The following is a 72,089-nucleotide window of genomic DNA, read 5'->3' as shown; positions in this document are numbered from 1 at the left end:
TTCCGGGCTATTATGCTGTGATCGAAAGGATTTAACATTTAAGCCAAACTTCTCGTTCCCACCTGTGAGGGACGTTTTCAGTGCGGATCGTAGCTTTCTTGTCAGTCCGATTCACACCCTGACTCGCTACTGACAGCAACAAGATTCCGATTGCACGTGCTCCCACACAGCCACGCGACATCAAATGCTTTCTATACCCGGGTGCAAAGATTGTTCTGCAATAGCTGATCTGTCAATCTTTCCCCTCCATGCCCTTGTGCTCTTCTATTCGTTTTTGGGCTATTCTTTTTGTAGTACCCAAGTGTACCTCACAGCAAGTACACGGAATCCTATATATTCCTGCCTTTTCTAGCGGTTTGCGACCATCCTTCGCCAATTTTAGGTGATCCTATATCTTCTGCGTGGGTTTGTAGATTAATGCGAGTTACAATTTGGCAAAATTTTTCCTGTGCGCTCAGTAATGTCCTTAAGGAAAGGCAGGAAACCTTTCGATTTCACAGGTGCTTCTGCATCGCTATGATTTTTAGGCGGTGGTCTTAACGTTCTTTTTACCTCAGCGGACGAATAATCATCGTTGAGCAATGGATTGGTGAGGTGTTTTAATTTCGCGCAAAGTAGTTCTTTTTCGAAAATGTTCCTTGCTGTATCCACCAACGTTTTTATGATGCCACGCACAAGGGAAGCTGCAGAAGGGCTGAGACTGACAGATGGTTCAAATGGCTCTAAGCACTATGGGACTTAACATCTGAGGTCATCAGTCCCCTAGACTTACAACTACACTACTGGACATTAAAATTGCTACACCAAGAAGAAATGCAGATGATAAACGGGTATTCATTGGACAAATACATTATACTAGAACTGACATGAGATTCCATTTTCACGCAGTTTGGGTGCATAGATCCTGAGAAATCAGTACCCAGAACAACCACCTCGGCCGTAATAACGACCTTGATACGCCTGGGCATTGAGTCAAACAGAGCTTGGTGGCGTGTACAGGTACAGCTTCCATGCAACTTCAACACAATACCACAGTTCATCAAGAGTAGTGACTGGCGTATTGCGACGAGCCACCATTGACCAGACTTTTCAATTGGTGAGAGATCTGGAGGATGTGCTGGCCAGGGCAGCAGTCGAACATTTTCTTTATCCAGAAAGGCCCGTACGGGACCTGCAACATGCGATCGTGCATTATCCTGCTGAAATGTAGGGTTTCGCAGGGATCGAATGAAGGGTAGAGCAACTGGTCGTAACACATCTGAAATGTAACGTCCACTGTTCAAAGTGCTGTCAATGCGAACAAGAGGTGACCGAGACGTGTAATGAATGGTACACCATTCGATCAGACCGGGTGATACGCCAGTATGGCGATGACGAATACACGCTTCCAATGTGCGATCACCGCGATGTCGCCAAACACGGATGCGAGCATCATGATGCTGTAAAACAGAACCTGGATTCATCCGAAAGAATGATGTTTTGCCATTCGTGCACCCAGGTTCGTCGTTGAGTACACCATCGCAGGCGCTCCTGTCTGTGATACAGCGTCAAGGGTAACTGCAGCCATGGTCTCCGAGCTAATAGTCCATGCTGCTGCAAACGTCGTCGAACTGTTCGCGCAGATGGTTGTTATCTTGCAAACGTCCCCATTTGTTGACTCAGGGATCGAGACTTGGCTGCACGATCCGTTACAGCCATGCGGATAAGATGCCTTTTATCTCGACTGCTAGTGATACGAGGCCGTTGGGATCCAGCACAGCGTTCGGTATTACCCTCCTGAACCCACCGATTCCATATTCTGCTAACAGTCATTGGCTCTCGACCAACGCAAGCAGCAATGTCGCGATACGACAAACCGCAGTCGCGATAGGCCACAATCTGACCTTTATCATAGTCGGAAACGTGATGGTATGCATTTCTCCTCCTTAGACGAGGCATCACAACAACGTTTCACCAGGCAACACCGGTAAACTGTCGTTTATGTATGAGTAATCGGTTGGAAACTTTCCTCATGTCTGCACGTTGTAGGTGTCGCCACCGGTGCCACCCTTTTGCGAATGCTCTGAAAAGCTAATCATTTGCATATCACAGCATCTTCTTCCTGTCGGTTAAATTTCACGTCTGTAGCACGTAATCTTCGTGGTGTAGCACTTTTAATGGCCAGTAGTGTACTTAAACCAAACTAAGCTAAGGACATCACTCGCATCCACGCCTGAGGCAGGATTTGAACCTGTGACCGCAGCAGCAGCGCAGTTCCGGACTGAAGCGCCTAGAACCGGTCGGCCACAGCGGCCGGCAGACTGACAGATCAGCTGTTGCGGAAAATGCTTTGCAGGCAAGAGACTACCACATTCATTTTGATTGGACTCAAGTACTGGCAGCCCCAAGCCATGAAAGGCTGTACAGAGAGGCCACAGAGATTGTGAAACACCCCAGGAATTTCAGTAGGAAGGAGGACGGCGTTAAACCGAATGACATCCAGATTCCGGTGTTGAAGATGAGTATCTGTCTTTCGCTATGGGGCGGCAGCAACAGCGGGCTACAGCAGTCGACACCGGCCAACTACGCTCAGGTATTCAAAACATGTGACGTGACGCCACAGAGCGGGAGCATGAGAAAACGGCATTTTGCTGCAGTGAGTAACGAGCCATGGTATGAATCGGATGCACAAAGTCCTCCTCAGATGGCGACAAAACGTTGGGTTTAAGCGTTAACTCCATTCTACCACGCCACGCCGAGTGGCCGCGAGGTCTGAAACGCTATTTCACAGATGGCGCGGTCCCTCCAGTTGGAAGTTCGAATCCTCCCTCAGGCATGGATGTGGGTGTTGTTCTTAGCATAAGCTAGTTTAAATAGTGTGTAAGTGTAGGGACCAAAGACCTCAGCAGTTTGGTCCTTTAGGAATTAACACACACTTTTTTTCCATGCGACCACACCATAATAGCCCGGAACATTTTACTAACTGTGAGATTTCCGACAGTGAAAGTTTACATTTTACAACTACACTATTGACAACAAATGGCTGGTCACAGCGTCTACAGTAATATATACAGGAGTATTTGAGCGACTTAAAGGGTATACGGAATGAGTTTGTCGATGCGAAAATCGATTTTTGGGAAAATGCATTTTATAAATATTTAGAGTCTCCCGTTTAAAGTTGTGTAAAAAATATTGAGATGACGTGTGTAGAAGTATTTTAAATCATCTTTTCAAAATTGCAGCACACGAAGTTACGCAGTGTTTGAGACATGAAACATGCTTGACGTAGCCTGCGTTGCCAGAGATATAATTGAGCGTAATTTTTTCTTTTTGCTCCATTGCAGGACAGTTGGCAATCGAACTTGCGCCATTTGTGTTCTTCCCTTAGTGAATAAATGCAGGTGTTTGTTATTAAAGTCATACTTGATGTGCCGGCCGGAGTGGCTGAGCTGCTCTAGGCGCTACAGTCTGGAACAGCGCGACCGCTACGGTCGCAGGTTCGAATCCTGCCTAGGGCATGGATGTGTGTGCTGTCCTTAGGTTAGTTAGGTTTAAGTAGTTCTAAGTTCTAGGGGACTGATTACCTTAGAAGTTAAGTCCCATAGTGCTCAGAGCCCTTTGAACCACACTTGATGTAGTCATTGAGGTTTCTTATCTTCAGCATGCCAAGATCTAGTGCGAAGGTATTTAAAAAGCGTGTACATTGGCACAAGAAAGTAAAGGGTACTAAGAATTCCTTTCATTCATCGACGACACCAGTATTTGACGTCCCAGCAGCGCCTAACCTCTACTATGGTAGTTATACACTGAGTGATGCTACATGTCTGTGCACTGTGGGAAAATCGAGAGTACAGTTCCAATAACTCATGGAAAAAATGTTCCTAATTTTCGGCACAATTTAACAGTGTAAAAATACCCTGTGGAATGGCCACATACAACAAATAGTAGGAAACGCAGTTGCCGCACAGGACTAAGGTCAACATACTACTTATTCCCACATACATCTCGCGAAATGACCACAACGCGAAAATTCTAGAAATTAGGGCTAATACAGAGGCTTTGCGACCATTATTCTTCCACGCGCTATTCGAGAGTGGGGCAAGGAAGGGGGGATTAGTTAGTGATGCCAAAAGAACCCTTCACCACACATCGGTAAGTGGCCTGCGCAGTATGATGTAGATGTACAATGGCTGTATCCTTGTTTACCCTTATTGAGCAAGAATGTTTGCGCTTGCTGTCTCTCGCTTTTTTTCCTTTTTTCTAAGGAACATTACTAATCACATCCCTCCAGCTGAAAGCCGATAGAGTGAAGAAGTTATGACTTTTTGGCACGGGCTAAATTCTTCCGAATTGTTGTTGATCAAGACTTACAATGATGAAACCAACGTGAAACAAATATATTTAAAATTAATTTTTTATTAAATACAAACATTCAATAAATAGCTTCAGAGAGGTACTCAGTGGAAGACCTGTGCAAAGGATTCCAGGAACTAAGTTCGATGTTAAGTATTACTCATTAAATCTTAAAAATTCATGTTCCCTAGAAGGGGGTTAACTTTTTATACAAATAGCTGTCACTAACAATTTTCGATGTCTCCATTTTCGACGTCTGAAAACTGGATCAATATTTAAATTTACCTGTGAAAGAATGTATTTTAACAAATACGAAATTTTACACTCGCTATGTTAGGAATAAATGCAGAAACTAACACGTCATTTAAAAATAGGTACAGAAAACTGTATTGCCGAGAAAATACGTGCAACAATAAATATCTTTTCGCTTTTTTGCTGCAGCAAACTGTGTCATTCGATCGCAAACGAATGCTTTATGGGTGACAAATTCATGGCTTTCGAGAAATATTTTTGCGGCCCAGTAATGCGAATGCCAAGCTGTATGTTTTTGTATACACTTACATCTTAGAATATGGAGTAGAGGTGACCTTTCAGTAATCAATAGACCCGCATTTCCGTGTAAATGCATGTCTGCGTGTTTTGGCGTTTCGGGAGTAAATGCGTATTTCGAAGATTTAATCGATATAACTGCATAAATTTAAACGTTTATACTGCATATTACATCGTTTCTCTTACCTCAATGTATATATTGCAATAGCTTGTATAATCGAACATTTTACTGATGTTGTCTTAGTAAGAATTACGCCAAAAGTGCAGAACATTAGTAATATCGCGAATTGTGTTACAGTCTGTGAATCGTCGTGTAGGTGAAACAGTACTTCTAGCCGGCCGAAGTGGCCGTGCGGTTAAAGGCGCTGCAGTCTGGAACCGCAAGACCGCTACGGTCGCAGGTTCGAATCCTGCCTCGGGCATGGATGTTTGTGATGTCCTTAGGTTAGTTAGGTTTAACTAGTTCTAAGTTCTAGGGGACTAATGACCTCAGCAGTTGAGTCCCATAGTGCTCAGAGCCATTTGAACCATTGAACCAGTACTTCTAAAGCACGACAACGTGAATACTCTGATATCCCCCACAAACAAGGTAAATAGAGGCACAAAATGCCTGTGTTTGATAATTATTACAGCACAAGTCATAAGCTGATTTCTTCCTGCTGAAGGTATTCTTGAAAGCACCTGTCCATGTTGCAACATTGAGAGAGATATTGTCAGATTTAACTTCGCCACCACAGCCTACAAATTTTAACCAGATGGGTTAATGGATAAGTGCTGCCATCTTTTACTGTTACAATTTCGATGAAGTTAACTTAATAAGAGATCATGAATGCCCGCCAATTTATGGAATTTAACATTATTTGCTTCATTCTGTTGAAAAGCCTTAGTTACTGCCCCCAAATTTTTTATGTTTTAGTCTTAGACATATTCTGAGCCATTAATACAGCTTGCACTGAAGTCCCTGAAATGGCAATCAAGAAAACAGATCTGAAACAAGATCTGATTTACATGAAATCAAATTTTGATCGAAGTTGAAGCCTCAGGTAACTGGTATAGTAGTAGTAGTAGTAGTAGTAGTAGTAGCTTTATTCATCTGTAGATCTCTTTTTACAAGGACATATCAAAGTATTTACAAGTTTAGACCAATTTAAAATAAGATAATTCGTATATACATATATTTACAGACTTCTAGTTAGAGACAATCATTAGATTGTACTCCTGGTATACATTACTTTTTTTTACAAAAACTTATTAAATAATGTAATGCCACACTGTTCACTCATATCTCACTATCCAACATTGTTTTATAACACTTCACTCACCACACACACACACACACAATGTGCATGCCCATTGGTGATCTCTGGGCCATTTTCTGTACCACACCTTCCCATTTGCTATCCTGAAAAACTGAGTCAGCATCCCTAAATAATGAGTGAGATGCTGAGCTCAGAAAGAGGAGGAGGTGCTAGTATTGTGTATGCATAGCTTGAGAGAAGAGTGTTTCTAGAACAGAAAAAAGAAGGAAAAAAATAAAGTGAAGGTGTTATGTGGAATGTTGGAAGTTTTATAATCATTATTATTTATTTGTATAACATTTTTTATCAAACCTCTACTCTGTTTTAGCTAAGCAATCCTTCAACGTATAAAATACACTCCTGGAAATGGAAAAAAGAACACATTGACACCGGTGTGTCAGACCCACCATACTTGCTCCGGACACTGCGAGAGGGCTGTACAAGCAATGATCACACGCACGGCACAGCGGACACACCAGGAACCGCGGTGTTGGCCGTCGAATGGCGCTACCTGCGCAGCATTTGTGCACCGCCGCCATCAGTGTCAGCCAGTTTGCCGTGGCATACGGAGCTCCATCGCAGTCTTTAACACTGGTAGCATGCCGCGACAGCGTGGACGTGAACCGTATGTGCAGTTGACGGACTTTGAGCGAGGGCGTATAGTGGGCATGCGGGAGGCCGGGTGGACGTACCGCCGAATTGCTCAACACGTGGGGCGTGAGGTCTCCACAGTACATCGATGTTGTCGCCAGTGGTCGGCGGAAGGTGCACGTGCCCGTCGACCTGGGACCGGACCGCAGCGACGCACGGATGCACGCCAAGACCGTAGGATCCTACGCAGTGCTGTAGGGGACCGCACCGCCACTTCCCAGCAAATTAGGGACACTGTTGCTCCTGGGGTATCGGCGAGGACGATTCGCAACCGTCTCCATGAAGCTGGGCTACGGTCCCGCACACCGTTAGGCCGTCTTCCGCTCACGCCCCAACATCGTGCAGCCCGCCTCCAGTGGTGTCGCGACAGGCGTGAATGGAGGGACGAATGGAGACGTGTCGTCTTCAGCGATGAGAGTCGCTTCTGCCTTGGTGCCAATGATGGTCGTATGCGTGTTTGGCGCCGTGCAGGTGAGCGCCACAATCAGGACTGCATACGACCGAGGCACACAGGGCCAACACCCGGCATCATGGTGTGGGGAGCGATCTCCTACACTGGCCGTACACCACTGGTGATCGTCGAGGGGACACTGAATAGTGCACGGTACATCCAAACCGTCATCGAACCCATCGTTCTACCATTCCTAGACCGGCAAGGGAACTTGCTGTTCCAACAGGACAATGCACGTCCGCATGTATCCCGTGCCACCCAGCGTGCTCTAGAAGGTGTAAGTCAACTACCCTGGCCAGCAAGATCTCCGGATCTGTCCCCCATTGAGCATGTTTGGGACTGGATGAAGCGTCGTCTCACGCGGTCTGCACGTCCAGCACAAACGCTGGTCCAACTGAGGCGCCAGGTGGAAATGGCATGGCAAGCCGTTCGACAGGACTACATCCAGCATCTCTACGATCGCCTCCATGGGAGAATAGCAGCCTGCATTGCTGCGAAAGGTGGATATACACTGTACTAGTGCCGACATTGTGCATGCTCTGTTGCCTGTGTCTATGTGCCTGTGGTTCTGTCAGTGTGATCATGTGATGTATCTGACCCCAGGAATGTGTCAATAAAGTTTCCCCTTCCTGGGACAACGAATTCACGGTGTTCTTATTTCAATTTCCAGGAGTGTATATTGCATAACAGGTACTTTCTAGCTGCCTTTTTAAATATGTGTAGTTTTGCAATTTCTTTAATCTCTTTTCGTAATTTATTATACAGTTTTATTCCTTGGTAGTAAATGCTGTTTTGAGCTTTATGTTTATTTTTTCTTGGTAAATGTAAGTTGAGTCCATCTCTTGTTGCATGGTCATGGACAGAGATGTTTGTGCAATAATTATCAAAGTTATTTTTGATGTGTACAACTGACTAGTAAATGTATTTACATGGTAAATTTAAAATCCCCAGTGTTTTGAACAGATCTTTACAATGAGCTCGATTAGTATTTTTGGTTATTATTCTTATGGCTCTTTTCTGGAGTTATTCATTATATTCATATTTTGTGTGTTTGTTCCCCAAAAGAGAATGCCATAGCTAGGAATTGAGTGTACATATGAAAAATATGTAACTAAAAGACACTCCATGTTACACACTAATGATAGGATTCTAAGGGCATAACATGCTGATGACATTCTGTTTGCAAGTACCTTTCTGTGTTCACACCACTTCAACTGACAATCAATATTCATTCCTAGAAATTTTGCATTTGTTACACAGTGTATAGAGGTGCCATCTACATTTAATTTAACATTGTAATTTTCCCTCTTCAAACAGAAATTCATGGCATTAGTTTTCTTTATGTTCAATGTCACTTTATTGCTTATTGACCAATCATAAACTTCCTTGAGAGTTTCATTCGCTTTCTCGGCAAGGAGTTCTCTTGTTTTCTCAGTGACTATAATATTGCTGTCATCAGCGAAGAGAATTTTTTCGCCATGAGTAACACTACTGGGAAAGTCCTTGATGTATATCAGGAATAGTATTGGTCCTAATATGCTACCTTGCGGAACCCCTATATTAATGTATTTTGATTCTGGTAAGTGTTTTACAAAATGTTTAGATCTATTTGAAGTATGTGTTATCTCTACTCTTTGTACTCTATCTGCTAGGTATGATCTACTACTCTTTGTACTCTATCTGCTAGGTATGATCTAAACTGGTCATTAGCTACCCCTCTTATTCCTAATACTTCTAATTTATTTAATAGAATCTTGTGGTCGACTTTATCTAACGCCTTAGAAAGATCCAAAAATATGCCTGTGACACACTCATCTTTATCAAGAGCATCAAGTACAACTTTTGTGAATTCTACTATGGCTGATTCCGTGTTTTTGCCACTTCGGAAACCAAACTGTGATTCGCTTAAAAGATTGTATTTATTCAGGTAACCAAACTTCGGAAACCAAACTGTGATTCGCTTAAAAGATTGTATTTATTCAGGTAATTCATTAATCTGTCTTTCATAATTGCGTCTATTATTTTTGAGAATGCTGACAGCAGGGAAATGGGCCGGTAATTTTCTATGTCTTCTGCATTACCTTTCTTAAGCGAAGAAATAACTCTCGCCTGTTTTAGCTGCTCTGGAAATATCCCTGATGTGAAAGATTTATTTATTGTTAAGGGGCCTTGTATAATCCCAATGCATTGTTTCAGTACACACACCGTTACTTCAGATACGCCTACTGACTTTTTATTTTTTAGTTTTTGAACATTTTTATTGACTTCATTCTCTGTGGTTGGAAGTAACATCACTGTATTTAGTGCAACATTATTTACAGGTGCTATATTTATTTAGGAGAAGTTTTGCTGTAACTTCTCTGCAATACTTGAAAAATACTCGTTTACATAGTTTGCTAAGTGTTGTGGATAATTTATTACCTTAACCCCCTCCCTTAGCAGTATGTTATTCTGCGTTTGTTTGCCTCTTCCCGTTTCTTTTTTTTATAACATCCCAGGCTGCTTTGATTTTATTCTCTGCATTATATATTATTTTGTCATTAAATGACTTTTTTACACCAATCAGCACCTTCCAGTAGATCTTTTTGTATCTGTGATAGAATCTCTGATAATTATTAAAGAGATTGAAAATTTTTTACAGTCATTCCCTGGAGAAATGGTTGTTGCAGCAGACACAAAATGAACGTAAGTAACAGACAAAATCCTGATTCTGAGTTTATGAAGATGGCAAACAATATTTGATGGCGAAAATGTAAATGATTTCAACTTGATCTGTCTTTTTCCGAAATTTCTTCACTGAAGTATGCACCAGCCACTTCGTATGGCGTAGAAAAGTCATTTTCTATGTTCAAAAATTTTCTCTCTGACAGACTCACGAGCCTAAGCGAAGAAAATTTGGAGATATTTGTTCTTGTGTACTATTCTGGAAGAAATTAGAAATAAATATTGGGCTGAATATTAATACCGTATATTTTTATGGTTTTGCTGCCTCATTATGTTTGTTTAATGATATGATACTGAATGAATGTTTCGGCTTGATAGCGCATAAAAATTCAGGCTTTAGGAAACTGAACTAGCCAACAATGTCACCGTCAATATGAAACGTTCCTTCGTCTCGTTCCTAGAGCTTACGTGGCACCGCGCGGGGTTTCATTTGCGGCCACTGCATGTACTGCTCCGAGGAAACGCAGCAGAAGTAATCCGCTGAATTGTAGACCCATATCACCGACACCAATTTGCGGTCAAAGTTTGGAATGTGCATTACGAAATATCTTGAAGGTAACGACTTACCGACAGTCAACACTGATTCCAAAAATATTGTTCTTACGAAACACAACTGGCTCCTCATACCCAAGAACTAATGGGTGCTATCGATAGGGGATCTCAAGTTTATTCTACACTTGTAGATTCCCAGAAGGCTTTGACACTGGTCCTCACAAGGGGCTTCTAATCAAACTGCATGCTTATGGAATATCGTCTCACTTTTGTGACTGGATTCGTTATTTCCTGTCAGAAAGGACACAGTCCTTCGTAACTGACTGGAGGACATAAAGTGCAACGGAAGTGATATCTGGAGTTCCTTGAGGAAGTGTTATAGAACCTAGCTAATTTCTAATCTGTATAAAAAATTGGGAGACCATGTGAACAACTCTCTTCTACTTGCAAATGATGCTGTCATTTACTGTCTAGTTGAGTCTTCTTCAAGCAGTTCGCTCGCAGGCTTGTGGTCCTGCGTTGGTACATGTAAGTTTAAGTATACAGCGCGAGAGCACTCACTTCCCTCCCCTTGTTCCCACTCCAGTGATACACCGGAACAAAATTATTTACCTACAAATACCTTTATTCCGCAATGCTTTACTAAGTGCACAAGGTTCTTACGTGATGGGATCCTTGGCTGGTCGAACGAAACATGCGTCTGGTAGCTGTCGTAGATGTAGCCGATATCTGCGGAGTGAGCTTAGCCTAATGCGCATGTCCTCAACATCGACCGGACTAATCACGTGATTTTGGGACAACGCTGCTCGTCTATAATTTGCGGGAATAGCGAAACTTCAATACTACACTTATTCGCCTTGTTTGATATACGTTTCTGCAGGTTTGAATTTTAGTAACAGCTGTGGTGCAGTATTGTTACGGATGGAAAGACAAGTATGTGAAAGGGGGACCAGTTACTTTTGATAGGCACGTACAGCCAAAACTTATATATGACGGTCTGATTAATTTCCTCCAATTTATGCAGGTTCTCAGACCCTTGTGTTTATCTAAGTATTTCTGCATGACGCAGTGACATTTTAACGTAATTAGTAAGAACAGGTCCGACAATATGAATCAGTGGAATAGAAATTTTTTTAAAAAATATCGTTCGTCATCACTTCTTTTATTTCTCCAAAATTGGAACAGTGATCTTGTATTTTTTTATTTTTTGTGCGTAGTGTATGGTTTTATTTTTCTGATAACAAGACGAAGAAATATTATAGATATTTTACTTGTCTATACAAAACAGAACAGTAAATGAGAAAAATTAAAAAATTATGGACAAGCAGGTGGTGCAGATTGCTTACTGTGTTTACTGTAATAATTTCATAGTTCCAAATGCATTGGTTTTCATGACACTTTTACGGTGTCTGTGGTATCATTCCAACGTAATTAATTAGAACAGAGATTCGACAATATGAATAAGTGCAATAGGAAACATAAAACATATTATTGGCTATCACTTATTACCCCGTTATTATTATAAAGTGGGCCGGAGCCGAGCTGCTGCTACGGTCGCAGGTTCGAATCCTGCCTCGGGCATGGATGTCTGTGATGTCCTTAGGTTAGTTAGGTTTAAGTATAGGGGTTTAAGTATAGGGGACTGATGACCTCAGATGTTAAGTCCCACAGTGCTTAGAGCCATTTGAACCATATTATAAAGTGGAATCTGAGCGATGATATCGTGGCGAAAAAGCGAAATACCATTGCTCTTCACATCTTTAATCCAACCTCAGTTCCTGGTATCAAATTGTTAAGATGTCTGTAAGACTCGTAACCAAAATTGCACAGCACTTCTGAAGATGCTGCATTTGTAGCAGCGAAGTAATAAAACTAATGAGACGCTAAGCGCTCGCTATACTGGCTGAAATACGCCGTCCCAAAATCACGTGACTTTAGCTACAGGAGATGTTGCAGAAAGAATTCTCGTTCCGCGCAGCCCAATGCTCACTCCATAGACATTTACACTCTGTGCTAGCTGCAGACAGTGCCAGTGCTTCCGCGTGACGTCACGGTTGATTCGAGTTAGGAGCGTTATATGTATTCTCTCTTTCGTGTATAGCTGTATTCCGCTTAAAGTAACATTAATTTACGAAAACTGATGGGCGATATAATTAGTTATGGGGTCGATAGAAGCATACCTACACAGGGACTGAATGTTACTACTTATTACGGCTATGAAACATGTCTTGTAGTAAAGACGAAAGTAGAACTATAGACTGTGCCTCCCCCTGACGTATATTCTACTATTCAATATTTTCTGTTACATAACTTATAACTTGTCAACCTTCAGTCCGTTTTTAAATATTAGACTTTTTTTAGTACTGGAAACACACTAATCAGAAGAGTTTTCAGTTTAGTAAAATTTTTGTGCCTTCATAATCAGCAATAGTGCATAACATTTTTTTCATGCAGATATTAAATAGAATGGAATTTCCAGTTACTTCATACATTACTACGCGTGATTATACAGAAGCTAGAGATTATCTGCGTCACTTTCAGCAATTTTACGAATAACTTAAATACCTTAATTCGACCTGGAATGAATTGCAGAAGAGCTCCGGGTATGCGTTGCTCTCTGCCGCTGCCGTTCGGCTCTCAGCGCATTTGCTGATGTGTTGAACTGTCTTATCGGGATGACGGTTCCGGTCTGAGCACACACTGCGATGACCTCTTGAGATATAGTTGGAAACTTCCCGATTAAAAGCCTTGTCAGGTTTTTAATCACATTGACGTCTATGGAGGCATATCTGGAAGCAATATATCCAGCGATGTAGCAGAGACCTTCTATAGAACACTCTGAAGCCTGTATAAAAGGTGTGTATCTTATTTGTTGCTCATATTTTATCATTGACAACGCTTACTCAGTGCCAGGCACAAGTGCTGAAAACGACTTTGAGGTCACATAGTTTGTCGGCTTCCACTGCGTCTCGTGAATTGTGTAACTGACTGTCAGCAGTACTTTAGTAAATGAGATACGCAAGCGGGTTTTGAATTTCACTGGTAAGGGATGATCATAGCCTCTGCCAATTGCTCTTATCTGGGAAAATAAGTTTTCAAGGGAGTTTGGTTGAAACTTCAAGTCGATATATACTTGAAATCGCAGCCATTTTTCAAATCACGAGAACAACCCACCACTGACCGTATCGAAGTGATTAATCCCTTATCGGAAGGAAGGGAAGTTTTATGATCTCCTAATATTTTTTTTTTTTTTTTTTTTTTTTTTTTTTTTTTTTTTTTTTTTTTTTTTTTTTTTACAGAATGAGTAGAATCTGGGAAGATTTCTTCTTGTGTCTCCACACACAACCCAACAGCGCCAGACATTCGTCGTTTACCAACAGATACCCTCGAACTCTTAGTACCAAAAGTATGTTTTAGAAACTTTAAGAATTCGGCAGTATGTTTTTCTTCAAGTGCTACAAAAGAAATTGCCTCTGACACAGTGTTGGCAAAGAGCTGCAAGCAAAATAAACACGCTGTCGATCTCTTCCGGAAACTGTCAGATGAGGAGCACTAAGTTTAGGTCACAGTTATAGTTCGCAAATATGTTTCAATAATAGCTGTTCGATTACGCGTTTTGTTGTTGCTTTTCTGTCTCTCAATGAAATACCATCATCGAAACAGTGGCTTCTCGAAAGTTTCACAAGTCATCAAGTACATCAACAAATACCCAAACACGTTTCGTTATATCTTTTGGGTTAATGAAGTACGCGTTTGTGCAGTCGATATGGAATGCTTTCCACACACTCCCAGTTTTACCCCACAGATGAGACAATACCGGTTACGACAAATGTCATTTTCTGCGTCTCTTCGGTGATACTAACCAGCAAATAACGAGTCATGGTAGTATCGAAATTTTACTGTATAGGTTGCTACCAGTTTCCACATAAGCCACGTGCTACAATGACCTGCCCTTGGCTATGCGGCCCGTATATGGTCGGTTTCTTGCTCGTAGAATTTGCAGCTGTCCACATTTGTTTCATCAAAGCTTAGCACATACAACCTCTCTGCTTCACATAAGCTTGTTGCCTGCTTACTCCTTACGTACGTCAGTCAAAATGCCAGCAACGCAGCGAAACGAATTAGATATCCATCTTTTTAAAGTAGAAAAATCCTGGTAATGGTATACCCTTATGTTTCTCAAATAAACAAAAGTTTCTCTGGACAGAGAAGACACGAGCAAGGCTTTGTTTCCACGACTCCACTGGATTCTCTTCTTGGGTATGAAGAGAAATTTAATTTGTATGACCGAAAAGACTTTTTGTAAAACTTAGTGTACTTGAGTCGTCAATACAGCACTTTGTCGATAAAGAAGACTGACATTGCTTTCTCTGTCTACTTAAAGCTGTGTTTCCACAGGCATGAATCTCTTACACGCGTATCCGTCCATCACTACCGTTACGTGCACGTTAGTATTTCCACGGACCTCAGTTTGAAACACTACTGGCACATTTTCAATATGGCGACAAGTGAAATTAAGTTACGCAGATGTTAACTGAAGAGCTTATGTTGACGCTGACGAAGAAAAAACGAAGTTACTGGCTCTGAAAATGGGCATCTCGTAGCAATCTTGTTGGGAATATCAAATACAGTAATAAGGGAGTTATCTGAAGAGGACGAGGTTTATTTGAAAATCATTTTCGAATGAGTAAAATTAATTTGGAATTTTTTTAGCCATATTTCTGGCTCTGTAGAAAATTCTAATACAAGTATGCGAGAGCCATGCCAACTCCCATTAAATTACAAGCTTGCAACTGGAGTCACTTCAATATACGTATTTCATTCCGAGAAGCACCGTTTCTAAATTTTTATGTTATCTACATTACACAGAAGGTACACCGCAAAGCAAGGTTTTTGTCTCAGCAATTCAGCTCTGTTTTTATTTTCAGAGTTAGTCAGGTTTCTGATAGGACGCAGCTGCTGTAAATACACATTTGTTTTACAGGTGAGGTACTTAATTTTGTAACCAAATTTTGTACTACTGTAGAGAACAGTCGTTACTCAATTATAGCTTTGGTTCAAATGGCTCTGAGCACTATGGGACTTAACATCTGAGGTCATCAGTCCCCTAGAACTTAGAACTACTTAAACCTAACTAACCTAAGGACATCACACATAGCCATGCCCGAGGCAGGATTCGAACCTGCGACCGTAGCGGTCGCTCGGTTCCAGACTGTAGCGCCTAGAACCGCTCGGTCACTTTGGCCGGCTCAATGATAGCGCCAATGCGAATACTAATATTTACATTTGATTTTAGTGAGGGTCAAGAGTAGTTTTACATCTCTAAAGCCACAAATAAATTTCCATTGCACGGTGATATTTACACTCAGAGATTTAAAAAAAAATTATTAACATTGTACTGAAATAAAAAAAATACCTCCACAGTATTGACGGTTCTGTAGTAATACGAAACTCGGCAATTTTACACTAACAATTTCAATACTTTTCAATCCATTGCGTCACTTCAAATGATGTGTTGCTCTGTTACAAATCAATGATTTTAAGGAGGGGCTGAATGCTAGAACGATATTCCTATCGCACTGTTTAAGAACATTTTACCAGTTTAGAAAGCATTTATTTGCGTAGTTGAAGACTACGCCCACTGTTCTGTGATGGTGCTAACTTCCCGCGAACATAAACGGTTCCATATTTGTACTGTCGAACGAATCAGAGTAGAATGAGAACATACCCACCTATTGGCAGTTGCTGAAGGTCGTTGGCGGTGGGAGGGGTAGCGATACCATGCGAGAAAGCAGAGGGGCCTTCAACTTCCGTTAACTTCCGCGTCAGCTGATATGACAGTGCGTAAGCAGGCTGTATCCACACGTAAAATGACAAATGCGAGTGGTGGTGTTGGGAAGGATGCACGTGTAAGAAATCCATGCCTGTGGAAATCTGGCTTAATTCACAAGCCAGTAATTTGATTCCCAATCGCAGCTATTGTGGGGCCGCTACTCACGCACCGACCAACAGACCGACAAACTGGACGTGTCTAGGCGTTTGGACCGACTGAAGAATTTCCCTCGTCGGGATGTCGGGCAGGTAGGACCAGCCGACAGCCAAACCCCCCCCCCCCCCCGCCTCCGCCATCCCATGACCACTCTACTCTACTCTACTCTACTCTACTCCACTCCACAGATAGTAACGTGTGTGGGCTGTCGTGTCGTGCCAACTGCCTTTCGTCAACGGGCGCGGGATCATGTGCCGTTGTAGTATACATGACAGGTTGCGAGGCGAACGGAACTTATAGACAGATTTTCTGGAGAAACGCTGTGGTACATGTCGCGTGAGGAGTGTATCAACGTAAATGCAAGAAATGAAGCAATGGTTTCAGAGAATAAAAGTCCGGTGACCCGATACATACTGTAAATGAAATATAAAAACATAAATATCGACCTTCGGTGGACGTTCATTCATAAAATATACTTGTTTCATTGTTATAAGTGTTAAAATGTCCAGCCTATATCCAAGTCTTCTGAAATGAAGAGCAGACAGAGACTTTTTTTACAGTTATAACAATTGCTAAATGCTTCATTCCTTATGCAGCCTGACGCAGTGGCCGAGCATAATTTCTTATCAGACTTTAAACTTTAAAGTCTATGAATCCATGGGACTGATATTTCGCCAGTATCAACGTCGATAGGAAAAAAAGTATCGAGGTCCTCGATTTTCGAAATGGGTGGATGGACTGTCTTTACACATAAAGAAGTTGGTATCGAACCCTCAGGGCGCTAATCCTATTTACACACGGTCGACGCCATCAGACTTCAACAAGGATATAATAATTCCAATCCCAAAGAAAGCAGGTGTTGGCAGATGTGAAAATTAACGAACTATCACTTTAATAAGCCACGGCTGCAAAATACTAATATGAATTCTTTGTAGACGAATGGAAAAACTGGTAGAAGCCGACCTCAGGGAAGATCAGATTGGATTCCGTAGAAATGTTGGAACACGTGAGGCAATACTGACCCAACAACGTATCTTAGAAAATAGATTAAGGAAAGGCAAACATAAGTTTCTAGCATTTGTAGACTTAGAGAGAGCTTTTGACAATGTTGACTGGAATATTCTCTTTCAAATTCTGAAGGTGGCAGGGGTAAAATACAGGGAGCGAAAGGCTATTTACAATTTGTACAGAAACCAGGTGGTAGTTATAAGAGTCGAGGGGCATGAAAGGGAAGCAGTGGTTGGGAAGGGAGTGAGACAGGGTTGTAGCCCATCTCCAACGTTATTCAACCTGTATATTGAGCAAGCAGTAAAGGAAACAAAAGAAAAATTCGGAGTAGGAATTAAAATCCACGGAGAAGAAATAAAAACTTTGAGGTTCCCCGATGACATTGTAATTCTGTCAGAGACAGCAAAGGACCTGGAAGAGCTGCTGAACGGAATGGACAGTGACTTGAAAGGAGGATATAAGATGAACATCAACAGAAGCAAAAAAAAAAAAAGGATAATGGAATGTAGTCGAATTAAATCGGGTGATGCTGAGGGAATTAGATTAGGAAACGAGACACTCAAAATAGTAAAGGAGATTTGCTATTTGGGGAGAAAAATATCTGATGATGGTCGAAGTAGAGAGGATGTCAAATGTAGACTGGCAATGGCAAGGAAAGCGTTTCTGAAGAAGAGAAATTTCTTAACATCGAGTATTGATTTAAGTGACAGGAAGTCGTTTCTGAAAGTATTTGTATGGAGTGTAACCATGTATGGATGTGAAACGTGGACGATAAATAGTTTAGACAACAAGAGAATAGAAGCTTTCGAAATGCGGTGCTACAGAAGAATGCTGAAGATTAGATGGGTAGATCACATAACTAATGAGGAACTATTGATTAGAATTTGAGAGAAGAGAAATTAGTGGCACAACTTAACTAGGAGAAGGGATCGGTTGGTGGGGCATATTCTGAGGCATCAAGGGATCACCAATTTAGTATTGGAGGGCAGCGTGGAGGGTAAAAATCGTAGAGGGAGACCAAGAGATGAATACACTAAGCAGATTCAGAAGGATGTAGGCTGCAGTATGTACTGGGAGATGAAGAAGCTTGCACAGGATAGAGTAGAATGGAGAGCTGCATCAAACCAGTCTCGGGACTGAAGGCCGCCACAACAAAAACAACAACAACAACAACAACAATAGTATCACTTTTTCTACTGAACTGAAGCCATCGAACACCTGTTTTATGATCTTTGGGAAACTTATGATAGACAATGATACTACCGCTGTCTCCTAATTCTAGTTTTCACACACAGCCACAGCACGGTTCGGCATTATTAACGTCAAACAGAAAGAAGAAAGTCTAAATAGCTTAAACGTAAACAGAAATAACACCAAACGTACCTGCTTCTACAACGGAAGAGCGCGCGCGAACTGGCTTAATGCGCGAGCGGTGAAAAATCTCCGCTCTGCGCACGCACTATGGCCACCCCTTGAGTTGCTGTGTGTCTACGCTGTGCATCCGCTGCCTGCGGTCGCTACACAGTACCTGCGGGCACAAAGGACCCGGAAGGTCCCGTTGTGTACGCACAAAGTTACAACATTGCCCGACAGGGAGCAGATAATACTGGACGAACTGACCCGTCCAGTTTGCGGAATGCCACTAGATGGTAGTAGGAGTGCTCCCACCCTAAAATGCGTCTTCTCTCCTCTTACAAGGGAAACAAGTTTAACAAGCAACAGATAAAATGAATATCGTTAAGACATTATACAAGGGCATATAAAATGAAACACACTGACATTTAGGATACACAAACAAAACATTACTACCATAAATATTACAGTTGAGGAAATGTACAGCAGTCAGTCGCTAATAATTTATCTACACATACCAATCACTGTGTGGCCATCTTGAATGCTAAAAAATATAAAAATGCATTACAATAAGGCACATGCATGCATTAAACGTATTGTAGTTGTATAAACGTTGTACAAGAGTAGACGATAACGAAACACACCGGTAAGATGAAGGTCAAATCATCATTTTCGCTTGCGTATACAAGTAGCCTCTACTACAGTACCCATGTCAGTATTTCAGTTCACATTGACGCCGCAGTTTACCATTATTACACAGCTGACTTCGGGGTACGTCTTAATAGTGTGCAGAACCCTCTGCACATATATACTGACGAATGCAGACTTTACTGGCACTGTTCGTACTACGTTGGCTAATGTTTGTAAAACATCAAACATAATACATAAAATCATTGATGAAAGCCCGCATCTCGTGGTCGTGCGGTAGCGTTCTCGCTTCCCACGCCCGGGTTCGATTCCCGGCGGGGTTAGGGATTTTCTCTGCCTCGTGATGGCTGGGTGTTGTGTGCTGTTCTTAGGTTAGTTAGGTTTAAGTAGTTCTAAGTTCTAGGGGACTGATGACCATAGATGTTAAGTCCCATAGTGCTCAGAGCCATTTGAACCATTTTTGAACCATTGCTGAAATAGCTTAGATTTGTATAATTCAAAAGGCAGTCGCACACACATTTGCGGGTCGAGCTGCATGGTGGTTGCTGTGTGAACCAAAAGTAGTTTGTACACATTGCTATTTAAAAACGCAAATATATAAGAAAAAATAAACAGTTACTCTTGCTTACATGAATAAAACTGGACTGGAAACCTGGCTTCATTTTAATGCGTTCCAAAGAAAAATAAACACCAGAAGTTTTAGGAACTAACGTACTAGCGACGGTATGTGACAAGAAACAAGAAACATTACACTTTACAATGTATTTATACCCAGATTTCCCACAGGAACGTGTAACTATTGTTTCAGTTTGATGCTAATTTCACTGAGCTTCAGAGTAAGCTGGCTATCGATGTAGAAAAACCTTTATGTCATATAATACCGAATATGTTCTCATATGTGAGCCCCACAACTATTACAGGCCAATGCTAGCGGGCCTATGTGCCTGCCGGCAATTGCTGTCACTGGTCAAGCTCAAAATGGTTTTTGAAACGTTCCCATAAACCAGTGCTCTTCATTGCCACGTTGAGTAGCGCACCCTCAGCGCTGTGGCCACATCTTCGACAGACGTCGGATCAACTTCAGAACGAGATGCTTATAATACTTTCCACAACGAAACTTTGTCTCGAAACCTGGGAGAAAATCCAAAGACATTCTGGTTGGGTGTAAAACATCGAGACGACTGCTGGCAGAAAATTTCCAGCTCCTCCCTTTTTCACATGAATGGAACATCCTCATGTGCGACGACTAACTGTAATTCCATGTTCGCTTTCGACGAGGTGGGCGGCAATAGTTAAACTTAGCCAGGTTGCTCTAAAGCTCAATGAATCTGGCACCAGACTGAAGCAATAACTGTGTGGTCCTGAGGGAAGTGTGGATTTGAATGCATTGTAAAATGTAATGTTTCTCGTTTCTTATAAAGTACGTTCGCTGGGCCTGCCGCTGTGGCCGAACGGTTCTAGGCACTTCAGTCCGGAACCACGCGACTGCTACGGTCGCGGGTTCGAATCCTGCCTCGGGCATGGGTGTGTGTGATGTCCTTAGCTTAGTTAGGTTTAAATACTTCTAATTTCTAGGGGCTTGATGACCTCAGAAGTTAAGTCCCATAGTGATCAGAACCATTTGAACCATTTTTTTATAACAATAATTCTATATCCATAATGTGCAAATCATTGTGAACTACATGGCAGAAGGCACTTCCCATTGTACCTGTAACTAACGTTTCTTAACGTTCGATTCACGTACTGAGTGAGGAAAGAATGATTGCTCAAATGACTCTGTGGGCACTGTAATTAGTACAAACCTATCCTCGCAATTCCTACGTGAGCGACATGTAGGGTGTTGTAGTACAGGCCTACATTCATCATGAAGAGCTGATTCTTGAAACTTACTACCTAGACTTTCTCGGGACAGTTTGTCTTCGTCTTCAAGCGGCTGCCAGTTCGATTCCATCGGCATCTCCGCGACACTTTCCCACTGGTCAAACAGACCTGTGACCATTAGTGCTGCCTTTCTCTTTCTCAATAGGTTTGTTTATAAATAAATAAATCTTCTGCTACCAGCCACGATTTTTCTATATTTTACTATTCGCACGACGCGTTTCGAGAAATAATTCCCATTTTCAAGTGCGTTTTTTGTGTGTATTAAGCCATTTCTTTTGATGTTGTCAGTGTGTGTGAGTCTGCTTCATTTTGTTGACGTTTACTGTAATACATAAAAACACGCAATTTTTTAGTTGGGTATCAATTCTTTTTGTGAGGTTAGTGGCTAAAATGTAGAAGAATTTGTACTTACAGTTTTCTAATGGTCCGTTTGTGTAGAGTCTCACACACACTTAACATCACACACAAGCAGAAGATTTATTTATTTACAAACAAAACCTATTGTTTCTACAGTCGCAGGCTTTCAAAAACCATTTATAATGGATCAAATCAGATTTCTCTTTCTCGTTGAATAGCCCTTGTTACTCCTCTGTGGTACGGGACCCACACACGTGACCAATATTCCAGGATGAGTCGCACGACTATTTTGTAAACAATCTCGTTTGTAGACTGATTGCATCTCCCTAGTATCCTACGAATGAATCGTAGTCTGCCCCCTGCTTTACTTACGACTGAACCTGTGTGATCGCTCCATTTCACACCCCTACAAACTGATACGCTCAGGTGTTTCTACGGGATGACAGACTCCAACTGTGACTCGTTGATAATGTAGTCATAGGACACCGCGTTGTTTTCGTTTTATGATGTGCATAGTCTTACATTTTTTAACATTTAAAGCAAGTTGTCAATCTTTCCACCACTTTCAAATCTTATAAAGATCTAACTGATCATTTTTACAGTTTGTTCAGACAGTTCTCATTACAGATACCTGCACCATCTGTGAAAAGTCTGAGATCACCAAAATATTTTCTGCAAGGTAATCACTATACAACATTACCCACCGGGGTCCTAACACACTTCCCTGGGGCATAGTCGATGTTACTTCTACGTCTGTTGATGGCTCTCCATCCAGGATAACTTACTGCCTTCTCCCTAACGAAAAATCCGTATTCCAGTCATAAATTTCGCTTAATACCCCATACGATATTAAGCGTAGATGTGGTACTCAGGCATACGCTTTTTGGAAATCCGTCCATCCGTGGCTTTCAGGATGTCAAGTGAAAAACTGCGAGGTGGGTTTCACGTGGTCGATGTTTACGGAATCTGTGCTGTTTGGCATGGAAGAGATACCTCATTACGTTTGAGCTCAGAATGAGTTATAATATTCCATAACAAATAGATCTCAAGTATATTGGGCGTTAGTTCTGTGGTTCACTTTTGATACGCTTTTTCTAGATGCGCGTGGCCTGCGCTTCCTTCCAACCACTGGGCACAGTTTTTTGTTTGAGGGATCTATGACAGGATATGATTAAAAGGGGTGAACTCAGACGGAAATCAGACGGAATATCTAATAGATATTCCATTGGGTGCTGAAGCTTCACTTAATTTTAGCGACTTCAACTGTTTCTCAACACCACTGACACCAATATCTACGTCACTTCTTTCTGCAGTGATACGAGAAATTAGTAGGAGCAATACTCCTTGATAATACTACATAACACTGTCGCTACTGCAAATCGGAAGATACTGTAGCACTATGAAACTGTATATGAAGTAAGACACACTTTAAAAGAACAGAGTACTCATCACAACGTATGTAACGTCGTGACTTGCATAACAAAAGAACAAAAATATTTTGAAGGTGACAAACACAATGATTTTTCATATTAGGACAGAGTATGCGTGTTATCGACGACTGTGTCGTTAAAGGGGAGTTATTAAATACGGATTTCCGACAGTCCTTCACCAAAGAACACGAAGTACAAAGCCCAGAATTAGAATCAAGAACTGCTACTAACATCAGTAACTTAGAAGTAGATACCCTCGCTGTAGCTACACAGCTCAAATCTCTTAATAAAGGGCAGTCTTCTGGTCCAAACTGTGTACCAATTAGGCTCCTTTCAGAGTATGCTGATGTAATAGCTCCATTTTTAGCAATCATATATAACTGCTTGCTCGACGTAAAGGTCCGTACCTATAGACGAGAAAGTTGCACAGGAAACATAAATACGGAAGAAAGGAAATATGAGTACTCGATTTACACACCTATACCACTAACGTCGATTTGCAGTAGGATTTTGGAACATATACTGTTTTCGAACATCATGAATTACCTCCATGGAAGCGATCCATTGACATATAGCACGGATTCAGTGTAAGCGTTCTTGTGAAACACAACTACCTCTTAATTCTCATATAGTAATGAGAGATATCGACAGGGGATCTAAAATTGAGCCCATATTTCAAGATTTCCAGAAGGCTTTTGATGCCGTTAATCACGATACAATAGAGAACTGAACACCCACAGAGAGTGATAATGATTGCAGGAATTCTACGTCAATTACATTAATAGTGAACCACGAGAGTTGAGAGGTAAAAGTAGGAGCACAGACAGCAAGATGTGTCTGATTACGTTACTGACTTCGTAGCCGCGAAACTGGACGCGAGCATGGAAACTCGCGTAAGAGCGCGTGAGAAACCATCTTAGTCGCTGCAGTACCAGGGTTGGTATTCATAGTACGCGACAGCAAACGAGTTACGCGAGACTGCTTCCAAGAACCGAAAAGAGTCTGAGATGAGATGGCGGCCACTTCTGCGTTACTTACGAAGCGGCGCGTCTTGCATCTCCGAACAACTGCGTGTAACTGGGGGAGGCAGTTGGTCCCTCCGGAGTTTTGCTGCCTCAAGCATCTCCCCACAGTTCACTTCCGTGATACCAACTTGGCCGTGGGGCGGGGGGCAGGGGGGCGGAGAGGGGTCAACGTTTCTGTGTCCCAGATTGGAGGCGTGGCCCGGCCGTCTGAAGATTATCGGAGAATGGGGAATATTATTTAGTCCTCTCCGCCCGATGTACACTTTGAAGCCATGACATGGCTTTGATTTAATGGTATTAGAAACTTTACTTTCGTGCTGAAATCGCACGTATTAATTAATGAACTTTTAAATAAATCAACTAACAGGCCGCCGCTCGGGACCAGTCGATTCGTTATCTCGGTAGCGTTGGAAATAAGCAATCAGATTATTCCAATCAGTTTTCTCTCACTCTCCTTATTTGTTTTCTATCAGGGAGAAAGCAGTCTTTGTTGATATGCCACGTGCTGGATATGCCCGCAAAAGGCCTGTGGGTTACAAGTTCGCCTGTAGAAATATCTGCAGGTTCAGAGGACGTTAGCCGGCTTCAATCAAGTAAGTTATCTGAACGTTCGATCCGAGGGAAGAAGTTTAAAGTTTCACAGCGCTTTTCGAAACTTTCTCTTTATTTGTCAAGAAGTTAACAATATTACACAGTTTTCTGTGCATAGTATTAGTACTATCTCACGTCCTCCTAGGAAGAATATCCCAGACATACGATGAGTTCTGTCGTTCGAGAAGAAACCACAATGGCTCTTGTCTCTGCTCTATGTTTTGTTTCGCTGTCGAACATGTACATTCAGGATCACATGATAATCTACAGTCCAACGAATCCTAACGATTCAAATTAAATACTGAAAGAAGTACTCCTCGTGAAATACTTCATAATCTCTCAAGTATTGTTATACTGCATCAGATGTTCAAGAGAACAAGGCTCACTGCACACTTACATATTTTCCGACATGACTAAACTTTATGTCAGCTTCACAAGAAAGTGAATTCTCTTGTATTTCTGTATTGACGATTTTCCTTTGAAAAAAATGGTTCAAATGGCTCTGAGCACTATGGGACTTAACATCGGAGGTCATCAGTCCCCTAGAACTTAGAACTACTTAAACCTAACTAACCTAAGGACATCACACACATCCATGCCCGAGGCAGGATTCGAACGTGCGACCGTAGCGGTCGCGCGGTTCCAGATTGAAGCGCCTAGAACCGCTCGGCCACACTGGCCGGCGTTTCCATTTGAATTAATACTCGTTGTGTAAAATAGTCTCCGTGTTCAAACTTTGCCGCAATTAACTAGAGACTCGAACTTCCGAAAATTTGCACTGTCTTCATCTTCTGTCGAGGAATATGCTGTAAATCTCTCAATATTGCAGTTTTTACTCAAATATGACGCCGCTTCAACACATCTGGCATACGCTGACAGAAAATAAATTTACATTAAATGTATTCGCAATTGCGAATATGGACAGCCGTCAGCTGTCGAATGGAATGACGACAGGAGCCGGACGCGAACCGGGATTTCCCGCTATTCGCGAGTGGTCGCCTTACCATTTGACTGTCCGTAGGTGATGTGGTCCCGCTGATTTGTGTGATGATACACGATGAAAGCACATCGACAAATTGCTTATTACCACAACAAAATCGTAGCTCACAATCTGAGCTTGATCAGCTGTAAATGTTTCCTTGAGGACTGAATGATTGTTGTCGGTATTGATTTCTTAACCGTCGTATTGCCTGCAGTAATATTTATCAGGATCGATTCCATGTTGATTGAGTGTACTCGCCGACTGTGGTTATTTGTCCAGCAGCCAGCCCCCAAATAAAGAATACACCGAGGCGCCAAAGAAACTGCTGTAGGTATGCGTATTCAAATACAGAGATATTTAAAAATGCAGAATACGGCTCTGCGGTCGGCAACGCCTATGTAAGACAACAAGTGTCTGGCGCAGTTGTTAGATCGGTTACTGCTGCTCCAATGGCAGGTCATCAAGATTTAATCCATTACTGGCCAAAACTCTATCGGATCATTTTTTGCAAACTTTTATACATAACTACGTTACATTGAGTGATTAATTGAATAAAAAGTTGTTTTGAAAATTTTCAGTTTATTAGAACAAAAACTATAGACCGTCCCATTTTTGGGACATTGGCCAAATGCGCTATCCAAATTCACAACCTTATTCTCCATGCATAATATTGTAAGAAACAACACAAACAATAAATAAAAAATGTTTTAATATTATTGAATGTCTCTATTCAGTATAAAATGAAGCAAAACACTTGTCGTGTACACCAACATTGCGCCTATAACAAATTTGTTTTTTTTTCCTTGCAGTAAGCACATCTCTTCTGTGTTTTACTTGGCACAATGAAATGATTTCCTAGGTCTGGTCATACATCTGTGCTCACCCGTCCTACCATCAATTTGCTTCCTTGTGGTCCTCTGCGTTTTGGTACTGATCCTGTTTTCTTTGATAGGTAAAACATCACTATTCTCCGTCGGACATCCAAAAGTGAGAGCTTCTCATTAGAGTTAGCAATTTGGTATGCACGCCATGTGTTTACTACGCAGATATCTATCATCTGTGTGAATACTGGCCACCACCATTTCTTTGACCTTATCCTCGTTCTATAAAGTGATATCTGCTTGTCCAGTAGCTCTACGCCACCCATATGGGCACATCAACAATAAATGATAGTGTAACATGCCATTGTCCCATTATTGAGACGCATAAAATATATCGATACTGCACTTACTTGAAAAAATCTTAAGTATACGTAATCTTACACGGACATCTATATGTTCATAACAAACACGCCCAGACAACTAAATCACAGCTCATTGTCGTCCAGAAACTACCAGCAACCATACAGTGCTGCCAAGTGCGAGAACAAAAAATCGGCAAGTTTATAATTTTCCTGACATGAAGTACTTAGAAAAAAGTTATTTATTTTACATTTATAGGCATTATACCAGTTAGTTGAAACTACAGGTGCAACAATAAAGGATAAAAGCTCCATTGCTTACGTAGAAATAAGTAAAATATACGCGTCCCAAAAAAGGGACAATGGCCAGTAATGGGTTAAGTGCGTTTGAACGTAGTGTTATACTCGGCGCACTAGTGATGGGACACAGCATCACCGAGGTAGCGACCATTTTACTAGTGTACCGTGAATATCAGGAATCTGGTAAAACATCAAATATCCGACATCGCTGTGGCCGGAAAAAGATCCTGCAAGAACGGGACCGACGGCGACTGACGAGAATCGTTCAACGTGACAGACGTGCAACACTTCCCGCAAATTGCTGCAGATTTCAATGCTGGGCCATCAACAAATGTCAGCGTGCGAACCAGTCAATGAAACATTATTGATATGGGCTCTCGGAGCCGAAGGACCACTCTTATACCCTTGATGACTGCATGACACTAAGCTTTACGCCTCGCCTCGGCCCGTCAACACTTACATTGGGCTGTTGATGACTGGAAACATATCGGACGAGTCTCGTTTCCAATTGTATCGAGCGGATGGACGTGTACGGTGTGGAGGCAACCTCATGAATCCATGGACCCTGCATGTCAGCAGGGGACTGTACAAGCTGGTGGAGGCTCTGTAATGGTGTGGGCGTGTGCAGTTGGAGTGATTAGATTCTGACAGGTGACACGCACGTAAGCATCCTGTCCGATCACCTGCAGCAATTCACGTCCATTGTGCTTCCGCCGGACTTGGGCAATTCCAGCAGGACAATGTGACACCCCGTACGTCCAGGAACACTCTTCTGAGTTGAAACACTTCCGCTGGGCACCAAACTCCCCAGACATGAACATTATTGAGCGTACTCGTGTCTGGGATGCCATGCTTCGTGCTGTTCAGAAGAGATCTCCACCCCCACCTACTCTTACGGATTTATGGACAGCCCTGAAGGATTCATTATGTCAATTCCCTCCAGCACTACTTCAGACATTAGTCGAGTCCATGCGACGTCGTGTTGCGACACCTCTGCGTGCTCGCGGGGTCCCTACACAATATTAGAAAGGTGTTCCAGTCCCTTTGGCTCTTAAGTGTATGAGAATTCGTTACAATAAGACACGTACGTGAAACAAACATAATATAGTTGTATAAGCTTCGTACAAGAGTGCATGTCACGAGGTCCCAATTATTACACAACTGTCCCCGGTGTACGTCATAATGGTGTGCAGCGGCCTACATACATAGGTAGTTTAGTTTACACAATTTACTGGTCTTGTTCTTACAGTGCTGACTCCCCGGAAAACATCAAACACAATAGATAAAAATATTGTTAAAATGCATTAGATTTGTATTATTCAAAAGTCAGTGGGAAACCCATTTGCGTATCATTACTGTGTGAACTATATAAAAGTAGTTTGTACAAACTACTGTTTGAAAACGGAAACACGTCATAAAAAAATCTACAATAACTCCTGCTTACAGGAATAAAACTTTCTAGAAATGTTTTATTAAAAACAACTGGCTTCATTGTAACTCCAGCTCCAAATAAAAATACACAACAGTAGCTTTAGGAACTTAACGTACCAGTGAAGCGGTCGCGCGGTTCCAGACTGCAGCGCCTAGAACCGCTCGGAAACACCGGCCGGCTTATTGTTATAGAGAAAATTGTAGCCTAACACTAGGAGTGAGAGAGAATCTACGTACAACTCATGTCAACTGTACGGGATGAACCAGAACGCCGCCGAAAATATTTCAGAGTTTGTTCAGGGAACTTTTCTGAGTATTTTGGCATAAAGACGAGTGATCACCAGTGGTTCCTTAGAGAGTAATTACATTTTGTTTGATTTCTTACCCCTGTATCCATTGCATTTAGTGAACCCATAGACGAGATGCATATCAGCTAAGTTTTCGTCATTAAATCCTTTCCATACTGTTCTACAGCACCGTTAAAGTGCAACTAACACCACCGGAAGAACCAACCCTAGATTGGACTGAGCAGTACTGAATGAAAGCTTGAGTACCTAGAGGAAAGTGGACCTAACTATTGTCTACATCAAGTACCGTCAGCGAATGCAACAAATTTGTCTTCAAACAAGACACACGCCGCTTACCGTCGACATATTAACTGTTGCGCAGATACTTTCAATGCGATACCGATACAAGGGGTAAAAAACGAAATGTAATTACTCTCGTGACGAGCCTCTCGAGATCACAGGTCTCTTATACCAACCTGTATGGAGAAATACTGGCGAGAGAAGCGCTGAAAGGATGGGGAAACTTCAAAGTAGGACGACGTCTCATCAACACCATCAAGTATGCAGACGACCTGGTAGTGCTCGCCAAAAATCAGAGACAGCTGCAACACATGATGAACAATTTGGTGGAAACGGGAAGAAAATACGGTATGGAGATCAACATCGAAAAATCAAAAGTGATGCGCGTATCAAAACGTGAGAAACACTTGAAGATAACTGTTGACAGTTGGGAAATGGAAAATGTGAATCAGTTCAAGTACCTGGGAAGTTTTATCACAAAGGATGCCCGCTGCACCAACGAAATCCCAGCAAGAATCGCCATGGCCAAAGCTGCTTTTAACCAGAAGAGGACTCTGCTGACCAGCAAGTTGAGTTTGGCATTGAGGAAAAAACTGATGAAGTGCTACATTTGGAGCTTTGCACTGTATGGAGCAGACACATGGACCATGAGAAAAAAAGGAGAAAAAATACTTAGAGAGCTTTGAAATGTGGTGCTGGAGGAGAATGGAAAAGATCAAGTGGACAGATCGCATAAAAATGATGATGTACTGCGAAGAGTAGGAGAGAAGAGAAGTATTCTGCGTCTTCAGAGAAAGGCCAACTGGATTGGACACGTACTTAGACACGAGGGACTCATACACGATGTCATCGAAGGGAAACTCAGAGGAAACGCAGGACGAGGAAGAAGAAGAATTCAACATCTGGACGACATGAAAGATGGAGGGAGTTACACCAGACTGAAGGAAGAAGCTGAAGACAGGGCACAGTGAAATCAGAAATTCTCCGTACGAAGACATGGACCTGCAGACATGCCACTAGGCAGAATACTACATAATAACAATAATTAAGAAAATATTTCTGGACGACCTCTGAAACTTTGTCGGTGCTCTAGTTCATCCTGTGTACATGCAGAAAGGCCTTTTCATTAGAATGACAGCGCATCTTACGTACATATGCCAACCCATGGGCATAGACCATATTTTATATTAAAGTATGCTTTGTCAAGTAGAAGACATATGGTGTTTAGAACCCCTGTTTGTAATTCGGTTTTAATGTTTCCCATTGTATTTTATGGTGGCAGGTAAAAAAAAATTATAATCACTTCCGATTGCAAAAATTTTGGCATTACAATTCTTGTACTGTTACATCTAACAGTCGGCAGATGATGATTGAAGGTATCGCTACTAACATCAGTGTTGCTGGCCCCTATCTTATCACAACCAAGGTGGAATCTTCCTAAGCGTCGATCAGGGGCCTGAAGATGGCGTAGTAAATCACCGAAACTGGTAGCCAAATAATATAAGTTCGGAAACTAGATGGCTCAAAGGTGCTTAATTTGGCATCCCCAATAAGAAGAGGCCGCCCCTGTTTGTTGTAACAAACGGCAGGCAATCCAAGGCAGAAGCAGAATTTCAGAGGGGTTCAAAATGGAGGTTCTTTTGCAGGCATGGATCCAATGCCCAAAAGCTAAAGGTGCCAGAAATAAGTACATGCAGCGAAGTTCTGCCGCAACACGACGAGGTGCGTGAAGTGCTCAGGTGAACACAATTGCTCCAGCTATGACAGAAGCAAGAAATGGACACCGAAGTGCGCTTGCTGTGGAGGGGCTCTCACCAAAAAATGGTTCAAATGGCTCTGAGCACTATGGGACTTAACATCTTAGGTCATCAGTCCCCTAGAACTTAAAACTATTTAAACCTAACTAACCTAAGGACATCACACACATCCATGCCCGAGGCAGGATTCGAACCTGCGACCGTAGCAGTCGCGCGGTTCCGGACTGAGCGCCTAGAACCGCGAGACCACCGCGGCCGGCGGGCTCTCACCATCCGACGTGGATAGCAGGCAATTTCTGGCCACAGCCAAGCCACAGACACACCGATAAAGGACAAAACTCGTCGACAGCTGGAGGACTCTAGGATGGCGCAACACGGAGACGATCTTTCAGCATGTTTCGCTGCCCTCGAGTGAGTGCGAAATTCCAACAGTGGCAGAGGTGAGGGGGTTGGGGGATGGGGGCCGACAGCGAGAGGAAAAGTGTCAAGCACTGCCCGCGCCTGGAAAGACGCACTGGAGGAGGATCGGCGACGGTGTGCACCCCACTTTGCGCGCTGCCACCGAAGAGGCCACTGTAGCCTCAAAAGACACCATGGCGGCAGAGCGTGCAGCATTCAGAGCAGCCCTAGCGGCAGACAGATGAGTCCTCCGTCAGGTGCGGCGACTGCGCGCTGCACTCGAGCACGATCTCCGTACGGAAAAAGAAGAGGATCCTGCCACCACAACCATCCTACCCAAATAACAAAGCGTGGGAGGGCACCAGCGACTAGATAACCACCCCCTTAGCCACTGCAGAGATGCACTTTGTCACCGACGTGATCTCAGAGAAGAGTAGCCCGCTGACGTGTCGCCTCACCTGAGACGACAGCAGCACCACCGCTGGCCCCCAAGAAAGCTTCGCCGCCCAAGCCAGAGAGCCACCCGAGTCATCGGGGCCGCTCCAAGACTGCCCCCCCCCCCTTCCCCCGCCCCCTTCCCTTTCTCCTCTGCGGACGGTACAAACAGACGCCAGGCACGAAAGTCTGCTGCTGCACACAGTCATCTCACTCGGAGCGGCGAGCTGACAGATCGATGCAGAGTGTTCCCTGTTGCTATTTGACCCTAGCGTCTCAGAAGCTCTGTTATTCCATACAGGACACCACTTCTGTTCATCTGTCGAACGGCTCGGGTAACGGTGGTAGAAAACTCTTCCAGAGACAGATAACGACGTCCACTCATAGTTTCTTTTTTTTTATTCGGGAACATTTCGAAGTCTGGTGGACACATGTCCGGGCTGCAGCAAGGACGCTGCAATACTTCCCATCCGTATTCGCCCAGTTTCTGGGCTACAACACTGCCCATATACGAGCACTGTCGTGGAGAATGAGTGGCCCAGCCTAGAGCAACTGAGGTCGGGTTTTGTGCATTTTTCTGCTAAAGCTTTGCATGAAGTTACGATAATACACTGCTGTGATACTCGTTCCACATGGGATTCTGCCATGAAGACTCCATGGCGGCCATAAGGAAAACTCATCGTTTTCTTGAGCTTTGATTGAACGCGTCGAAATATTTTTGGACGTGGAGAATCTGAAGCTCTCCGCTCATTGGACTTTGATTTCGTCTCTGGTTCAAAGTCTCTACCACGTTTCATCAACGACGAAAATTCGAAACATGCACCCTTGACCTTCACGATCGAATCGTTGTTTGAGCAAGGTTGCAATGTCCAGGCGTTTCTGCTTCTCATCAGCAGTCAAACACTGTAGGACCCACCTCGTAGAAATTTTTGTCTTCCTCAGATCATTTGACAGAATACGGAATGTTCGAGAAATTCAAGTAACTTCGGAGTGTTCCTCACAAGTCTCACAGCGATCATCTTCAAGAGCAACTGCCATAAGTTTTACACTTCGTTCATCTGTTGACGTTTTCGGCCTTCCGGATCTCGAATTATCGTCTATGCCCGTACGACCACCACGAAAACCGTTAACCCAACGTGAAACTGTACTACGGTCCACTGCAAACTCACGACATACTTCAGTTAACGCACTGTGATTTCTGTAGAGTTTGCTGCGTAAAGTTTCGATTTTGATGTTTGACCTCTGGTCTTAAGCCGTAGTACTCGATACTCCTACAGGATCCATTTCTACCTCTCGACAATTTTATGTTAAGGTACACAGAAAAAAAAGTGCATGTTCATTAAATGAAACAACAAGTTTACTGTTACCAGTCACCGTTTTATTTATTTCCAAGACGCGTTTCGAAGGTTTAAACCTCCATCATCGGGTGGATTTACATTAGTTAGTATAACATTTGTGTGTGTGTGTGTTGTGTTACGATTTCTGGAGGAACTTGTGGCACTGCCTAGTGGAGAAACAAGACACTATTTTAGAATATGGTTTAGGATTACTTTTGACAAAAAATTAAACTGGTATCTAATGGTAAACATTAAAAAAGTAAACTAGAGTACCTCCAGTGGTCACAGGTTCCTTTTGCTGTCGTAACACATCACATGTATACTGCCACATCTGTAAACAAATATGGCGTCTGGAATCAGCTGGGTGCAAGGTTCGTATAGCAGAAGAGAAGACATAATCGCAAAGTGCAAAGACTATACATCGTAACAACATCATTACAGAATAATTGTTTAAAGCATTTGGAGGTGTTTGTTTTGAGGTGTCAAATATATGTGTGCGTACTTCAGGTGGTATATAAATCCAATTTTGACAAGTTAAAACAGCTAAACATCCGTACTCGTTTATACAATCAGGTGTAATGTTAAAATGGCTTAAACTTCATACTTGTTAATAACAATTAGGTGAAATGTTACAGACTTGAATTACAATGATCATATTGGCTACAGCAGTAAAATCATACGTAGATGACACTCTTTGATTGGGATTAATAAACAGATGTGAGGGGATGGAGGCAGAAGGAGAGGAAGAGAGAGAGAAAGTGTGTGTGTGTGTGAGAGAGGGAGAGAGAGAGAGAGAGAGAGAGAGAGAGAGAGAGAGAGAGAGAGAGAGAGAGAGAGCAGGCCGGGGTGGCCGAGCGGTTCTAGGCGCTACAGTCTGGAACCGCGTGCCCGCTACGTTCGCAGGTTCGAATCCTGTCTCTGGCACGGATGTGTGTGATGTCCGTAGGTTAGTTAGGTTTAAGTAGTTCTAAGTTCTAGGGGACTGATGAGCTTAGAAGTTAAGTCCCATAGTGCTCAGAGCCATTTGAACCATTTGAGCCAAGAGAGAGAGAGGAAAGAGTGATTATATGAGAGCAAACATTTACATGGCAAGGAGTCTTAAGATTACATGTTACATATATTAGCTGCCTAAAGGTTGAGGTAATACATTGGTTAATGCTATAAAATATGCAGATAGATATATTCGACACCTCAAAACAAACACCTCCAAATGCTTTAAACAATTATTCTGTAATGATGTTGTTACGATGTACAGTCTTTGCACTTTGCGATTATGTCTTCTCTTCTGCTATACGAACCTTGCACCCAGCTGATTCCAGACGCCATATTTGTTTACAAATGTGGCAGTATACATGTGATGTGTTATGACAGCAAAAGGAACCTGTGACCACTGGAGGTACTCTAGTTTACTTTTTTAATGTTTACCATTAGATACCAGTTTAATTTTTTGTCAAAAGTAATCCTAAACCATATTCTGAAATAATGTCTTGTTTCTCACTAGGCAGTGCCACAAGTTCCTCCAGAAATCGTAACACAACACACACACACACACACAAATGTCATACTAACTAATGTAAATCCACCCGATGATGGAGGTTTAAACCTTCGAAACGCATCGTGGAAATAAATAAAACGGTGACTATTAACAGTAAACTTGTTGTTTCATTTAATGTCAGCAATAGTCACGGTAAAGCCTAACCTAAAAATGTTCGCATTCAAAGTTAATGTGCATATTCCTCAGGCTTCAACCACATCTGACGTAATTTTCATTGTTGTTGCATCAAACAATCCACAGTAACACCAACCTGTGCATTATTTACGAAATGTCCATCGTATAAAACCATCATCACATTGTCATGACTGTCATGATTTCACAAACATGTTTGGAAATCATCATGTGAACATATGTATACTGCGGTGATGTTTGTGTTCCTGAATATGGTCTTAAAGACCTAAACTGGCCTAAAATAAAAAAAAATCACGTAATGATTGCTGGGGAGTTTATACTTTATGACATTCAAGCAATAGTTATGGCCTATGGAGAGTAACTTAGCAAAAGTATTTAATCAAAAGGATTGGTCTGCGCAAACTACTGACATAATGTACGTTTTTAGTGTTTTTGGTGACGTCAGCAAGTGCATCCAGAAAACTGGACTCGCGGGAAGTATGCGAATGTCGCTGTGCTGTTGTGGGCCACGTTAGCACGGAGCCATAGTGCGTCCAGTGTACTTCGGCTTATAACTTTTCAGGTCAGTTCAGCCGTACAAGGTAGGGCTGATTGGGGGGAGGGGAAGAGGGGTCACTGACCTGTTGTTTCATTGTCTGGCCTCGCAGGTGTCACTGTATTGTGAGGTACTTCACAATAATCTTATCACATACGTAAATATATTGACAACGACGAGAAAGCGATTAACGAGAAGATAAGGCAATGTGGCAGCGTGTGTTCATTTCGAAGGAAGCATGCTGAAATTTTAGTTAGACAAATGAAAATTCTAATTGAGAGAGAGGTTCAGGACATATCAGAAATAAGTTATGGTGTAGCAGATAAAACTGCTTGTATTCAAAAGTTCTCAAACTGCATTGTATTAGATTGTTCCATGGATATCAGTATTTGATTCGATAACTGTGAATAAATTATCAGTGAGTTTTCACATGACTTTGTTAAATAAGTATGAGACTTAGCTCTTCTGGAACTTTTTACTAAAGTTGTAGGAGAGGCCTGCAAACGAGGTAGTGTACTACTTTCTCTTAATACTTCAATCTTGCCTGAGATTACGCTAAACCTTGGCAGATAGCAGGTTTATGATGAGCGAAACATCTACGGGGAGAAAGGAAGGAAGATTAGGGCTGAGCATTGGGTACACGATGAGATCATTAGAGACGGAGCATAAACTCATTTAAGACAAAGAATTATGCTGTTGTTCGCCTTAAGGGAATTTTCCGAGCTCGGATCCTTATTTTATCGTCACGTTCAACATTTTCGTTCTGCATAAAATTATTTTAGCATACAAATATTTACGAACAAACAAAGGTACATATCTTAAACACTACGAACATAATTTTTGGCAGACAAATTGATAAGCCATACAGCATAAAATGGCGGCCAAAGTTAGCTCTGCGCGAATTGCATAACTAAACGGTTCACTGCAGATCATCTTCAGTTCTGCCACCACAAGGTTCAGTTTGTCAACAGTGGTAAGGTGACACAAAAGTAACATCTACTGTATTTTTACGTTTATTTTATGTTATTCTTACCGCTGTTGACAAACTGAACCTTGTGGTGGCAGATCCGAAGATGATCTGTTGGACAGATCGAAACCGCTAATCATTAATAAAAGAAGTAATGCTCCAGACAGTGTTTGCAAGTATAAAAGCAACATAACTTATTGTGAAACGAAGAGACGTATATACAGGTAAGACGATGAGGGTGATTTACGCCTTAGCGTCGTATATATGCCTCCTCGGAAACTGCGGAAAGATTCCGTTTTTAAATGTATTTTTCTTCCTTAAATTGCTCTCCTACCTACAATGAATTGAAATTTAAGTGGTAGGAGCTCTGAAGATATTTGACTGGAGTGTAGCCTTGTACGGAAGTGAGAAGTGGACGGCAAACAGTTCAGACAAGACCAAAATAGAAGTTTAGAAAAGTTTTGCTAGAGAAGAAGGCTAAAAAACCGGATGGACATCTGATAACCAATGAAGAGCTGCTGAATCGAACTGGAGAAAAAATAAATTTGTGGTGCAAATTTGCTAAAAGATGGAATCACTTCATAGGACGCACCATGAGACAATAAGGGCAGGTTCTGGTCGAGAACGATAAAAAAAGATTTTTTTACATAATTTGCATCACTGAAGTATATAAATTATGCCTGCAAAGGGTTTCTGATTGTGAAAGTATTTTTGAAGTTACAGAGTGTTGAATGGAATTGTACGTCGATCGAAATATAGGCACCTGCAGGTGATCGATGAATTAGTTCAAGAAAGGATTCGACCAGTATAAGAACTTCTTTCCAATGAAGATTTGCTTGAAATATGCGCTTCAAAGTGTGCATTTGGTAAGAGGTACCGAAACACCTTCATTGTAGGGCAAAAACGAAACAGCAGGATGCATAGCTGCAGGTATATTCAGTGAAGGTTATTCATCTGTTGTGAAGGCCATGGACGTGTTAGGAATCGTCATAGGGACGAACAGCTAAAACTTTGCGGGGTTATCTGCCAAAAACGCGTGGTCGCCGCGGTGCAAGGAATGCGTTAGTTTGCTAAAAGAGCCCGGACTGAACAAATACAGCACCAAATTGAGAACCACAGCACGTTTGAGGAAGAGAAACGATGTCTATATGGTCCTGGGATCGTAGATTAACCGTAAGTTTTGAAACAACTTTTTCTTTGTTACTCCAAACTTTAAACGCGTTTTCCTCGAAACAACGTTTTTCTTCGCGCGAAGTGCTCTGGATCGTAGACAGATTAACCGACTCATTTGATTTTTTTTTTAGTGAAAGACAATTAAATTTGGCAAACATTTGCGAGAACTTATTGTGTTCAAATATTAAATATTTTTTAAGCATTTGAACTTAGAAAAACATACCAAGAAATTGATTAATGTGTTACAAATAGCCGTCATTTTTTCGAAGTATGTATTTATCAGAACCCCATCGCGATGGCCCCCCGATTTCATTGTAATTTAAGAATTTTCTATTTTTATGGATCCGTCCAAACCAGCATGCACCACGAGGTGCCTATTTTGGGATGGGCTGCAGCCACCGTTTTTAATTTTTTGTGAGATACATTTTTTCATACACGAATGTACATATAATAAAGTCGTAAAACCCCTGTTTCCACAGAAACAATCCTTGTACGAAAAAGAATTCTAGTCATTTTCATAATGGAGGGAAGTGTAGTGGTTAAAAATTGTAGAGGGAATCAAAAACTCGACTGCAGTAAAAAAATTCAAAAGGGTGTAGGTTGCAGTGGTTACGCAGAGCTGAAGAGGCTTGCAAAGCGTATACTAGCGTATACTAGCGTGGATCGGCCTTAAGCACTTTTTTGAACTATTGTACCACATAGAAATTTTGTTTCAAGCCCATGTAAAAACTACACTCCTGGAAATTGAAATAAGAACACCGTGAATTCATTGTCCCAGGAAGGGGAAACTTTATTGACACATTCCTGGGGTCAGATACATCACATGATCACACTGACAGAACCACAGGCACATAGACACAGGCAACAGAGCATGCACAATGTCGGCACTAGTACAGTGTATATCCACCTTTCGCAGCAATGCAGGCTGCTATTCTCCCATGGAGACGATCGTAGAGATGCTGGATGTAGTCCTGTGGAACGGCTTGCCATGCCATTTCCACCTGGCGCCTCAGTTGGACCAGCGTTCGTGCTGGACGTGCAGACCGCGTGAGACGACGCTTCATCCAGTCCCAAACATGCTCAATGGGGGACAGATCCGGAGATCTTGCTGGCCAGGGTAGTTGACTTACACCTTCCAGAGCACGTTGGGTGGCACGGGATACATGCGGACGTGCATTGTCCTGTTGGAACAGCAAGTTCCCTTGCCGGTCTAGGAATGGTACAACGATGGGTTCGATGACGGTTTGGATGTACCGTGCACTATTCAGTGTCCCCTCGACAATCACCAGTGGTGTACGGCCAGTGTAGGAGATCGCTCTCCACACCATGATGCCGGGTGTTGGCCCTGTGTGCCTCGGTTGTATGCAGTCCTGATTGTGGCGCTCACCTGCACGGCGCCAAACACGCGTACGACCATCATTGGCACCAAGGCAGAAGCGACTCTCATCGCTGAAGACGACACGTCTCCATTCGTCCCTCCATTCACGCCTGTCGCGACACCACTGGAGGCGGGCTGCACGATGTTGGGGCGTGAGCGGAAGACGGCCTAACGGTGTGCGGGACCGTAGCCCAGCTTCATGGAGGCGGTTGCGAATGGTCCTCGCCGATACCCCAGGAGCAACAGTGTCCCTAATTTGCTGGGAAGTGGCGGTGCGGTCCCCTACGGCACTGCGTAGGATCCTACGGTCTTGGCGTGCATCCGTGCGTCGCTGCGGTCCGGTCCCAGGTCGACGGGCACGTGCACCTTCCGCCGACCACTGGCGACAACATCGATGTACTGTGGAGACCTCACGCCCCACGTGTTGAGCAATTCGGCGGTACGTCCACCCGGCCTCCCGCATGCCCAGTATACGCCCTCGCTCAAAGTCCGTCAACTGCACATACGGTTCACGTCCACGCTGTCGCGGCATGCTACCAGTGTTAAAGACTGCGATGGAGCTCCGTATGCCACGGTAAACTGGCTGACACTGACGGCGGCGGTGCACAAATGCTGCGCAGCTAGCGCCATTCGACGGCCAACACCGCGGTTCCTGGTGTGTCCGCTGTGCCGTGCGTGTGATCATTGCTTGTACAGCCCTCTCGCAGTGTCCGGAGCAAGTATGGTGGGTCTGACACACCGGTGTCAATGTGTTCTTTTTTCCATTTCCAGGAGTGTATGTTTAGGGCTCTGAAACTGAAAAGTCAACAAGCAGCTGATTCAAGATGCTACTTCCCACGTTCGGACTGAAGCTCACAACGACCTACAACACAGTTACAGCAATCAATTTCTCTGAACATGAACGTTTATTGTGGACGAAAATGCAGCCTACAAGGACACCGCGTCTACTGCTCATCGCCAATTTGGTCCAGATTTATTATATAAGCGGAGTTTGAACAGAAATGAAAGTGACAGAAGTCGTAGCGCCAGATGGTCGAGAGTTTAGAAAATAAAAAAAAGTGGCGTTTTTGGCGCGGAGCGGGCGATGCATGAGACATTATTTTATGTTAGCATGGTTTTCAGGCAGCGATTGGGTCAGCGGATAGAGAACTGAACGGTAATCCGTGGGTTATGGGAGCGGGTCCCTATGCGGAAGCACTTTTTATTTTCAGTTTTTACGTTACGTACGCTGCATATAAAACGAAATAATGGTCACTGTTTTTCATTTACTGATATTTTAATGAAAGGGATGAAAAGGAAAGATTAAGAAAAATATGCAATTGCAAATAAATTTCCAGGAAGGTTTTGAGCTTATAGCGTCCAGAGAATTCTGCAGATAACTTTCCAAGAAGGGGTTGTAATTCCAGCATATAGGATTTACTTACGCGTGGTTTGCTGACAAACTGTTCGATGAGAGAGAACGTTCTATGGATGCAAAACGACGTTTTTTCCTATAGAAACTTTAATACAACGATGTAATTGTAGGAATGCGGCGTTTATAAAGTGTTCATGTTGCAGAGAAAATTATTGCTTTCCTGTTTTTACAATGAAAATGACTCCAGCACGCGTAAATCTTCGGATAACGCATTAAAAGTGTTTAATTTTATATACACACATCAAAAAAATGTTTGCATCACCCCGGTTCCCAGAACTCCTGAAGACACGTCGGATGTGGGTATTGTATCACAGACACAGTCCCTTCGGCTGTTCAGAGATGTCACTAAACCTGGCCAAAGTTGTGAACAACCATGCATGAGCAGCGCCTATTAGACGGAGGGTGTCCGACAGCCGATCAGTTCCAGTCATTCCACCAGGAAGAAGGTACAAGGCTCGTGTTGTCCGTAGTTCAACCATGCCTAGACGGTGAATACCGCGGTTCGATCGCGTCCGCATTGTTTCTATGTGCCAGGAAGGGCTCTCAGCAAGGGAAGTGTCCAGGCGTCTCGGAGTGAACCAAAGCGATGTTGTTCGGACATGGAGGAGATACAGAGAGACAGTAACTGTCGAAGACATGCCTCGCTCAGGCCGCCCAAGGGCTACTACTGCAGTGGAGGACCGCTACCTACGGATTATGGCTCGGAGTAACCCTGACAGCAACGCCACTATGTTGAATAATGCTTTTCGTGCAGCCACAGGACGTCGCGTTACGACTCAAACTGTGCGCAGTAGGCTGCATGATGCGCAACTTCACTCCCGACGTCCATGACGACTTCCATCTTTGCAACTACGACACCGTGCAGCGCGGTACAGATGGGCCCAACAACATGGCGAATAGACCGCTCAGGATTGGCATCACGTTCTCTTCACCGATGAGTGTCGCATATGCCTTCAACCAGATAATCGTCGGATACGTGTTTGGAGGCAACCCGGTCAGGCTGGACGCCTTAGACACACTGTCCAGCGAGTGGAGCAAGGTGGAGGTTCCCTGCTGTTTTGGGGTGGCACTATGTGGGGCTGACGTACGCCGCTAGCGGTCATGGAAGGCGCCGTAATGGCTGTACGATACGTGAATACCATCCTCTGACCGATAGTGCAACCATGTCAGCAGCATGTTGGCGAGGCATTCATCTTCATGGACGACAAGTCGCGCCCCCATCGTGCACATCTTGTGAATGACTTCCTGCAAGATAAAGACATCGCTCAACTAGAGTGGCCAGCATGTTCTCCTGACATGAACCCTATCGAACATGCCCGGTATAGATTGAAAAGGACTGTTTATGGACGGCGTGACCCACCAACCACTCCGCGGGATCTACGGCGAATCGCTGTTGAGGAGTGGGACAGTCTGGACCAACAGTGCCTTGATTATCTTGTGTATAGTATGCTACGACGAACACAGGCATGCATCAATGCGAGATGACGTGCTACTGGGTATTAGAGGTACCGGTGTGTACAGCAATCTGGACCACCACCTCTGAAGGTCTCACTGTATGGTGGTACCACATGCAATGTGTGGTTTTCATGAGCAATAAAAAGAGCGTAAGTGATGTTGATTCCAATTTTCTGTATAGGTTCTGGAACTCTCGGAACCGAGGTGATGCAAACTTTTTTTGATGTGTGTATGATGCCCGCATGTACACCTACGCCTTATAATTGCTTCCTGGATATTTGTTTGCAATTCCACATTTTCCTTTATCTCTCCTTTACATGCGTTCTTACGAAAATATTAAGAAATACAATACATGGAACATCATTTCAGCTTAATTGCAGTGCAGGTACAGTAAGAATTGATAATATAAAAATAAGATAGTTTCTGCACAGAGACGCGACCCCATGACTTTAGCATTGTTGTTCCGTACTCTTTCTGCTCGGTCACTCGCCAGGCTAACATAAAATAATGGCTCATACCTCGCCCGCCCTGCGCCAGAACTGCTATTTTTTCTAAGCGCTAGGCCACCTGGAGCTTTCTCATCTGTCACTTTCATTTCTGGCCAAGACCTGCATATAACATAAACTTCGACGAAATCGGGGATGGCGAGTAGGCGCGGTCCCCTTGTTCGCTGCAGCTGGAAAAAAAATCGAAGTCTTAATTTATGTGGACCAACTAGGTTATGCAAATACGTCGATCAGTATTTTTTTAAGCAGTTGTGACTATTAGCCTACGCGATAACATGTTACCAACATATCTAACGTAGCAAAAGGTATTCCTGTTGAGATGGTGGAACACTCCTCTCTGTACACCAGTGACTGAGGCTGCAGTGTCGGCAGTCAGAACAAACAGCGCAGCGCCAGGCAAGCAGAGCTTTCAGTTTGTTGACGCGCTGACCTCGATAAACAGACATCAGCATTTCAGATGAGACCGACGAACTGTAGTTCACCAGTACTGCTCCGAGCACCGCTATACAGCGTTATGAACTCTTGCTGGCGGGCTGCTCGACGCCTGTACCATCACAGTGTACAGAGAAAGCAGCTGACAAGTACTTCAAATATGGAGCGCATACCGGAGAGTTACACTGTGTTGATGATATCTGCACCAGCGTCCCAGGTTCAGACACATTCAGAAAGTGAACCCTAATTTCTTTAAAAGGATTCTTTTTGGGGCTGCAGGTTGCAGACTGCTTCCCAACGACTTCGTACCTTTTTCCTTTTGCTCAGGTTACACCTTGATCTTACCTGACTTCGAGCGCAAGCTTTTACTACCCGCTCCAGAAATTATGTTGGTCTATACTGAATGAGCAGCGTACCTTCAGGGCAAAGAAATGTTCGCAGCCTTAATCAAGATTTGCAGCACACATGTCGTGTGGTAATTTTGTCACCGCAAATGAATGGAATGGTAATCTCGCCGTAAATGGATGTACAGGGTGACACAGAATAACGGCAATGTTTGAAATGAGAAGTGGCAGCCACGGGTAGGTGACAGCACTGCAGTCTCGACACAATAAGCGAGTAAACAGGCCGGCATTCCAGTAATCATGGATCAGTGGAACGGACAACAGTGTGCGTTAGCCATAAAAATGTTTTATAAAAACAGTGATAGTTTGGTAGCGGCGCAGAGGGAGTTTCGACGTTTTTATAATTTAGGACGTCATGATGCCATTGCATCGAAACACGTGATACCATGTTGGATTAATAACTTTGAAGAGACTGGATCTGCCCTCAAGAAGAAACCGACAGGACGACCAAGAAGTGTGCATTCTCCAGCGAACATTGATGTTGTATGGGGGGGGGGGGGGGGCGTCTTACAGAGCCCACGGCGCTCAACTCGTAATCAAGCAGCGGTGGTTGGAGTGTCCCGGGAGAGTGTTCGCAGAATACTTCATCTCGAAACATCCTGGCATATTAAAACTGAGACTCGATCTGGGCAAAGGTCCCGAGTTCGAATCTCAGTCCGGCACACAGCTTTAATCTTCCAGGAAGTTTCATATCAGCGCACACTACGCTGCAGAGCGAAAGTATCATTCTGGATACTTCATCTTGATTTACAATTTCATCCGTACAAACTACAGTTGGTGCAACAATTGAAGGACATCGATTACCGGTTGCGCTTAGGATTCTGTCAACAAATGATTACAAAAATAAACAATGACTATGAATTTCTAAGGAAGTTTTGGATGTCAGATGAGACAAATTTTCATCTCACAGTTTATGTGAATAAACCGAACTACCGCTACTGGGCAAACAAAAATCCTAATGATTTTCATGAGCGCCCTTTACACGCTAGTAAAGCGATGGTATGGTGTGGTATTTCATCACGTGGTATTATCGGACCGTATTTTTTCGCAAATGAACAGGGAAACACTATAACTGTCAATGCCGATCGTTACGTGGAGATGTTACGAAATTTCGTTACACCGGCACTGAATAACTTCCCAAAGCCCGGTTTCAAAAGGACTGAGCAACATTACACACTGCACGGCAATCAGTGGAATATGTGCGAGAATTGTTTGGCAACCGTGTGATCTCACGATTCGATAACATTCCCTGGCCCCCCAGATCGCCAGATATATCCATTTGTGACTTCTTCTTGTGGGGCTACCTCAAGAGCAAAGTCTACACGACTCGACCAAGAACCCTGGATGAGTTAAAACAGAGAATTCGGGATGCAATTCACAGTATCCCTGATGAGATGTTGCAGCGGTCAATGAGGAATCTCAACACCAGATTCCACGAATGTATTCGTACAGGAGGACGCCATCTAAAGCACGTATTTAAAAAAATTATAAATGCCATCAATGTTTCGTAAATGGCAAGATTTCAATTACTATGACTGTAATTTCTGTCCTTCATCACTTCTAGCTTTATTGGATTGTGGAAATGTTCCAGTGTTTCTGTGTCGCCCTGCATTCCCTTCGGAAACTGAGACCCAGTACTACGGGGATTTCTCAATTATTAAACAGAACTGTAAAATGCAGAGGTAGGAATTTCTGTTTCAGTGAAAACGTGGGTATTCTACCATATTGTTGAGGGACAAATAATCTGTGACCATCCTCATAACACCAGAAACCCTAAGGCCACCACAAATCTCTACAAACAATACGGATGTAACCATTCGCGCCCGGAAAAGGAAGAGGGGAGAAGACACTGGAATACAAAGTATTCTCTGTCAAACACCAAATGTGTCTTTTGGAGTGTGGATGTAGATGAAAAGATGATGAGGTATCCACCTGCTGTAACCAGATAAAATGAAACTGTGGAAGATGCTGGTAGCTTCGATCGTCTACGAGAACGCTGTGCAGTCAGTAAAGCGTTCTCTCAATGGTGCAATCATATATTTTGCGTTCTATTGTCTTGACCATCGTTGAGGCTTGAATGTTTTGTGGAAGATGAGTAGAGGACATTAGGGTTAGGTAGACCAACTGATTCTTATGCTGCAACTTGAAATACAATTGATTAAAGGCTTCTCATTTCGGAAACAGAAACTGCTAAGCTTTCTGAACAAGACGAGCAAAGTCCTAGAGAATGCACGGTTTGTCAAAGCATGGGCTCAAATGCCTGTACTGGAACAAACATACAGATGCCACCATTTGGGTTCACTGGCAATGAGAAACGCAGGAACGAGATGTCTTTACGGTTGCTGCAAGCATCATTTAGCGTTGAATGACGACTACACAAGTGTGATGGAAAGTAGTTTTTCCATTGCATCAATTTCATCTTGAAAAAAATGGAAATAAAAATTCTGAATGAATGAACACATTACCCCATTTTGACTTCATGCAAAAACAGAGGTTCAATGTTCCAAGAATAGAGAACAGACCCCTGTTTCAAGTGTTTTATTAATAGCGACGTGTTTCGCGCTGTCAGTGCGTCCTCAGATTATCTTGGGACAGCGGAAACAGCTTTAGTTTTAAAACCGATGAGGCAAACTTCTGAACACATTACTCCATTCCATTTTGGCTTGTTGCTGCAACAGTGGTTCAATGTGTCAAAAATAGAAAACAGACTCTGTTGCAAGTGTTTTATTAATAATGACACGTTTCACACTTTTAGAGCATCTTTAGATTATTAATAAAATACTCGCAAAAGAGACTGTTTTCTTTTTTTGGAACTTTGAAGAAATAAATTATCATTTAATCCCATATTTTAAAAATATTTTTACGTAGCAAGAATAAATTAGTCCGTAAAAGGGCAATCGAATGAAGTTATAAATTCAACACATTTATTAGACAGCGGTGTCTCAAACATGCAGTTATAACTGCTTTGAAACCCAGAAACGTTAATAAGGGATATGATTCCCATAGCTTCCGCATACGCTTGCACAGTGATGTGATATGTTTTGTACGATGTAGTTCAAGAGCTGTATTGACAGCCGGTCCCTTGATACATGCCAGACTTGAGCTATACTATGATTCAGATGCGGATAAATAGCTGGAGACTCCATGTGATTGATATCCAACAGGGCAGCTGGATATTAGCGACAATATTATTCATGAACAGGAAGTCTGGACCAATGGAGCGTCTCAAGAGACCAACATCAGATTGCAGTTCCTGAGTCCTATATCACTGGGAGCTGAAAGGACATCCCTGGCCACCAGCTCGATATGCCTACTCAACATACCCGAGGGATACGCTGCGATTTTGATCGGTTTTGAATATGTTGTAGCGTAGAACAAGTCAAGAGACGTGTATTTTTTGTACGTGACTAAACGGCTCTTGAGGGGGTGAAACATCCCCTTGACAGGAATTGAGCTTAGTGTTTATGAATGAATACCGCTGAAACGGATACCGCTGAAACGGTAGCAGATATAAAAAGCAATCTTCAAATAAAAGTTCTATAGTTTTTAATTGGCACACTCAAATTTTTCGAAAAACGTTATTTTTTCGAAATCCCCTCCGATTCAGCATTTTTTTGACCTGACAATTTTGCAGTTCCTCATTATTGTACAGATCTATAATAACTTTAAACAGTAATAACTTCAGAGATATCGCCATTAAATCTGAAACGGTTACTACTAGAAAACAAAAAATATACGAATTTTAAAAAGAATATTCAAATGCAACACAAAATATTTTATATTTTATAAAATTAAAAGAAAAAGTATATATAGAACAATGCAGAATATACATTTATAAAATAGTTATTTCGAAAAGACTGGTTAAACAACTCAACATGACAGGTGGCATTGAAGCGGAGACATATTGGGCACGCATACAGTGGCACAGAGATATTTGTAGCTTATTTCTGACAAATGCGTCTTTGGGATAACACTTCATCATATATGGCTGAATCTGATATTAGCGATGCTATACGTTTTGCTGTTAGTAAATGTCCGAATGGAAAACAAAATAGTGTGGGTGAAAGGATTTTTAAAAAAAATGACATTTTTGACAAATATTCTTGCACCGTTGTAGCTTACATTAAAAACCGTAGAACTTTTATTTGACGTTTCTTTGTATCTGTGACCGTTTCAATGGTATTCATTCAGAAATATTAAACTCAGTTTTTTAAAGGCGCTGTTAACCCTCTTAACGGCCGTATGGGCACGTATAAAAATATGTGTGTCTTAGTTTGTTCTACAATCTACATTACAACATATCCAAAGCCGATCAAAATCGATGTTTATCCATTAGGTAGGTTTACTTGTCAGAGCTCACCACCACTAAACTGCTTTCTGCCTTCCTATGACTGTCCAGCTATAACGTTCTCTACTAGCGACGACTAATTCTCCTATGAAAAGCACATTTCCACATTCACCGATTAGTGAAAATCTAATCTCTGCGTTACCGAATCCATGCTGCCATTACTCAGACCTACTGCTCTGGTAAATAGTTTATCGTGAAACTACTACTGCGATAGGAATTGCAAGCTTGGAACTCTACTGCCGTGAGAGATTCGCTGAATTTCGCAGAGCAGTTAAGAGTGAATATCATTCCTGCTGTGGAGTGGTTTTACTATGGGTTGGTCGAGTTTGTGCTGGTGTACCACGATCATTATCTGTGCCCTGGAATCGTTGTCAAAACATTGAAAATACCGTTTGTGGCATGTTCATAGCAGCGGCCTGTGATCTCCCAAGGCGTCCAAGGATTCTGACCTTCAAAATTAGGTACCAGTGGCGTCTGATGTGTCCGCCGTCTGATACGGCACACAGCTACATACACAAAGGGCGCCACACTGCAGGGCAGATCTCCATCGTGGCGCCACACACATTGCCAGACGAAAGAAGTTAAGCGCCCAGAAGACATGGGCTGTAGGAGGTATTTAGAATTGCAGTTCACTGTGACAGGTAGAACGGCCACCAGAATGCGTTAGTGTCGTTCGTGTTTAGTGTTGTTAGTAGGCCTGCTAGCGTGTTATCATCATCATTCACTTCAACGCGGGGTCGGCCTGATTTGGCGATGTTAGTGTCAGAGGGTGGCCGAATGACCTTCCTGTCGCCACCCCATACATCCCAGGGCGCAATTAGTGTACCACAGCTGTCTGCGTCTAGTGGAAACCATGAAATAGTGCGAACGTTTTTTTTTTTTTTTTCAAATGCCTGCGAGTAGTGTAATTGAGGCGGGACGTGGGGACCAGCCCAGTATTCACCTAGTGGGATGTGGAAAACCGCCTAAAAATCAAACCCAAGGCCTGGTAGCGTGTATAGGGGGTGTGAACTGTGTCGTATGTTGCGTAATTACTGCGAAGGACGCGGAGTGCCGTGTACGTGTGTGAGACAGTGTTATCACAACCTGTTAGAATTTGAAAGACGCCTCAGTTGGGTCTCCATTCGGCTGGGCGGTCGAATTGTGCAAATATATATATATATATATATATATATATATATATATATATATATATATATATATGTGTGTGTGGGGGGGGGGGGGGGGGGGCATTTGGATGTGGCAGTCGCCCGACGGAGGACTGTATGGGAAGGTGAAGTGAGACATACTCGTTCTCAAAGTTCCAGTCACCCATGTCTGACAATCACAAGGAAGGATCACTGTATTGTGCATCAAGCACATCGGAACCCCTTCACATGTTTATCTGCCATCTGAGAATAAGAAATAGACTAGCTGCTACATCCTATGTCATACTGCACCAGTTATCAGAGACTAGCTGCAGCCGAACTAGGGATTGACCGTCTGATGTGCAGGTTCCCGTTAACACCGCAGCACAAAAGGCAGCGTTTGGGTGGAACCACGACGGGGAATCATGGACAGAAGACGAATAGAGTCGCATAGTGTGTGCACTATACCGGATGACCATCGACAGCGGTCTGGCGAGAGATGCCATTCTTCCAATGTTTTGGAGAGACGCACAGGTGTTACTACTGCTGTCTTGGTGCGGGTGTTCATCGGGTATAACTTGGTTGCGGCTTGTGAGATAGAGGGAATTCAGTCAGCACACAGATACGTCACGATCATCCTACTTCCTCATGTGTTACCTCTCAAGTGGCGGTATCATGCTACTATTTTTCAACAGGACAATGTTCGTTGAGCCGGTCGATGTGGCCGAGCGGTTCTAGGCTCTTCAATCCGGAACCGCGCGACCGTTACAGTCGCAGGTTCGAATCCTGCCTCGGGCTTGGATGTGTGTGATGTCCTTAGGTTAGTTAGGTTTAAGTAATTCTAAGTCTAGGGGACTGATGACCTTAGATGTTAAGTCCCATAGTGCTTAGAGCTGTTTGAACCATTTAATAATGTTCGTCGACGCATCGCGAGTGTCTTTATCAACTTTCAGAGTGATACTGAGGTACTTGCATGGCCAGTAGGATCCGAGATCTGTCTGTGGTAGGATATGTGTCGAACCAGCTTGGACTTCAGCTCCATCCCAACGCTAGGTCCAGGATATTGAGAAGCAGTTACAGCAGATGTTGGCCAGTGTGCCTCAGGAGAGGACTGAACGGCTTTATGACACGTTTCGCGTTTGCAACCAGGCTAGAGGCTGTGTCCAACGTTATATTGATAAATAGGCTCGTATTGCCAATTTATTTGTCATTTTGACTCTATTTTTTAATCACTTGTGAATTTTTATTTCGTTTCCTCCTCTCCTTGTGAGTGGTTCACTTTTTTTGTCAGGCAGTGTAGTTATGGTTAGGTGTCACATGGATGACGTACATAACAGTGACGACATTATGCTTCTGCCATAAGTCGCCTCTATCTGCCATAGTTATGTTCTGACACTGCAAAGGGAGCTCTGCAGGGGCTACATCCTTTTTCCATCTGACGTCAGTCAAAGAGATCGCAAATGGACATTAATCAGCCCACCGTGGATTTAAGCGGACGCACAGCTTCACGCCAGTATTTGTCGTCGGACAGCATTGTCGTACAGGCGCCGCACAGTGTCTCAGTAATCATCGAGTGTCGCCGTGTGCTGTATTAACAGAGACAGGACTTAACAGTCAACGACAAGAGAACCCGACAGGATCTGCTAATAGTCACTGTTCTCTCAACTACGTTTATACTAGTGTTCAGATGTTTAACGCCTGTGTCAAGCCCTCTCATCAGCGTCACACAAAAACTGAGTATTTGTGTATGTAGATGCTTTTAAAATGCTTGTTAATTGTTACTCATTGTGTTGCCATTGTTGTTGTAGTTCGCTGTGATCAGACAGTGCAAGCACGCCACCTCCTGCAGCAACTCCTTTCTGTGGTGGTGGGATAGCTTCCTGCTACGTTTATGTTGGGCACCGTATTTATGTGGTGAATAATAACAAAATCGATGTGACATTTTACGGTAAATCTCACCTGCACGTCGGAACGCCGAAGAAAACTGCCGCACCCAAATAGTCGGAGAAAGATTCCAGTTGTTTTGCAGAAATTTAGTTTCATTTTATGAAAAAGTTTGTATGGCAGGCAGTCTAGGAATAATCACGCACTGCAGACTTCCAAGGCTGGGGATTGTGATATTGCTGACATTTGATTTATGGGCATATGGCCGTGGTCCAGGGCTCTTCCCCACGTTCCGTCTCCCACTGCTGCAGACTTCATCAGAGGCTTTAACGATTCAGAAAGCTCAAATGGCTCAAATGGCTCTGAGCACTATGGGACTTAACTTCTGAGGTCATCAGTCCCCTAGAACTTAGAACTACTTAAACCTAACTACTCTAAGGACATCACACATCCATGGCCGTGGCAGGATTCGAACCTGTGACCGTAGCGGTCACGCGGTTCCAGACTGTAGCGCCTAGAACCGCTCGGCCACAACGGCCGACTTCAGAAAGCTATTACAGACTCGAACAAGCTCTACAAGCCGAACTGTCTATACGTATATACGCAACGGTCGGTTCGTGACGTTATGAGACCGCTACCTAACGCCACGGATGCTTTGGAGCTCGTAGAGCGGAAGATTTTCGCTGTTTGTTTTAATTAGCACGGCGAAGCACCATTTTTCTAATTTCTATCCTCCTCATTTTCTGTTGAAATTGTGTTTGTACTTTTGAATTTCTATGGCCTCTCTGTACCTCCTAGCGTAGTAATTATTAGATCTTGTAAAAACTACAGAGGGCGGGCCGGAGTGACCGTGCGGTTCTAGGCGCTACAGTCTGGAACCGAGCGACCGCTACGGTCGCAGGTTTGAATCCTGCCTCGGGCATGGATGTGTGTGATGTCCTTAGGTTAGTTAGATTTAATTAGCTCTAAGTTCTAGGCGACTGATGACCTCAGAAGTTAAGTCGCATAGTGCTCAGAGCCATCTGAGCCAAAAACTACAGAGAAACGAATTTGATTTTTTCCGACACTAGGGCATGATCTGCACTGCTAATTTATCCGTCTTGGCCAGGCAACAATTTTTCTTGTGTTCTCTGAAGCGGGTGCTGATGCTTATTTTTGTAGTTCCTAACTGCTGCTCCTCACCACAGAACTGCCCAGCATACGACGGCTGGACTCAGCAATCTTTGACTGCAGTCTGATGACGTCACGAGCCGACCTTTGCGTGGATATATGTAAACAGTTCGACTCGCTGAGCTTGTTTGAGTCTGTAACACCTTCCTGAGCCGTTAAAGCCTTTGAAGAAGTCTCCAGCAGTGGAAGACGAAACGTTAGGTGGAACATCAGCAATCTAGGTAACCCCTACGGTTCTCTAAGAAATGACTATGGTATTAATTACGGGTCGTTGAGTAGCCCACAAAAAAACATTCCTCCACACTATAAGTGCAAATATATCACGAAGAAAACTTTACATATGATAGAATGGAAAATAGCGTCCAGCACGCATTGTCAAAGTGTAGAATGACAAAGTTATGTTATGTTCTAAACGAATTTTCAGAGCAGCGGCTGCAGTACTTACACGGCACAGGTAAGAGGACCTCCAGTTTAGATGAGTTGTTGTGCTTTCACCGTCACTTATAAAGCACTATCGTGAGTGCAAATAAGTACGCGTTATCTTCACGATGCGACGTCCACGTGAGTTCAGCTTGCAACTAGCGCATGCGCAATCGGTATTCTCCTCCTCTCGCAGCGCGGAGTTGGTGGGGGAGAGTGGAGGGGATACCTCCAGCTGGGGCGTCTGACACACTTTTCGTTGCCTCGTCACTCCGCCGTCCTTGTGTCGAAGAAGTCGAAGACCCCAACACTTTGCTTGTGGGTGTACAAGGGTTATTTACGGCACTGAACGCAACAAAATAAACCTGCAAAAAAGTCAAAAGGAACGTCGAATCGGAATACTTGTGGATGAACGACAACTGAGTATACAGATTGTATCTCTCAGACAGTTACAACCATTTTATAAATACATTAAATAAACCTTTATAAGAGTTGTAGGAATTAGATTTCTCCTCTCACAAAAAAAGGAAAAAATGTAGAAGGATCTAAAACTTATACCTTCGCTCAAAATGGAGGTCATTGTCACAAGACAGTGTCAATGCCTGCGCATGAAATATAAGTAAATCGGTGTTTAAACTACTTGATGCTTATCATTCAACATAGAGCTGACACTTGGTCAATAAATGGTGCGCTATCGCCGCGGCATCACTGGCGTCGCACTTTGGATGCTCTTTATGATATAGGAAACCGTCGATAAAGGGCAGATCTCATACAAAGATGGCTAGATTTACATCTTATCCTGTGCATGACTGTACAGAGGGAGGCCACGGTCGAGTGGTCAGTTTGACTAACTGAATCTCTTTTTCTCTCACTTACAGCCACTTCCTTTTCCATTTATCCACTGAAATACTTCTGAGCAACATCACTGATTGCAAGGGGCTAGTACAATGAGTCACTGAGATTTCCTTACGAACTAGGTTAATTGATGCATCTACCATCTAGTTTCCATGGATTAAGAAGGCGCGTTGGTACTCAAATGGTTCAAATGGCTCTGAGCACTATGGGACTTAACATCTTAGGTCATCAGTCCCCTAGAACTGAGAACTACTCAAACCCAACCAACCCAAGGACATCACACACATCCATGCCCGAGGCAGGATTCGAACCTGCGACCGTAGCAGCCCCGCGGTTCTGGACTACAGCGCCTAGAACCGCACGGCCACCACGGCCGGCCGTTGGTACTCAGCACAGTACCTTTTTACTGTATTTTATGAGGAGGAGGAAGAATGTGTCCTGGATATCCTGGACAAATGAGCTGCATATTAGATGTTTACGAGTAATATATGTTACATTCATTCTCTTGCCACTGTAATAAAAGTCTTGTTTAGAGCAAACGCGTTTCGCTTTATTATTATCTTCTGTGGAATTTGCTTCCTACTGCACTCCTAATGATCCTCCATACATAGGTGCTCGATTTTTAGAACAGTGCACTTTACTGACACTGGATATGTAAACGTTCTCAAATTGTGTGGAAGTACATACACCTCTTGCGGTTTTTTCGTGGTACATGACGTGTATGAGCCTCCACAAAACTCGAAAACGTATGTATATATTCAGTGTCAGTACAGCGCAAAACTCTGGAAACGGAGCACCTATGTTTGGGAGAACAATAGGAATGCAGTAGACAACAAAAAATCTGACCACTGAAGATGCTTTGAAATAAAGGGAAACGCTTTTGTTCTAAATAAGACTTTTATTGCTGCCACAGAAGAAGGAGTATAGCCTAAATTTCTTTTATTAATGCCAATGTGGGAAAACAGAGGCCTAAACACAAAAAAGACAACTTGTATTACATTTTACGTATTACTGATGACGAGGTCATTAGACGAGGAGCACAAGCTCGAATTGGGGAAGAAAAAGAAAGAAAACAGGTCGAGAATTTTTCAAAGTAACCGTGTTGGCATTTGCCTTAAGCGAGTTAGGAAAACCACGGAGAACATGAACCTGAACGGCCAACTGAGGATTTAAACGCCAGTCCTTTCGAATGTGGGTCCAGTGTGTAACTTCCCCACACAAATGTCAATAAAAATGAAAATGAGCCAAGTGTAACCTCCCCAAAGAATAATAATTAACTGAATTTTAAATATTGTAACCTCTAAACAAAATTGACTCCCATTTATAATCTCTATGCTGAAATGCATTCACAATTAATGTAACCACAAATTTCAATTCCTAAACACCTAAATAATAAAAAAAGTTTTGTAACCTGATGAATTTTATGAGGACAGCAGTGCTGCCCTTCGGCCCTGTATTCTGAATAAAAAAAAGCAAAAATTCTTACCTCAATAAAAACTGCAATTATATCTGCTCTTAAGTTGGAATTTTTCGACACAGCTTCGTGCAATGCTGGCGTATTTTTTTTTTTTTTTAATTGCAAGGAATGATCATGCATTTGAAATATTCTTTAAATTGAAATGAATGCTTTTCTTTAAAAGATTTGCTTTATATTATAAAAATTATTATTGGGGAATTTTTTTGGAACAAATTAAATTACAATTAACATACATTATTTAATATGCGCAAGGCTGCTTTTTTACCTTCTACAACAATACTCATCCTCCAGAGTCCTGACCAGAGTCCCGAGCAGAGCACACAGCCGACACATGCCGACTCCCGCCGACTAGCACGGACTACACCAGACAACTGTCGACTCGCGCAGACAAGCGCAGAGTAGCGACAAGCAACAACTAACGATAAACTACTCTCTGGTCAGAGATTCTGTCATGCCTCGCCCATCGCCGGCAAAGCATACGTCTTACAAGTGTCAGCCCTGCCCAACATCGCCCTGTGCAGTTTGAGGAACTTCAGAGAATCGTCAAGTTTCACCTGTTAGAGTGCCACGAGGATTGAGTAAAAAAAATACAGTGAAATCCCTTGGTAATTTTTCACCGAGAAAACAGAGCAGCTGATTAAGTCCCTTTATTTGGAATCGCCAGTGTCTATCACAGAATAGACAAAGTCAGGTTTTATATACAGCGGGATATATTCTGGCAAATAACATTTATAGTATACACTTCATTGTATGCCAGAGACAAAATTTCGAGTGGACTTGTGGATTACCCAACAGGGATATTTATTCTTTGGGAGAAGCTACAGTATATGCCAGTAAGTTACAATCCCCAACAACTTCCATGATTCCATTGCGATGAATAAATAGTGACTGCTGGAGGGCGAGTAACGACGGCGAAAGCAGGGTACTCTGTGACTCACCCAATCTCAAAACATCTGTCAGGCTGAGGAACGACCAACGGATGTTAAAGGCAGCTCAGCAAACCGCTCACACTACACGCTAGAATGTGCGGCACTAGTATGGAAGATACTAGTTCAATAATTTGCAGTTAAAGGTCTAATTCAATTTTTCATTCATCTCAATCGACATTTGTTTATGAAATAGATTTTTGTGCTGCCAGGCACAATTTTATTTTAGTTATTTCTTACATGGCACGTTTCGGGAAGTCATTTCCATTTTAAATTGTGTTTCTTTGTATAATATTGCATTTATACGTGATGTTTGTGTTCCTTTACTGTAATACATAAACAAGCGCAACAGAATAGAAATGATCCTAAGGCGTCAGTGGCCGGGAGTTCCTAGGCGGGAAGTTAGGCCGCAAAGTGCAAGTCTTATTGAGTGCAACGCCACATTGGGTGACTTGCGTGTCGACAGTGGGGATGAAATGATGATGATGACAGCGCAACATCCAGTCCCTGAGGGGAGAAAATCTCCCATCCAGGAATCGAACCCGGGCCCCTATGCGTGGCAATCCAACGCGCTGACCGTTCACCTAACACGCGCAATTTTGTAGTTAATAATGACTATGTATACAGGGTGGTTAAGAAGAAATATCACATAACTTGTGAGATGATTTTACATCAGAAAATAAACCGAAAAATCCTGTGAAAGTGTGTCCGTTTTCGATCGATACGGAACTGGAGCGTTTTGAAGACTACACACATCCATGAATGGATTTGAAGACAAGAGAGAATATTACTTACTGAAATACTGTGTAGGAGCTGTGGTCGACGGAATACTGGTGGGATACATGACTGATTTATCCTGCAAGAGGTGTTCAAAAAGTTCCTAAACCATCTCAGCGCACTTGTCAATGCATCGGAGGGTGTGTTGTGGTGCACATCGAACATCATCTCGCCGGGCTTTAATGCGGCCAACAGTGTTGGTAGTGCGAGCGCCAAGTTCTTCACTCGTATCCACCTTCGTAGTGCATACGTCCCTCTTTAACCAGCCCCCTAAACAGAAGTCCAATGGGGTTCGGTCGGGTGACCTGACAGACCAGTTAATGGGTCCGCCACGGCCAATCCACTGTTGAGGAAATGTGTTATTCAGATATTGGGCTGCAGGTAGGTCTTCTATCAGGAAATATGTGTATGCTGCGGCTGTTATGAGATTTGGCAGGAACACAGGCCCTATAACCAGGTCATCAATCGGACCACACCAGACGTTCACTGAGAACCTAACTTGGAATCTTGTTTCCCAAGTGTCATGTGGGTTCTCCATCACCCCTCTATGAGAATTGCGGGTGTTCATGATACCGCTGCATGTAAATGTAGCCTCATCTGTAAATAAAATGTACTGCACAATGTATTTGTGTACAGCCAACCATTTACAAAATTGTTGTCTGCTCACTGAGTCACATGGATGCAGATGTTGCATGAGCTGCACATGAATGGATACGAGCGCTAGTAGTAAACCATACACCCATTTATGGAATATCCAGTTGACAGGTTAATAATACTCTGTGTAGTGGTGGTGGGACTCTGTTGTACTGTTGCAAAAACGTCGTCCCTTTCGTCAGCTGACTGGGCAGTCTCACCTTCTGATGTTACATGTCTACTGGATAGTGATCCAGATTCACGTAACGTTTGAAGAACCCTGGGAAGTACTCCGTCACAGGGAGCTCGTCGGTCAGGGCAACGCCTCTGGTATTCTGCCACAGCCACATGGGCGCTGCAGTTACAGTAGCTGTACGCAAACAACATGTCTGCAAATTCTCCATGGGTGAACGCATGCTGTATGTTGGTATTCATGGACACAATGGACTTGCTCAATTAAAAAACTCTCAAGCACGACAAGCACGTGTCTAACGGCTGCTCACTGATCAAACCCACGATTGCACACTGGGTAAACTTGCAGGCAGCTGTTGCCTCGGTGCAACGTCACAGTGCTGCCATCTGTTGGAGAATCCCCGCACCTCTTGTAAGCTGCATCACTCATCTGTCCCACCAGTCCACAGCGTCTACACAGCATTTCCGTAAATAATATTCACACTTGCCCTCATATCCCCATTCACGATGTGTGTAATCTTGAACCTCTCCAGTTCCGTAACGATCGAAAATGGGACACTTCATCGGACTACTTCTGTTTGTTTTCACATGTAGAATAACCTCACAAATTATGCGACATTCCTCCTGAATCAACCTGTATAGAAGCGGCAGTCAAATGAAAACGAGACAGATGGAAAAAAAGTAAGGAAACTGTTTATTCTTTGAAAAGTAATCACCATAATTGTTAATACATTTATTCTAGTTTAACAAGGCGGTCGTACTCACACGGAAAAATGTTTGTGGTTGTCTACAGAACCATGATTGCATCCAGGCATGTACCTCTTTGTCCGAAGCTTATCGGTACAATAATGGCTCAGTAGGGAACCACAAACATTTCTACACGAAAGCGCTGACCATCATGTCTGGCAGTGGGATAAATCTCTGAACAGTTATGGCTATTATTTATGAAATAATAAACAGTTAACTTTCTATCTTTTCATCTCTCTCGTTTCATTTGACTGCCCACTACAATTAATGGTGGATTTGGAAAAAAAAAACTTTTTACTTACAGATTTCTTGTAGTCAACTTATATAGAAACTACACTCATACAATTTAGGTGAACAGTGTATATTGAAGAAGGCACACGTACAGAAAAAGACAGAAAGATAAGGAAGGAGAGGCACACAGCAGTCAGTCACAATGCCATTATCTTTTATTATTCTTGCAGACCTAGATTTCGGCTATAAACAGCCATCTTCAGTACATTTTCGTTACATTTAAACAGAATTGCGGCAGTTCATGTCACCGTCCGTTCTTACTGGTGTATAGGCAGAAGGAAATGCACTGATGATGGCTATTTATAGCCGAAATCTAGCTTTGCGACTGAGTGCTATGTGCCTCTCCTTCCTTATAATCTACAGAGGCTGTGCACAACGGTCCCTGATGGAATCGAAATAGAAGTTGGTTAAGTTAGAAATATATTTCACGGACAAGCAGCCAACAGAGATAACGCTACAGACTGTCCGCGGATTACATATACTATAATTCCACACAGAGAGTATTTTCCACATGTAATCTGAAATATTGTTTGCTTATATTTTATTTATTGTAAATATTTCATTCACTTCTTAAAGGATTATGTCGAAGCAACTGATGAAATCCACTGAGCCACTTCCCACTTCTCAGATTTTCATTCAATATTTTGTCTACATATTTTTGGCTTTTCTCAGTCAGTGGAGTGCTTTGACATTCTGCTCTAAAAATCCAAATGGGTGTCCTGTATTGTGTATATGTGTAGCTATTGCTGATCTTGTGTCTATTAAACTAAGACGGCCGGTGTGGCCGAGCGGTTCTAGGCAGTTCAGTCTGGAACCGCACGACCGCTATGGTCGCAGGTTCGAATTCTGCCACGGGCGTGGATGTGTATGATGTCCTTAGGTTGGTTAGATTTAAGTCGTTCTAAGTTCTAGGGGACTGATGAAAAATGTTAAGTCCAATAGAGCTCAGAGCCATTCTATTAAACTAAGAAACAGACGGAGTGACGATTTTCACGTGAAAAAAAAGAAAAAAAAAAAAAAAGAAACCTACTGGAGAGGAAAAGCAGAACGACGCACACCTGCAGACATGACATACAATACATACTATTGTAAGTATTAGTACCTGAAAATGGGCATAAATTCCAAAAACGCGACAAGCTATGCATAGAAAAACGTAACTGGTGCAGTTTTACTATTTAAATAATTAAAGTCCTATTGCTTGACGATGCAGTACACCAAGGCGTTTACGTAAGTAGATCGTGCTGGTCCATAGATGCTACTCTCATCGTCAGATCGAAACTGAAAGCTCTGCAAAATTCGTAGAGACATTATCTACGGCACTGTAGTTTCTCACCCGTGGCGATTTGGTTACGACATAGACTCGCATAGGCGACGGTCGCTTTTCAAATCCTCGTCCGACTACCCTGATCAAAGTTTCCCGATATATTTTACAGTGAACGCGTGCATGGTTCCTTTGGCAAAGATGCGGCAGATTTCCTCCCTGATCCTTATCCAGTACAAAACTCGCCGTCGACAGGATGTGAACAACAATATTCCTTCCTTCTCGATCAATCCGCTTGAGAGATTTCTGAACATTCATGAGGTTCAATACTTTCACGCTGAATTTCCTCAGTTGTAGCAGCCACATGACCTATGCATCAAGTGTGAGGCCCGAAACCTTAGTCAAACTGGGGATAGCATTTATGAACTACATCTGAAAAGTATTAAAATTTTGTCCAGCATGGCTGAAATTAATGAACGCCGGTAATTCGATGAAAAACGCGTCTCAGTCTTGTAGCCCAACATGGCCAATTTTTGAGCATGAGTTGGTATTGGCTAACTGTTATTAGTTTGGATGAAGACGAACACACAGTAATATCATTGACGAATTGCCAGTGTTTCGCCCGGCTCCACGAAGTGTCGCCTGTTGTAATCGTATATATTGCTATAATGCGTAGTAACACGTCTCACTTTCCTTTTACTAGATCGACGGAAAATGTGCGTATGGAAAAACGTGACTTTAATTAGTAGTAATCTAAGGAGCAGCTATTGTGCCCAGGTTTGTTGAGATTTGTGTGCAAATATGAGGAAGAAAAATGCGTACGCACTGCAGAAAGCGACGACGGGTGTTAACTTGGACTGGCCTGTTGAGTCACTTGCACTTTGCAGTCGTGGGGTTCCGTGGACTCCAAAGAAGAAAGGGCCATGACGATAATGATCGAGCACTAAAGAAAAATGAATGTTGTTATATAGACTCTGTGCCCTGCTATCTCGAGTTCAGTACGAACTTTCGTGGTTTTTTTGTATTTTGTTTGGTCAAGTAGTGAAGCGTCATGTATGAATCTGTCTGAAAAGCTTTGTTATTTATTTATTTATTGATTTATTTAACCTGGAAAGATTAGGGCCATCAGGCTCTCTCTTATATCTAACCAGGCGTTCTACTTATTTTACTTTCATATGTTTTAGTAGGCATGTTAAACTACATCTAGTACAAAAAGTGGAATAAACAACTACAAGGGCACACTTGGAAAAATACATACGTATACAGTTTATATTCGTAGATGATAAGTACTGCTATAATTAGACATTATGATAGAGACAGATTCTAGATAGGAGTGCTAGCAGCAGGGGGTATGAGGGAAACTCTAGGTGAAGGGAGGAGAAGAATAGGGACATGATGAAACATAATTAAGGAAATAACAAGGAAAAGAAGATTGCTTGGCTAACGGAGACAGATGAAGAGGAAGAAGAAAAAGGATCAAGGTAGGAGACACAAGCTTTGCTATTTGACAAAGGGGACGATTGGCCTTGTACATTAATTTTGTGTAAAACGTTATGAGGATGATAACAGGAAATGCTTCAACTTCTTCTTAAAAGCAGCAGGGGATTGAATTTTGCGCAAGGTAAGGGGCAGTTTGTTCCAGAGGCGGACAGCGGCAACTGAGAACGAGTTTGTAAAAGTTTTTGTTTTGTGAGTGGGCACAGATAGGATACCAAGTAACAATGACCTGGTGTTTCGATTATGATGGCATGAAAGGTGTTTAATGTCTGAAGGAAGGTACCGGGGTGCTTGCGCGTCGAGGAACCGGTGAAGTAGACATAGAGTGTGGTAGTCACGCAATTTGTGCGACTGCAGCCACCCTAACTGGGAGTATGAAGCACTAACGTGATCATACCGGCGAATGTTGCAGGCATTCATGGTTAGTTCTAACCGTCTTTTGTTTTCACTGCTCATGCCTTGCTGAATTACATCACAATAGTGGAGGTTCGGTAGAACGAGTGCTTGCACGAGCTGGCGTTTCACGTCCTGTGGAAGTACGTTCCGAAACTTTTTGAGAGCATAGAGACAAGCGGACGTCTTCCGGCACACTGCGACTGTATTCTCTGCCCAGCTGAGTGCTCATCCAAAGTTACACCAAAGTTCTTAACTCTTTTATGATACGGTATTGGAATACCGTCCACCAGAATAGGAGTCAGCCGTCCGCGGAAATCTGATCTTATTAATTTCTGATGAGCTGTTAAGGTTACTTGTGTCTTTTTTGCATTTAGTTTAAGCCCCAGGTTTTTCGCCCATGTCGCCTCTGAAGACAGATCATTATTCATCTGAGCGATTGCAGGGTTCATATCTTAAGGTCTGACGCTTAGGTAGAGCTGGAGGTCGTCGGCATAGAAATGATACTTACAGGAGAACAGAACCGACGAAATATCATTGACATACACTCCTGGAAATGGAAAAAAGAACACATTGACACCGGTGTGTCAGACCCACCATACTTGCTCCGGACACTGCGAGAGGGCTGTATAAGCAATGATCACACGCACGGCACAGCGGACACACCAGGAACCGCGGTGTTGGCCGTCGAATGGCGCTAGCTGCGCAGCATTTGTGCACCGCCGCCGTCAGTGTCAGCCAGTTTGCCGTGGCATACGGAGCTCCATCGCAGTCTTTAACACTGGTAGCATGCCGCGACAGCGTGGACGTGAGCCGTATGTGCAGTTGACGGACTTTGAGCGAGGGCGTATAGTGGGCATGCGGGAGGCCGGGTGGACGTACCGCCGAATTGCTCAACACGTGGGGCGTGAGGTCTCCACAGTACATCGATGTTGTCGCCAGTGGTCGGCGGAAGGTGCACGTGCCCGTCGACCTGGGACCGGACCGCAGCGACGCACGGATGCACGCCAAGACCGTAGGATCCTACGCAGTGCCGTAGGGGACCGCACCGCCACTTCCCAGCAAATTAGGGACACTGTTGCTCCTGGGGTATCGGCGAGGACCATTCGCAACCGTCTCCATGAAGCTGGGCTACGGTCCCGCACACCGTTAGGCCGTCTTCCGCTCACGCCCCAACATCGTGCAGCCCGCCTCCAGTGGTGTCGCGACAGGCGTGAATGGAGGGACGAATGGAGACGTGTCGTCTTCAGCGATGAGAGTCGCTTCTGCCTTGGTGCCAATGATGGTCGTATGCGTGTTTGGCGCCGTGCAGGTGAGCGCCACAATCAGGACTGCATACGACCGAGGCACACAGGGCTAACACCCGGCATCATGGTGTGGGGAGCGATCTCCTACACTGGCCGTACACCACTGGTGATCGTCGAGGGGACACTGAATAGTGCACGGTACATCCAAACCGTCATCGAACCCATCGTTCTACCATTCCTAGACCGGCAAGGGAACTTGCTGTTCCAACAGGACAATGCACGTCCGCGTGTATCCCGTGCCACCCAACGTGCTCTAGAAGGTGTAAGTCAACTACCCTGGCCAGCAAGATCTCCGGATCTGTCCCCCATTGAGCATGTTTGGGACTGGATGAAGCGTCGTCTCACGCGGTCTGCACGTCCAGCACGAACGCTGGTCCAACTGAGGCGCCAGGTGGAAATGGCATGGCAAGCCGTTCCACAGGACTACATCCAGCATCTCTACGATCGTCTCCATGGGAGAATAGCAGCCTGCATTGCTGCGAAAGGTGGATATACACTGTACTAGTGCCGACATTGTGCATGCTCTGTTGCCTGTGTCTATGTGCCTGTGGTTCTGTCAGTGTGATCATATGATGTATCTGACCCCAGGAATGTGTCAATAAAGTTGCCCCTTCCTGGGACAATGAATTCACGGTGTTCTTATTTCAATTTCCAAGAGTGTATAAGGAAAAAGTGGTCCTAAGACTGATTCCTGAGGCACTCCTGAGGAGACATATTTCCAGGAAGATTTTTCATTTACACAGACAACACATTGCTGTCTGTCTTTTAAGTAGCTTTCAAACCATCTCATTGCACTGTCTGAGAAATTAAGCTGTTGCATTTTTCTGAGCAATATGCCGAAGTTAACAGTGCTATGCTGAAGTCTAGTAGCGTCAATATTGTTGCCTTGTTAATTATCAGTTATTGTGTTGAGAACTTATTTGAAAATGGAAGAGTTACGGAAACCGTGTTTTGTGATTTCGTAGTGAGTTATTTAAATGCAAAAGCTCCCTTATAGCCCTCAGTCCTGTGCAATCGGACGTCAGCGGTCAAGTACATGGCACTGCATAGCAGGACCACAACATCAAGAGACAACAAGACGACTACCGGGAAATTCGAAAAGACGGCCACTATTACTACAGGGAACGAGTAACGACTTGGCATCTCGCAATATATCGATGTAAAAACACCTCACTGTGATGTTTATGGCAATAGCTGCATTGTTGTCGCTTAGCGTGCCACCCATTTGGGCAACTTCTCTTGCGTGAGTCCGCAGTCACAATGTGGTTTACCTGCTTCCGTTTACTGCCGAAGATTACCGACTTGGTTCCAGTTCGCTTCATCCGCCTCCTCGTCAGTTCAAGAAAACTAGCTCCTTGTGATTCCCTCGGTTCTTTCGCGATTTTCTTCCCTTTATGCAAACGAAACTTACTGGTACACTTCGAACAACTGTTTCAGTACACAGAGGTCTTGGGACTGAAGGTAGTCTATCATCAGTTGGTGTTCGCGGCTGTGAAAGAGGACAGCGGTGGAAGCTGCATGTGACCATAGAAGCACCGCCTGTTAAGTCTTGGACGTTACGTCGAAGGTCTTTCCACCATCGAAAAGAATCCCCTGTAAGTGCGATCAGTGCAGGCAAGCCTCTAGTATAGCAACATTTATTTTACTTCAGTTAATTTTGCCTGTTATGGTGGGATTTGTTAGTTTTGCTGGGAAGTGATTTTCGTATGTTCAGTGGTTAGAGATCTCAAAGAAACTGCGCTGGGGAAATCAGGATGTCGCATTGAAGTTTTCTATTGGCAGAGTTTGGGTCAAATCACACAATAAGAGTGTATCTGCTGTGAGAAAGAAGCAAGTAACTTTTTCCGGAGTCGTAAAACATAAGTGAAAATCAAAAACTTAAGTCTTCCTTGCAAAGTTCAGCCGTACTCCCGTCTCTTCGCATGGGATCTGTACGCTGTTAACTGCGTTTTGGTGGAGAACCTTGTTTACTGTGAAGGTCGACAAAAATTTAAAAAATGAGAAAAACTTGCGTTATTCAGTGATTACTTCAATTTTAAATCGTAACTAGACCTCGTACTAGGTACTAAAAATCTTAAATCAGGTACCTAAAATAGGCTCTATCACTTACAAAAATAGATTAGAAAAATCAGAAAAAAGTGACCAAAATCTGACATTTTACTGTCTAGAAAAATAAATAGATTGACAAAAATCCACATTATATTATTGGTAAATAATAGATTTCAGCTATTAGTCGTCCTTCTAAATTTTATTGGCAGATCTAGATTTCAGCTAGAAACTAGACATTCTCAATTCACTATCATTTTTGATCAGTGAATGTAATGCCTGTTGGTCGTGCTTTATCCACAGTTCGATGAACATTTTTGACCAACAGGCATTACATGCATTGATCAAAAATGATAGTGAATTGAGAATGAGTTTCTAGCTGAAATCTAGATCTGCTAATAAAATTTAAAAAGGACGACTGAAAGCTGAAATCTATCATTTACAAGTCAATATAACAGTCGCTGTGTGCAACAGCCTTCTGAATGGAGGGTAACCTGGTGACATTATATTATTGTCCATGTCCATAATTACTGTCACAGTAAATAACTAACACTTTCTCCAGAGTTCCCGTTGAGAAACTGCATCTCTTGTCTGTTAATATCATGTTATATGCCGAGAATGAGCGTTACAAGTCAACAGATGTCACCGGAGCATATTTAAATGATGGTATTAGGCGCAAGGGACCGTACACTAATGTTCTGTTGATTTACCTGATAAGATGTCAGCCACTGTGCAGAGGGTGGTCAGTCTTGGGTCTTTTTGTAGCACTGTCTTTAGCTTCTCACTAGCTTTCATACCATTAGAACCTGGGACCAAACTGATTTTTTTCTGTCACCTCTTCTATCAAGCGCAGTCGTTTGTAGCCTGGTTTCCATGAACGCTCTAGAGGCTTAATAATAGGGACCAAAAATGCATTACAAAATTTTATGTATACAGTGTCGTTGGAAATTGTTGGATCCTTTAGAAGATCTTTAGCTGAAGTAATGCTCACTGCCTCCTCGCGCAATTTGGAACAATGTTTATTTATTTATTTACCCCTCAAGCTCCTAAGACCAAATTGAGGAGCGAATCTCCAAGATCATGGAACGTGTCAGTACATGAAATTACAATAACAGATAAAAATAAAATGTTTATGAACCCAAAAAAGTCAAGCCATAAGTTTAAGTAAACTCAATCATCAATATAACATAAGAATCAGGTTAAGTTTTCAAGGAACTCCTCAACATAATAGAAGGAGTGACCTATGAGGAAACTCTACAGTTTCGATTAGAAACCATATAGAAAATGGATGCAGCAGTATACTGCACACCTTTCTGCACAAGAGTTAAGGAAGTCCGATCCAAATGCAAGTTGGATTTCTGCCTAGTATTAAATGAGTGAAAGCTGCTTATTCTTGGGAGAAGCTGATATTGTTAACAAGGAACGACATTAAAGAATATATATATATATATATATATATATATATATATATATATATATATATATATATATATATACTCCTGGAAATGGAAAAAAGAACACATTGACACTGGTGTGTCAGACCCACCATACTTGCTCCGGACACTGCGAGAGGGCTGTACAAGCAATGATCACACGCACGGCACAGCGGACACACCAGGAACCGCGGTGTTGGCCGTCGAATGGCGCTAGCTGCGCAGCATTTGTGCACCGCCGCCGTCAGTGTCAGCCAGTTTGCCGTGGCATACGGAGCTCCATCGCAGTCTTTAACACTGGTAGCATGCCGCGACAGCGTGGACGTGAACTGTATGTGCAGTTGACGGACTTTGAGCGAGGGCGTATAGTGGGCATGCGGGAGGCCGGGTGGACGTACCGCCGAATTGCTCAACACGTGGGGCGTGAGGTCTCCACAGTACATCGATGTTGTCGCCAGTGGTCGGCGGAAGGTGCACGTGCCCGTCGACCTGGGACCGGACCGCAGCGACGCACGGATGCACGCCAAGACCGTAGGATCCTACGCAGTGCCGTAGGGGACCGCACCGCCACTTCCCAGCAAATTAAGGACACTGTTGCTCCTGGGGTATCGGCGAGGACCATTCGCAACCGTCTCCATGAAGCTGGGCTACGGTCCCGCACACCGTTAGGCCATCTTCCGCTCACGCCCCAACATCGTGCAGCCCGCCTCCAGTGGTGTCGCGACTGGCGTGAATGGAGGGACGAATGGAGACGTGTCGCCTTCAGCGATGAGAGTCGCTTCTGCCTTGGTGCCAATGATGGTCGTATGCGTGTTTGGCGCCGTGCAGGTGAGCGCCTCAATCAGGACTGCATACGACCGAGGCACACAGGGCCAACACCCGGCATCATGGTGTGGGGAGCGATCTCCTACACTGGCCGTACACCACTGGTGATCGTCGAGGGGACACTGAATAGTGCACGGTACATCCAAACCGTCATCGAACCCATCGTTCTACCATTCCTAGACCGGCAAGGGAACTTGCTGTTCCAACAGGACAATGCACGTCCGCATGTATCCCGTGCCACCCAACGTGCTCTAGAAGGTGTAAGTCAACTACCCTCGCCAGCAAGATCTTCGGATCTGTCCCCCATTGAGCATGTTTGGGACTGGATGAAGCGTCGTCTCACGCGGTCTGCACGTCCAGCACGAACGCTGGTCCAACTGAGGCGCCAGGTGGAAATGGCATGGCAAGCCGTTCCACAGGACTACATCCAGCATCTCTACGATCGTCTCCATGGGAGAATAGCAGCCTGCATTGCTGCGAAAGGTGGATATACACTGCACTAGTGCCGACATTGTGCATGCTCTGTTGCCTGTGTCTATGTGCCTGTGGTTCTGTCAGTGTGATCATGTGATGTATCTGACCCCAGGAATGTGTCAATAAAGTTTCCCCTTCCTGGGACAATGAATTCACGGTGTTCTTATTTCAATTTCCAGGAGTGTATTGAGAGACCAATGTCAAAATACCCAGACTAGTGAACAGAGGTCGACAAGAGGTCCGCCAACTTACACCACTTACTGCCCGAACCGCCCGTTTCTGAGTCAAAAATATCCTTACAGAATGGAAAGAGTTACCCCAAAATATAATAACATATGACATAAGGGAATGAAAATAAGTGAAGTAGACTAATTTTCGTGTCGAACGATCTCTTACTTCAGATACCGTTCGAATAGTAAAAATGGCAGCACTAAGTCTCTGAACAAGATAAATTGGCGTAATTTGTATATGTACAACTTTTATTGCCTTTATGTAATGAGGAACAAAATAGGTTTTTACCTGAAATCCGAAGTATAATCATAACTAATAACATAGAAATCGTAATAAAATTAAAAAACTAATATCGTCAAAATGTTGAAAAAATGCTATATTAATAACAGTTTTTCGCGCAGCGCTTATTCACTTCCAGCGGAACGCCATGTTTCAGGGAACACAGTTTGGGAAGCGTTGCGCTAGACCACGAGATTCGGTCAGCACCTGGTAGCAGTAACGACATCAGAGCAGCGCATCACCTACATCTACATCTACGTCTACATCTATACTCCGCAATCGATGGTGCTTGACTGACGGCACCCTGTACCACTACCGGTCATTTCCTTTCCTCTTCCACTCGCAAACAGAACGAGGTAAAAAGAACAGTCTATATGCCTCCGTCTGAGCCCTACTTTCTCGTATCTTATCTTCGTGGTCCTTCCGCGAATGTATGTTGGAGGCAATAGAGTCGTTCTGCAGTCAGCTCCAAGCGTCGGTTCTCTGAGTTTTCTCAATAGTGTTCCTCGAACAGAATGTCGCTTCCCTCCATGGGTTCCCATTTGAGTTCCCGAAGCATCTCCGTATCTCTTGTATGTTGCTTCAGCCCACCGGTGACAAATCTAGCAGCCCGCCTCTGAACTGCTACAATGTCCCCCTTTTAACCCGTCCTGGTACGGATCCAAGACGCTACAGCAGTACTCAAGAATAAGAAACTTCCTGGCAGATTAAAACTGTGTGCCCGACCGAGACTCGAACTCGGGACCTTTGCCTTTCGCGGGCAAGTGCTCTACCAACTTTTTTTTTTTTTTTTTTTTTTTTTAAATCCCATTTTGTTCGCTTTTGTTCGTTGCATCTGATCGGGGCGGACGTCGTAAGACATCCGTTTAAGTTCGTTGTTGATCGATTAGCTCAGTTTTTTTATTACAGAGGGCTGCTAACCCTCTGACCGAACACGCTGAGCTACCGTGCCGGCTACCAACTGAGCTACCGAAGCACGACTCACGCCCGGTACTCACAGCTTTACTTCTACTCAAGAATAGGTTGCGCTAACGTCTTATACGCGGTCTCCTTTACTGATGAACCACACCTAGCTAGAATTCTCCCAACAAATCGAAGTCGACCATTCGCCTTCCCCACCACAATCCTCACACGCTCGTTCCATTTCATATCGTCCTGCAGCGGACGCCCAGAGATTTAAATGACGTGACTGTGTCAACAAGGGCACTACTAATGCTGTATCCGAATACTACGGGTTTGGTTTTCCTGCTCATCTGCATTAACTTACAATCTTCTACATTTAGAGCTAGCTGCCATTCATTAAACCAACTAGAAATTTTGTCTAAGTCATCTAAGTAGCACCAACAACACATCTATTATCAACACAAAAATGGCTCTGAGCACTATGGGACTTAACAACTGTGGTCATCAATCTCTAAGAACTTAGAACTACTTAAACCTAACTAACCTAAGGACATCACACACATCCATGCCTGAGGCAGGATTCGAACCTGCGACCGTAGCGGTCACGCGGTTCCAGACTTAAGCACCTAGAACCGCACGGCCACACCGGCCGGCCTATCATCAACACAGACGATATAATTTGTGTACAGTGCTGCATAAGAACCCGAGTACTGCGTTACAGACTGCTTGAGTGCAAAGCTAATTTGAAATAAGCCGTTAGATTTATGTTCGTATCGCACAAAAGAACTTCAAAAATTAGTTCGATTCTTAGCAATAAAAAAGAGAGTTACAGGATATCGGAAGCAAGAAGTTATAGTTTAGGGTGTAATGCTTCAGCATACAGTGGCCAGACTTCACAGAAAATAAGTGAGTGGATTTCGAAGGGGTCCTACTGTCCATAGTGGTATGGCGAAGTCGCTGGTTCTCTGGAACTTTCGGACTATGAATGCGCCTCTTTTTTGGCAGAGACATTGTCTTGCTGTTGCGTTCAACAGTGCCCAGGCACTACCAGTCGCACGACAGAATGGTGGGAAGGAGCCGTCGTTGGGGTGTCTCACGCAACGGTCGCGTGAGGTTGATTCGCACCGAGGGTTGCCATCCATCTAGGGTTGCAATTCATCCAGACGCTTCGGGACCGACACCGCGATGGATTTTCTTGTCCCGACAACCCGGCAAGACCCAGTTTTGGCCCGGTTTTGCAAAATGCTGTTACAAGCTTGGCTCAAATACTGGAGTAACGCCACCTGTTAGCGCAACATGTAAATGCAGCCTCAGTTTTATTTATGTCACCAAGTTTATCTTGAGGATGACGTTTCACAGATGGAGTTGCATGTTGCGTATCCTGTATCTTCTAGATATAGCGATCATCATTCGAGAAAATACCAGACTTCTCCGTAGTACGGAATAGGAACTATTTAAACAGCGTCACGCGAAAGAATCGGACAGTTCCCATTTGAATGGCGATCTCATAAGACGATTCTTTCTAAACGTAATACGAATAACAAGTACGAGGTGCATTCAAGTTCTAAGGCCTCTGATTTTTTTTCTAATTAACTACTCACCCGAAATCGATGAAACTGGCGTTACTTCTCGACGTAATCGCCCTGCAGACGTACACATTTTTCACAACGCTGACGCCATGATTCCATGGCAGCGGCGAAGGCTTCTTTAGGAGTCTGTTTTGACCATTGGAAAATCGCTGAGGCAATAGCAGCACGGCTGGTGAATGTGCGGCCACGGAGAGTGTCTTTCATTGTTGGAAGAAGCCAAAAGTCACTAGGAGCCAGGTCAGGTGAGTAGGGAGCATGAGCAATCACTTCAAAGTTGTTATCACGAAGAAACTGTTGCGTAACGTTAGCTCGATGTGCGGGTGCGTTGTCTTGGTGAAACAGCACACGCGCAGCCCTTCCCGGACGTTTTTGTTGCAGTGCAGGAAGGAATTTGTTCTTCAAAACATTTTCGTAGGATGTTACCGTAGTGCCCTTTGGAACGCAATGGGTAAGGATTACGCCCTCGCTGTCCCAGAACATGGGAACCATCATTTTTTCAGCACTGGCGGTTACCCGAAATTTTTTTGGTGGCGGTGAATCTGTGTGCTTCCATTGAGCTGACTTGTGCTTTGTTTCTGGATTGAAAAATGGCATCCACGTCTCATCCATTGTCACAACAGACGAAAAGAAAGTCCCATTCACGCTGTCGTTGCGCATCAACATTGCTTGGCAACATGCCACATGGACAGCCATGTGGTCGTCCGTCAGCATTCGTGGCACCCACCTGGATGACACTTTTCGCATTTTCAGGTCGTCATGCAGGATTGTGTGCACAGAACCCACAGAAATGCCAACTCTGGAGGCAATCTGTTCAACAGTCATTCGGCGATCCCCCAAAACAATTCTCTCCACTTTCTCGATCATGTCGTCAGACCGGCTTGTGCGAGCCCGAGGTTGTTTCTGTTTGTTGTCACATGATGTTCTGCCTTCATTAAACTGTCGCACCCACGAACGCACTTTCGACACATCCACAACTCCATCACCACATATCTCCTTCAACTGTAGATGAATTTCAGTTGGTTTCACACCACGCAAATTCATAAAACGAATGATTGCACGCTGTTCAAGTAAGGAAAACGTCGCCATTTTAAGTATTTAAAACAGTTCTCATTCTCGCCGCTGGCGGTAAAATTCCATCTGCCATACGGTACTGCCATCTCTGGGATGTATTGACAATGAACGCGGCCTCATTTTAAAACAATGCGCATGTTTCTATCTCTTTTCAGTCTGGAGAAAAAAAATTGGAGGCCTTAGAACTTGAATGCACCTCATACAAGTCAGTAATGTTTGAAATGTTCGCTGCGTATAGTACGTGAAGTGTATAGTGACGTGTACTTCGATAGCTAAAGTGTCATTGTCGTCTGTTTACCATCTAATAAACTTTCGAAAATGCTTAAGGATGGAAAGAGCCAGTGTCATTTTTCGGATGACTACACAAAACAGTGGTCTTTTTTGAAGACAGGAAGTGCCAATTGGGAAGCGTTGTGTGAGATTTGTAACTCAGGGAGATAAGGCAGATGTGAGGAATCACATTTTTATGAAGAATCATACGAACAGAGTCACAGTAGCATTGACATCAAAGCCTATTTCTACATTCATGACTAAGGAACATACTCAGAAAGAATTCGCCGTTGATGTTGCAGAACTAACAACAGTTTATAAATTTTTCAAGCATAATCAGTCCTTCACTTCTCTTGCCTGTAGCCTACCGTTAAACTGAATGCCGCAATGTGTCCTAACTCAAAAGTCGCCGAAAAGCAGTCTATAGCCAGGACCAAAGCTACAGCGATTGTTAAAAATATTCTCGCACTACACTCCGAGTCCGAATGCATAAAACAATCGCAAGAAGTTTCATTTTACGTCATA

At 43.4% G+C, this 72,089-nt stretch overlaps 1 long non-coding RNA gene across 1 annotated transcript; it reads right to left on the bottom strand.

Annotated features, from left to right (window-relative positions):
- Positions 1–18,894: 18,894 nt before the first annotated feature.
- LOC126146776 (uncharacterized) lies at positions 18,895–54,803 on the bottom strand. The gene is made up of 3 exons (XR_007529773.1): positions 54,685–54,803; positions 52,113–52,452; positions 18,895–19,022 (listed from the first exon to the last, which is right to left on the bottom strand). It is a non-coding gene; the product is annotated as an uncharacterized LOC126146776 (long non-coding RNA).
- Positions 54,804–72,089: the final 17,286 nt, after the last annotated feature.

This window comes from Schistocerca cancellata, chromosome 2 (genome assembly GCF_023864275.1).
Source record: "Schistocerca cancellata isolate TAMUIC-IGC-003103 chromosome 2, iqSchCanc2.1, whole genome shotgun sequence".
Taxonomy (NCBI): domain Eukaryota; kingdom Metazoa; phylum Arthropoda; class Insecta; order Orthoptera; family Acrididae; genus Schistocerca; species Schistocerca cancellata.
Note: the sequence above shows the minus strand (reverse complement) of the source record. Positions and strands in the feature narration are given on the sequence as shown.